Genomic DNA, 72,089 nt, shown 5'->3' with positions numbered 1-72,089 from the left:
GGCGCACGCAACATTTTGGCTCACTGGCTCCCAAACTGGTTGGTTGGGATAGTCTGATAATTCAGACTGTAAGTAGCACCAGAGAGTAATGGAGGAGTTTTTATTAATAAGTCATTGACTAATCAGTGGATACACTGATGTCTTAGAGACTAAAGAAATGTGCGTTTCTCAAATTGCTCACTATACGTTCACCAGGAGTTCATAGAAAACATTTGTCAACTCAAAAAGCAGGTGAACTAGAGGCGCAAACTGAGGCTGTTTTCAATAAGGCAGAAAATTCCCTCCACTCCATAAAACCCTGAATCCAGGATATCTGGATCAACTTATTTTTGTATTGTCTTGAACATCCCAGTTATTATTTAACTGACACATGTATATTTGGGAATGACCAATTTTGCAATACTAAAGATGAAAAAATATGAAAGCTAATCACTTTCTAAGCTGGGCCAAGTCCCACCTTTAGTGGAAATCTGTCCCTAATCAGATTGGCACGAGTAACGTCATGTACTCATTCATAAGCACGTTTTCTTCCCCATCCAGTGTGATCTAAATTATAAGACATTTTAACCATACATTGATACACTGCTTTGTTTTATACACATCAAGCACTTGACAGGTTTAGAGTCACAATTTAACCTAAAACACACTTATGTGGGTGAAACAGAAGAACACACAGGTAGATGCAAACTCCACCCACAAAGGCCCCAGTCAGGGTTCGAACCAGGAACCTCCTGGCAATACTAATCATCACATCAAAGCTTAAACTGATATTTGTGTCCAACTGCAGAATTTTCTGGTTCAAAATGATCGTTGAGGATGTGACTAATAGGTAAAAACACATTATTCTTCTGGACAGGTGCACATCAGGGTGGCTTCTCCACCAGTCAGGTTCCCCTGCTACATGGGCATCAACATCCCAACCAAGGAGGAGCTCATCGCCAACAAGCCGGAGTTTGAGGACATTGCTGGTTATATTGGTATTTAAACATGAACTTCTACCATTCATTTCCTTGACAGGTCAGAAAAAAAAACTTGTGTTAATGCTAAAGCTGTTTACAGGTGCTGACAGTGTCAAATTATTTATAACCACCTATGTAATCTTGATATTTAAAATGGAACAATTTGTATATATTAGTGCTATTTATTAAATTTGTAAACTGTAACATATAGTGTATTTTAATAGTTTACTTTGTTGCTGTCTTGGAGCAGCTGTAATCTCCTCAGGGACTAATAAAGTATTCTGATTGTGAAATAACTGACTCGAGTTTGAAAGTGCAGCTGTAACAGGACCTGTGCAGGTAAACTAAGTGTTTTGTAGGCAGCGTGTAATGATGCACACGGTACTGTTTACTACAGATATCACAGCCACATAAGTGTGCTAACACTCAGAAACCCAGTGGTATTTCATTAAATGACTGGGGCACTGGGAATGGTAAATGTTTGCTGGTTCATGAATTTGAACTGATTTGTGGTATCTTGATGTTGAATTGAACTCATGTAAAGTAGTTTTCACAGCTGTAGACACACTGCTAATACTTCCATGGTGCTGCAGGTATTGCTGCTGTGACTACTGTAGTATACCTGATAACGCAACTTTACAGCGAAAACAAACCACACAATGGCAAATGCAAAATGAAATATTGAATCACGAGATAAAACTGCAAACATAAATGCAAGATTTCAAGGAAGTTCTGTCCTTGGCTTTAAACCTTCCTCTAATTAAAAACATTGTGGCTAATATTATGGTTAAAACTTTGCTGTCTCGGGCTGATTTGCACCTTGTGAAACCAGTTTTATGACCTGTGCAGTTTTCTCATGAGAACAGTGTGGAGCTTTCCATGGTTCACTGTTCTTTATCCTTCTTTCCTCTGGGGTCTCTCTAGTCCTGCAAAGTGGCAGATTGTGATCTGATTTGTTAAACACCATCTCTCTCTCTCTTTCTCTGTCCATACGCAACAAAAGAGGAAGAGTTTCATAACCTTACCATTTTTAAGTGTGCTGCTGAGGAATTCAAAAAAGCAAACTGCAAAGCAGCGAAGCAGACACTGAAGGGAAAGCAATAACAAGTTAACTGTCAACTCAAAAAAGCAGGCGAAGTAGAGGCGCAGTCTGAGGCTGTATTTCCAATAAGGCAGAAAATTCAACAAAGCTTCTGAGACACATTTTCACTGTCTTGCTTCTTCAGGTACTGACACACAAATACACTGCTGTATGTGTGTTTGTTCTGGTTTATGTGTATGGCTTTTGCCTGCTTCTGCATGTAAGCATTTGCACAGAGGTGATGTCAACCATAAAAATGTGGAACGTTAATCTGATCCTAAAGGCAACTGTAAAATGATTAACATAAATGAATGGAGACCACATAGAAATATGTAGCTGTAAGATGTCACGCATAACTCACATCCTATTTCTTATGTCTCTGAGGATTTTTTCCATTTGAACATTTTTAAATTACATGACATGGAGCAGATCTGACTATGAAACTAGGAGAAACTGCAGGCTATTGTTTCTTTTAATTAATGGGCACAATAGTTTATAGGTTATAATTTTTGTTATATTGTTGTTTGCAGTAGTAATTCCTACCATGATGAAAGTGTTTACTCAAGTTAATGATGAAGGAAGCTGTGGTTATTGGTCTATTTTCCCACAGAGCCATGATGGAGAGACACATGAAACATTGGTACAAGGACACATCACAAAACCTGCCTTACCTCAGGCAGAAATTGTGACTCTCAGCAAAGCACTACAACTTTCAGGGGGGAAAGAATAAACAGATAATAGTCCTGTAAAACAAAGAACAATTGGAAGAACTGATACAAGCTGCACAGAGAAGTGGCAGTGATGAAATACAAGGACATCAAACGAGCCAAACATGGTTGGCAAAAGAAAGGTTACGATTAAGGATGAAGATGAATAAGAGAATTATAAGCATGAAATGAAAATATAAGATAAAAGGTTTATTTTGGTTACAAGGAACAAATAGGTCAAAGGTCAATACAAGAGTACGATTAAGTTAAAAGTCAATAGGTCAAAGGTCAGGCTAAATTAAGAAATTAAATGAATTTAAATCAGGCCAGGGGTTAAGTTTTAACCCTTTTTTAACTAGATAAACTAAACTGAATTACTCTGGTTGGACAAAAGCATTTCAAATCGCAAGGAGGCCTTGATCAAACCTCCTTCAAATAGTTTGTACACTAATAATTTGTAACACTAAGGAACTGATAATATTACAGTACATTGTATATTGAGCCAAAACCGTGGTAGTCTCTGTCAGTGACCTCAATAAACACTGAAGCAGGTAATTTCTCCCTTAAAAACAGTAAAGTGTTCTTTAAAATTACAAAAAATTATAGTTTAGTGGAGTTTTTTGTGTTTTTGTGAATCAGACAGAAAAAGATTGCACAATCGTGGGTGAGTGAGAGATTAGGTTCGCCCCTCCTCCTGAAAGACGTATATGGGCTCAAATTGTGGTCATAAAACAGAACAAAAATAAAGAAAGAAAATATAATATATATAGTTATAGTTATAATATATAGTTTAACTTTGATAAATTCAAATTATAATGTACGATTACACTCAGAGGATCAATATGAATTTAAATGTATGCAAGTTTTGCATGAAACACATGGCTGACAACTGTTCTGTCCTGAGCTTTTGTTTCCTAAAGCACCCAACTTGACCACACCACATGTTTTCACACCAAAGCAGGGTAATTGCATGTCTGATGGAGGAGTCTCACCAAAAGTGGGAGAGGTAAGCTCTGATGGGGGTGACAACACCATAAATGTCACTTATGGTCAAATTCCTACAAGTTTTGATACCGAGGGCAGATTTGTTTTGATTGGTGGAGGAGAGAAACTGATAAATTTCCTGTCCAGTACCTGGTCAGGTACTTGCACAAACGTCCAGTTACAGATATAGGTCATAGGCAAAACACTGCAGTCCAGGGAAAGTGAAATTGATGGTCCACATTAGACAATTAAAATCCTACACAAAATTCTCCAACATTTATAGACAGAGAAGAGTTCCAGATGATTATAATTTGGTAAACCCTGTAGCTATTGGGGGTTTGAATCTATAGTATTATGGAAAAAAACAAAACAAAAAAACAATAAAACCATATTGATTATGTTCATTACAAGGCGCAGAGATTGGCTAACCTGACCAGGAATGCAATAACTGTCAGTACAGTAAAGGTTAAAGTCACTTTAGACGGTCCAGGTGTGGTTTGCCTTGTTGTATTTATATTGCAACTAATGCAGCTCTGAAAGGGTCAGTTACCAGGGCATGGAAGGACTACAGACATTATCAAATGAGGTGAAGGAATTTTCTGGGATTGAAGATCCTCTGGGTGAGTGGTTCACTAAACTATTCAGAATATATAAAGTTATTTTTTTTATCATTGACGGTGTAATTTGGCCACATTCACAGCTATATTGACTTGCTGTGGATATTATCTATCCCATGTTTGTGGACTCTAATTAACAGATTGAAAACAACAGCACCAATGGAAGAACATGCAGTGCCACCCCATCAGATGTCACTGTCAGTTGCGGTCAGTGATGAATTAGGTGAGGAGGATTCATGGCTGAGCGGAGACATAAATTGGAGCCCCTAGGTGTTGAGAGGTAGGAAAGACCAAATGTATATTTCTTATTTGTGTGCTTAAGCTTTTAATGATCAGAAGAAACTGAATCATGTTTAGAAGATAATATTAATTTGGTTCAAAGACGTCTGACACAGTTTATGTGACGCTGCTTTGAATAGTGATTCATACGTTCCTGTTGTGTAATGTGAAGATGAATCTCCCCCTGATTCCCCTCAGCGCTGTGATTTCCCCAGTTTTATCTCTTTTATGCATCAATGAAGTCAGGATTAAATAAATACAGATCTGTAATCATGAGACTTCTGAAATCTATGATTTTCACGTTTGTTTTTACTTAAAAACATAAAATAAAATTGTGTAGCTTCGACATCTCTGTTCGAATAACGTGTGTGTCTGACTCTTGATCACTGGCACGTCTTGAACAGGAAACTGGTGAAAATTAATCACACAAATAAAGAACAGCAAATATTTGTGACAGGATTTAATCAGCACGTGATTTTAGACACAGCTGAACACTTTCATGTCTCTGTTCCAGGAAGAAAAGTTTATTACTGTTGCAGTTGTTAAGATCAGGAACAGTCATGAAGCTTGACAGTAATTTAAAAAAAGCCAGCAGCAAAAGTCAAAATGAACACATGACACAAACAAGACCATAAATATAAGAACCAAGACGTTAAACTAAAGTCTGAAGCTGATGGGGAGCCAAAGCAGAAGCTTTGACAGATTCATGAGAATGAGTTAAAAACCACGCAGCAGCATTTTGGACAGAATTAATAGATGTTTTGGTCAAACCATGCAGAGGAAACACTGAAGCAAACACAGACAGGGAGGCACAGAAACATTAAGAAAACCAAAGGATCACCACAGAGAGAAGAAAATAACAGAATCAAAGTGAAAATAGAAACATTCAGAATAACAATGAGTTCAAAGTGTGAGGAGGTCTGATGTTCCAACAGGCTGAGAATTATTACCTGCAATGCTCCAATTTGACCTCATGGTGGCAGTGCTGTCTCACTGTTATAATGGCTACACTCAGACTACAGGAGATAACACATATTCACAGCAGAAGCTTCATTACAGATCAGACACAAATAACGCCACGATATTTGGTTACTCTGAGCAGGCAGCTGTTACAATGTGACCATCACCGGCTGCTGAAAGTCAGATCTGTTCTTCAAAGCAGACTTAAATGTAATCTGATGTAGTCAGTATTTAAAGTCAGGCTCTGTTATTGACTGAAAACAGCGACAGACTCAGACATTTAGAACAAACTAAGAGTCGGATCAGCACAAATACTGACACAGAGATGGCTGCTGGCACTGCGCTGCTCTGCTCCACTTTGCTGTTTGTCCTTGTTTTCGTCCCTGCAGGTGAGATTGAACTAAACTGAGTTTAACAAGAAGTACTAGTGGATTATTTTCATCTGGATTCAGTTTGTCTGTGTGTGTGGAGACACAAGGCTGGTTGGACACTTAACATCTGTAATCCAGCCGTGACAGATACAAAGAAGTGTAATCTGTGTGTCAGTGTGATGTTCGCCGGAGCGTCACCCAACAGATGGATTTTGGGACTTCAAAGCAGCCGGCTGTGGTGAGTGAAAAGGACTTTTTTTTTTCAGACCTTGGACTGTTTATTCAGAGGCTGTGTTTTGTGAAACAGGATAATGATTACTGCAGTTTCCCCGCTTCACCTGTGAATGAAATCACAAAAATTGCCTTTTCAGAGGCCACTTCACAGTTAAAGGACTGTTTTTCACCTGCTCAACTTCTGTCAGTACAACCAGTACAGTCATCAATTCTGTCAGTCGCTCAGGCTTCAACTCAGACGCTTCCTCAGCCTGTAGCTTTGCCTTTAGCCCAGCCTGTAGTTTAATTATCTGTCCAGCTTCCTAACTCGTCACCTGTTCAGTTAATTGTTCAGTCACCATCTTCACCAGCCTCTGTACAGGAAGCTGTGTCAGTGCTGCCCATTTTGGAGAGACAAACATGTTAAGACTGCACTGGTTCCTCAAAGGCTGGCCCGTTCAGATATGGTTACTCACTCCAGGGCCTTCCCAGAGGCCCTCAGCTGACTCTGGACCCCTGGAGGCTTGTGGCATTCCATTTTCTATTGGCAAACTTGCTGAATAACTCCTCCCAATTCTTACTGTTATTTGTTGTGTAACCAGAAAATCCTTAATCCAGCTGAACATTCAACCATTTACAGTGGTCCCTCGTTTATCGCGGGAGTTATGTTCTAAAAATACACTGCCGTAGGTGAAATCCGCGAAGTAGCCAGGTTTATTTTTTACAATTATTATAGATGTTTTAAGGCTGTAAAACCCCTCACTACACACTGTATACAGTTTTCTCAGACAGGCATGAACATTTTCACACTTTTCTCCCTTGTTTAAACACTCTCAAAGTTCAAACCTTCGTAAAAAATAAGTCCAGTGTTATAGAATGAAACCAAAGATCAGCCCCTGTTTCAGAACATGGGAATAGAGCAGCTGTGAGCATATTCAACATTAATGAATCAACGGTACGGAAGTAGAGCCCACCCTGTATGTCAATGAAAAAACAGCTAAATTCAGACACGTGAGGTTGAGCTGAAAAGAATGATAAGGCAAGTGGAAAAAAATAAAATGAAACAATTTGAAGGTGACATACAAATGTAAAATCAAAGGGAGTCAAAATGGTTATATTTTGGACCTCAGTGGGTTAATCCAAAAAAAAAAAAAATAGGTTTAATATTTGTTCATGACAGTGCAGATTTCTGACATTTTGTGTAATTTAAGCCTGTAACAATTTTTATTTATTTATTATTTTTAACAAAAACAGTGTGAAACTTAAGTTAAAGTTGTATTTGTAAATGAACCACACCTAGTTATGTTTGGTTAACCTTAGCTTTTTATGTTATACCTGCACACATTTTTCTGGTAACATGAACATGACTTTTTTATGTTGTTGTTATGTTTTTCATTCCGGTCAAATATTTATAGAAACCACTTGTTTATCAGACATGAACTTTTTGTGTTAATTGTATTGGACTACTATGTGTTATACTGACTAGATTATTTTATGGTAAGCTTATTTTATTTTATAACAAATTTCTAATATATAAGATATAATCTAATATATAATTGAGTGTTCAATAAATAAAACTAAATTAAGGCTGATCTTACTGTATGTACTGTACACTCTCTTCAATCAAAGAAATAAGCAAAACATTTTTGAACAATCACCTGTATTTTTGAAAATACTACACAGTTGTAACAATGGACTTTCAATTCAGGCTTCCAAAATATACATGAGTCATATTTGTACAATGCATCTCTTGAAAGACATTCCACAACATTCCTCAAAGTTATCTGCTGTAACCTGAATTCAACATTGTGGGGCCTTACGACATCACGCTTATGTAAAAAATAGTTTTTTAAATGTAAGAACCTTAAGGTAATATGGCAACAGGAGTGTAATTATTAAAATGACACAAAGAAGAGACTTAAAATAACATTATAACCCACAGGCACAAAACCAAGAGACCTAAACTGATTAGTATTGGCTTGCTTCTATCACTAAACATCACAATCACTAATACTAGACCATGCAATCTGTTTGTAGTGGTGCACCTTGGGAAAAGAATTGCAAACTGGTTAAATTGGTGCAAGGCACCATTTCCATTGAGAAAAATGGACATTCAAAGTTTGAATTTTTTTTCAAAAGAGCCATGGCTTGAAAGGTGAACACTGAACACTGCAGTAATAAAGGCCCCAGTTGAAAAGTGCCAGAAAAATAAGTTTCACTATGTACTGCAACTTTACCAGTGCTGGCTTAAAAGAAAGGATGGTACATATTCGAAGAGGTAAACATGTTGTTTCCACATCATAACTGGAAAACTGTTCAATCGTACAGTCTGGTCCTGAAAACCTGGGCCTTCTTTGAAAGGCTGTTCCTTTTGAGCTCCATAACCAGTTTCTATAATACCTCGAAGATATACTTTTCCAGTGGGTAGGTGAGGTTCAAAGTGTACATTAGTCCAAACAGCATTGCAGCTGCTAGGGTATAGTTATCTAAATCCTGCCAGACTCTCTGGCCTTCAAGGACTATCCCGATGTCCTCAGGGCTGCCATTGGCATCTCTTGACTTTATGATGTAAATTCCCATGGTTGTTTCCTTATTAGATCGTTGGATAATGGCTTCATCTGTGGCCTAGAAAATGCAGAATTCCAAAATTTAATTAAACAGAACACTGGTCAAAGAACATTATACCAAATCTTATTTTAATCTGTGTCACTAGTCCAAAAAATGTTAACATTAACACATTAGGTGAACAAAAATGGATTCATTACAGCATGTGATTTGAGTCCTCAGAATGCTTAAAAAGGTAATGCATTTCTGAAGTGAACTCTCCATGCAAAGAAGCAGAATACTGTCAGAGCATAGAGAGGTGTTCAACTATGAACTCCACATATAGTTCTAATGCAGGTAAAAGAGAAAAAAAGAAACGCACCCATGGTAAATTGTGAAAATCCCAGGTGATTTTCAACATACTCCTCGCATAGAGTGACAAGCAGCATTTTCCCTAAAGTGTATACACAAATTATTTTTTTTCTTATCTGGGCCGTGGGCTCCAGAATGTTCTGAAGTCTTCTTCCTATTTGTCCTCCTTGCCTTTTGAAGACCTTTATTAGTTTGTCAGATAGCACATCTATCTGCGAGAGTAATCTGGACTGCAGTGGCATGGTGGTAATGCGCTTAAACTCTGCATTTATCTAAAAAGAGAAGTTGTCACATAAAAATGCTGTCAAAATCTCAGATCTCACAAGGTTACATCCACACAAAGTTGTTATTTTTGTCATATTACTATTTATTAGCTATGGCTCCCATGTTGCTGAGCAGTTCCATAGTTGCCCTTACTTCCATACCACCCAAAGCCTGTTTGCAACCACAGCAGTTGCCTCCTTCTGGCCATTTTGCAGTTCTGCCAAATGGCCCAGAAACTACATCTATCATTGTCATATACACATTAAGGTCTTTCATTAATACTTAGTTAAATTAGTTAATTTGACCTTTCCAGAAACTTTACCTTACAGAATGTGAGATAACATATGCAAATCTTCACTAGTAAATAAAATAATGTTATTAAAACCTTAACTGTAACACCTCAACGTAACAGCGCTAGAGAATTGCTCTGAAGCAACAGAAATCTGCCCTTCAGCAGGGATAAGCACCATATATTGATACAGAAAAAATAAATTTAACATATTTATATTGTCATTTTTTAAATCTCTTTAAGCCCTCCTCTCAGTCTCTCTATAAATCGGTTAAAATAATTTGTTGGGTTTTTCTGTGTCTTTAACATGTTATCAGTACATTACATTCACTGGCCCAGAACATGAAATGAGTACTAATGAGTACTGCATAGGTGTCATGTCCTAAATAAACCGACTGTAGTGAAGACCCCCCCCCGAACACACACACACACACACACAGAGCCCACCCCATGGCAAACTAGCTTGTTTAACTGTTTAACTAAAACCTTTTCGGTACAACCAGTTAACTAAATGGACACAAGTTTGTTAGTCTGTATTCACTGAGAAAAAACAAGTGAATGTGACTGGGCACACACTGAAAAAAAGCTAATGAACATAACATTGTCCCGCAGCTTAAGCTAGCATTATCGTTAGTTAACTGAAGGAATGACTTGTTTTTTCCATTATGTTGCTCAACGGCAATTCATGAGAAAAACTTCCCCATCAAATGGATGTTCTCTTTGTTTCATCTCAAACATGTAGTTTTCAGTTTACCTCGACAAAGTAAAGCTCAGCACCAAACGTAAACGAAGCGAAGACAAAAAAATGGCGGACCGCCACAGTGAATTTTCCCTCGCAGAACACACCCTGGGGGGTGGAGTTTCAACAGAAAACATAACTATTTTCTGTTATTTTGATATGACTGGTTTTAAAAGACATCCTTCTAAAACAAGTGAAAGGCGTGAGACTTAATTATGTTTAGACCAAAAATATAAATGATTCATGTTGGATATATTTACTGTATTTTTACTAATTTAACAACCTCGTCATTGCATTAGCTTTATGCTATAGCATTATGCTTACATTAGCTTGAAGCTCAAGGTCGTCATTTTATTTAATTTCTTTTTCTGGGCTTACAAACAGGACGCACAACATTTAGATAACCGTTACACTGAATCTTGGGTCTGTGTTGAGTCTTCCAGCTGCTGACTACAGAAGCTAGATTGACCTTATGCAAACAATATTAACTCATATTATATATCTTTATTACTAATTTGCTTATCGCATAATTTCGGTTACCATTAGCTAACTGGAGCCTAACATTGGCCTTTCCTGGTTTTCGATAAACAGCCCACATACCTGTAAAATAACAACACCCCAGTAAAAGTCCACATATATAAAGGGTCTACACTATTTCTCACTGGTGTGTTAGCTTTAAAATCTTATTTACCTTCAAGTGCAAAACTCCAGATGGTAGTAGATTTTCCAAAGCGAGAGACAAAAATGGCGGACAGTGCAGCCGATTTTCCCTATCTAGGGGGCGGAGCTTGAGGATAAAACACGACTAACTTGTTTCTTTTCAACATGATTTGTTCTAAAAGAATGAATATTCTTAAAGAATATGTGAAAATTAAAAGACAAAAATAAGTTTAGATGTGAAATTTAAATTAGTCATGCTGGATATATGAAGTAATTCTATGCAAATTCACCAACCACCCTATTGCATTTTTTTTCAGTGTAGCTTTCTGGATTTTATTCTTTTTGGGCTACATATTTATTTATTATACAGGCTATACAGAACATAAGATCAAAATTTACATGTTTTATGTAACTAAAGTTTTTAATTATGTGAGCTACAGAAAAGAATTAAGTTATAGACTGTATTTCTATCAAAAACGTGTATACTTACTGCATTTAAATCATTTTAAAACATATGTAACTACCTGCATGTGTGTTTGGAAACAAAAAAGCTTTGATTTTACCACCCCATTTGAATTCTTTGCCACCCTAAGAAAATTTCTCTAGATCCACCCCTGGTGTTCACTCCGTCCCCTGGACTTATTTGCTAATTATTATTTTTTTGGCTCATGTGCAATATCTTTGGTAGGTGCAATAGTTTGGTCTCCGTGAAATTACCATCTCCACCCTAAATAACCATAGCACCTCCACCCTTATTTATTTATTATATTTTATAATTGCCCTCGTATACAGACCCACAATGTTTCTGTTTCAGGGTTTCTTACGCATACACTGTGCATATAGTTTCACTGACATATATGTATACATATATATTGCTTTTTATTTTATTTTATCCCCCCTCGTTGTATATTGTTTTTTGTTCTTGCTTTTGCACCTTTGTGGCCAGCTACCCAATTTTGCTGTGCAAGAAATTGCACAATGACAATAAAAAGCTCTAAGTCTCTAGTCGTGTCCAAATTCATGGGTTGCATCCTCCTGAGGCCGCATTTGTAGGCCGATTACGTCACAGCGACGCGACGAAGGCTGTCTAAATTCGTAGACTCCGACAAATGTGTCCTCCTTTTACCCTGAAGCGAGATCGATCAACTGCAGACCAGACAACAAACGACGGAGGCTCCAGAGAAGTGCAATCAAACGATGAGTTTTATTAACACAGGAGAAGAAATATCCACATATGTCTTCTGACAAAAATACACTGAATGCTGGTTTTATAGCATAGAGGATTACGCCCCCACGTAAACGTCAAGTACAGATCAAAAATACATTGTTTACAGACAAGGGTACATCTTGTACATTTTAATAACTATAAACAGACATGTAACTTCTCTTTTCTATAACACTTGGCTTTTAAGGTAGCAAACTTCAAGCCTCAGGGTCCCTAATGGCTAATTATTGACCCTCGTCACCAATCACTAAGAAGACTGATTGTGCAGCAGGTCTCTTAGAGAAGCAGAGGGCACTTGGACCTTCGCTCAGGCCTGTTGCTAGATTTATGTGTATTGTAAGCATGCATGCAATCAACCTGCTATGTTCTCATCTTCCCTCAACATGTATCACCTGGACACTCTCACCAGTGAAGCTTATAACCCTCTTGGATGGAACATCAACTCTAAACAAGCACAGTTATGCATTGTGTATAGAATGAACTCAACCTGTGAATAGAAAGGTCAATGTGATGAAAAACATATTCAATGCAATATGAACCCTGTAAGAAATATTACTGTTAAAATAATACTGTAAAACCTGTTATTAATGCATTCATCATAAGGCAGGTTATATGGCAGCAATAAAAGAATCTCTAAATCCCAACACCCCGAATTTGAAGGATGGGTCGGGTGTGTCCTTCGTGGCCCACCACATCCCAGAATTCATAGCACAGCCCAGCCAATTACCATTTTCAACAATGGCGGCCGCTACCAAGTATTTAATATTACTCTTATTACTCTTTCTGGGTCACAAAATAAACTTTTAACATATTTTCAGACGAGAATGTAGCTGTGTAAACTTCAAATATCTGCTCAGTTTATCAAGATATCACATATTTGCTAAAGTGCTCTGATGTTTTCGGAGACATCTGTTACCCACCAGACCGATAGCTAGCCAGGAACTTGAGGGTCACTAAAGCTGCCGAGAACTGCAAACTCCTGGCACATCATTTTCAGATCACTATGGTCTTTTGCTACTCAGGTTAAACGTAACATATATGTCACTCAGACAACCTAAAAATGTTATTGTTGGGCTTTTTCAGTGTTTTATTTGTTCGTGAGTAAATCGGTTTGGTTGAGATTAAAGTTATTAGATTAGATTAGATAAAATAAAACGTTATTAATCCCCGGGTGGTTTTCACACAGCTGAATAAACGTCAAACAGAAAACAGATTAAACAGAAGTGTGAGACGGTCGAGAATTTACGACAGCGTCCTGTTATATTTTAGATAGCAAGGAGCAGACAGCTGAGTTTATTAAACTCCACCAAGACAGCGGTGACGTTAATCAGAAGGCTAGACCGTCCAATTTCACAGCCGTTTACTTCCGGCCTACCTGACCTTCTGAGGACCCGGCCCACGTAGACCGCGAAGGCCGAGTCCTCAGGAGGATGCAGCCCATGAATTTGGACATGACCTCTAAGTCTAAGTCTCACTTAATGCTCTTGCACTTCTGGTTAGTTGCAAACTGTATTTCCTTACCCTGTATTTATACATGTGTAATGACAATAAAGTTAAATCCTAATCCTACAAGGACACAGGAAGTTCTGTGGTAAACACTGCCACCAGTTGGTGAGAAATGTAGTTCAATTTTCACTTTCTGATCACAAACTGTGAACTCCTTTAAAGTCTTCCTCCTCCATCTCGGCCCGCCCACTCAAGCGATCAGTAACATTAATTATGATCAAACACACACAAACTCTGCACCATTTCTGTCCACGGGCAAGAATGATGACTTTTGCTTTATGAAACAGTCTAAATCTGTGAACTTTATCCAACACAGAGTGCAGCTTCAGTTTTGACGCGATGGATGTGAGCGATGACTCGCTGACACATGAAAACATGTTGAAAAGCATCGTGAATGCGCTGGACTTCTTGAATGTCCTGGCAGGCTGATTGTGGAAACGTGACATAGCTCAGACTGACTGTGCTCTCCTCTGTGACTCTGGGTGGCTGGGCAATGAGGGGCGGGGCTTAATAGAGTCCTGATCGGTGACTCCATCGCGTTTCTGAGACTCAGTCAGCCCCCCCTTCCCCCTGCTATCATCATGAAGGTCAAACAAACACCTTAACCTGCATCCTAAACTATGATTGTCATTTATTACCTCTCAGCATGTATCTGCAGTACCAAAAACGGCCACAGGGGAGCGGCGCTGTACCGGATGGGAGTCGCATCATCCTGCAGGCGTCTGTTAGACTGAGCCAGTGTCAGCGAGTCATTAAAAATAAAGTTCAAACACAGAACCACTCACTGAGTCACAAACACAAACGAAGCTCCGGCACACAAACTTTATTTATGTTTTATTCATGCTCAGCACATAATCAGCTGAGAGGTGCCTCTCAAGTAAAGGGGGCGGGGCCTCACAGATTGTTGTCTGTCCACTCCTTCATAGCCTGGGTGCAAGCGTTGGCCTGGTGACTGTTTGCTCCACTGCTGCGTTTGACCCATTGATTGAAGCTCTGCGGATTTCTGTCATGCACCAGGTACTGACCGAGGAGGCCAGAGGCCTGAAAACACGAAAAACACACCATCCAATCAGACAGCTTTAAAAAGGAAGCTGAGCTGTAATGACCACCTACAATCACTGAGACAAACAGAGGCTGGAGACTGAGGGTCAGGAACAAGAAGATTGGTTTAAAGGACAGGACATGAGAGAGAAATAAGTGCAAACAGGAGCAGGATATGACCGATGTGAGGCACACAGGAGGCATTTCAGAGGAAAGGGAAACCTATGACAACGTTCATGAAGCAGGAAAACAAAACCTAAAGTCTGACACACAGAAAATACCACACATGAATAAACACATCAGCTCTTTCGGTTTCCTGAAAGTGAAACTCCTCTGACAGCTTCAGGAGAGAGTTCGGGAATTCATATGATTATATATTTATAACAGGGATTAAAAACAAAGAATAGCAAAAATCAAGTTAAAAAAAGTAAAAGTCAGACTGACGTTGTGTGAGAGAGAGAGGTTCAAACTGTATTTATAAATAATATGTACGTTATAAATGTAAGAAAAACACAGCATGAAGGTGAAATGCAGAGATCTGTTTGGGATCTTCTACCTGACAGGTGACAGCTCGCTCCCCTGTCACAGGCGTTTATAGTTCGTTAAAGTCGTTCATGTCCAAAAACCAAATTCTGCTTTTTGTGTGTGTTTTGTGCACCTTGCTGATGCCCTCCCTGTTCAGCTCCCTCCCCAGAGTAGGTCCGATTCCTGGCACCGCCGTCACCGGTTTTCCTGCCATGGGCTCACTGACGAAGGTGCGGTGCTTCTGAGTGCTGCTTGACATCCTGAGAAGAAAAGAGTTTCATTAACGCCTGCTGCAGGTTTATAACATGAGACAGCTCAGCTCCATCCATCCACATCATTATTATTATTATTATTGATATCATCATCACTATCATTTTTATTATTAATATTATTACAATTATTATTATGGAACTCTGAGTCCTGTTCCTGCATTTCATGATGCAGATTTCACTGAGCTCTTCACACCTGAGAATCCACGGCTTTGATTATTTCCGAGATGAGGAGTCTAAATATCTCGGGGTCAGGTTCACGAGTGAGGGGAGTGAGACTGACAGACTGATTGGGGCAATCCCCACCCTGAGCTATGGTCCCTGAAGTGTGGCTGGGCTTGGCCTTAGAGATGAGGTCAGGACTTGACAGAGCCTCCCTGAGGGAGACAGCCTCCCGGGTTCAGCTTGTTGTTATAGCTGGAGGAAAAGCCCAGGAATGAGAGTGCGAACCTGGCCATTCATGCTTTGATCCAGTATCCAAAAATGGATTTTGAACCTCATCTTTGGCCCTTTGCCCTCACTCCAAAATGGACACAGCAGATGGCCACCTCTCCAAATCACAGATATTCCATGAAATATACTTCAAAGTACATAAAGTGCTACCTTGACTCAAGAGGTTTCGAAAGAGCCGATTTTCTCCTTTGAGCTGAGAGCTAAAGTTCAGATATCCCACCGCTAACCGGTCCAGCGAACGTGGCTACACACGAACAAAGTGTGCTCGACTTGGTGAAGCACTCGGAGCGAAGCACCTCCGCCTGCACCTACATGTAGCAAAGCAATTACGGTGTTTTGAGTCCGAGACTGTTTTTACTCGGAAACATTAATGTGACACACGAGTAGTTTGATTTAGGAGCTCCGTCAGGGGACGGATGAAAGTCGCTGAAGATACACGAGACGAGAAACGAGCGTCAACAAGATTTAAACTACGAAAGGAAAAAGAAGCCAAGAGTTAAAATGCTTCAAAATAAATGTTCAAGTTCACATGTTCTTTTTGAGGTGCAAACGAACCTGTTTCAAAGTGATTGCAGATATTGTCCTCGTGAAATTCACCTGCTGTCACAGATATCCGCGCGCTCACCCCAAAATAGGAAGCGACAAGAAAATGAGGATGAATCTAGAAATTTAACAACAGCCCCCCCTCCCCTCTGTGGGAGGAGCTAAAAGAGGCGGTGTGTTCAGCTCATCGCAGTTGTCACATCACATGTGCAGGTACACTGGTACAGCACATGTGAGTGAAATTCATGTGATTGAACTCTGTGTCAAATACTGAGCTTCAGTAAAGATTCAAGCTGCAGTCATTTATATGTCTTGTCACCTTAAATCTTCACTCAAAGACAAGTATCTTGTCTTTGACAGGGAATATATAGGTGTATCATATATAAGAGACAAATATTGTTTGTTTAATATGTTGGCATTATTACATTTGGGAAACGAAGAACAGCTTTAATAATTAACCTGTTAATAATTGAGCTGTTTTAAGTTTCTCAAGTGTTGCTGGCAGTGGTGGTCCTAGCCTGTTTGGCGCCCTGGGCGAACACTCCCTCTTTGACTGTGTTTTGGATAAAGCAAGTGTCTTGTAGTGGAACGAGACAAATTATGAGGGACATTTCTAAAGGGAAAAAAATCCCACAAACCTTAAAGTGCACTTGGAGAGCTCACACAAGAAGTCTAACCTAGCTTGAGAAGGTAAGGGAGCACGTCCAACCCTCATCCCCAGAAACAGAAGCTAACTCCAGGCAAGGCAGCGTGATGCATCCCGAGACAACAGGACTGGGATATCTACACAACTGTGTGAGTCAATTGCCTTAACACCCGGTGCTGCAAGAGTTAATAGTCTCATTGCGGCCAAGATATACATTTTATAGTTGCCTGGTATCAATGGTTGTTCATCTGCCCTAATTTATTTATTCATTTATTTATTTAAAGAACTCATAGGTGGGAATGTGAGTTGTCTGTCTCTGCGTGTTAGCCCTGTGACAGACAGGTGACCTGTCCAGGGTGCAGGGTATGGTAGCTGGAATAGCAACATACCCAAGGATAAGCAGAAGAGAATGACTGATATGATGAAACTGGGATTTTGTTACACTTAATTATTGCAAACGCAACTAAAACTATAACTGAAACTAATCAAAACTTAACTGAAACTAAGGAGTTTCAAAAAATAAAAACTAAACTAAACTAGCAAACTAGTCTATCAGTCTTTTAGAGTCTTTTACAAACAGGGAACAGTCTGTCTATTCTCTCCATCTGTCAGCTGCTGCTGGCTCTTCCTCCTCCTCTTCCTCACACACTGTTGAGTTTGTCCTGGTGGATCATCAGGGGTGCAAAGCCTTTATTTTTACAAGCTGGATGACTTGTAAGAATGAATGATGCTGCGAGATATGAAAATGCCATTGGGTCTGCCGTGGTGGTTTACAGTTATCAATTCTTTTCAAATCTATTTTTTAGAAAAATCTAGAAAAATAAAAAGTGCATGCAAACCAGTAAACAAATGCGATATTGATTCATTAAATCCCGATTCGATTTCTACATATAAGTGTATTTTGCCAGAAACGCCAGGAGCTCACAAAACTATTTCAATAACCACCAAAACAAGCTTTCTTTTGGTCGGAGAGCTGCAGCTCAGAATCAATGAGATGTCGTCGATTATAGAAATCAGTGACGATACCCAGCCCTAGTGAGTAGCCTAAGCCCAACAGAAGTGGATGTAGTGGGTCCTGTTGTGGCTCTAATGTGAAAGAGGATATAATGTAATATAATATAATGTGGTATAATATAATATCACATGATATAATGTAATATCATGGATCACTTACGAGTTTAATTTGTCGGCAACTTTCTGCCAGCCCTCTCTCCTTGCTTTTGCAGCCTTTGCAGTGTTCCCCTGCATTTTAATCAGACTCTGGAACTCCTGAAATCCCTCAATCAAGAGTTCTTGCTCTGCTGCTGAAAAATACTGAGCGCGCTCCTTCGACATCTTCGCCGACCAATCACAGGGTTGCCGATCAATGTTTCTACTATCGATGCGTAGCCCTTTTTAAGCCACCCAGTGATCTCAGATTACTTCATCCAGCTATACTAATCGTCAACAACAGGTGTGTTCGGAGAACCGGATTAGGGAGCTCAAAGTTAGCGCGTACAAACGGACAGGACATGGCTGCGACAGACTTCCCAAAACTACCTTCGCTTTTATAGCCGTGGTCTCTCATCTTGATTGCACGAAGTAATTTACTATTACTTACGGTGGCCCTGAGAGGCCAAACGGACTGCAACTTCAGAAAACACTTGCAAAAAGAAAAATGCTGCAAAAACAAAAATGCTGCAAAAAGAAAAACACTTGCAAAAAGAAAAACACTTCCAAAAAGAAAAATGCTGCAAAAACAAAAATGCTGCAAAAAGAAAAACACTTGCAAAAAGAAAAACACTTGCAAAAACAAAAATGCTGCAAAAACAAAAATGCTGCAAAAAGAAAAACACTTCCAAAAAGAAAAATGCTGCAGAAAGAAAAACACTTGCAAAAAGAAAAACGCTGCAAAAGCACACAAAGCACAACGGAAATAGGAAAAAAGACAACGGAAATGTTTCTGGGGAGACAATAACCGGACGGACCAGTTGCACGAACCAAAACATGGCTGTATCCCAACTCAGGGGCTGTATCCCAATTCAGGGTCTGCAGCCTTAAAGGCCGCATTTTAAGGCCGCATTTTAAGGCCGATTACGTCACAGCGGCGCGCCGAAGGCTGTCCCAATTCAAAGGCTGCTCGAAATGCGGCCCTCAAATGCGTCCTTCATTTCCCTGAATTTTAAGGCTGTGGCGGTGTAGACTTCGTGGCCCAACATATCAAACCCATTTATAGCGCGGCAGTCACTGTGGATAATTTTGCCGCAGACGGCAGAAGCGTAGCAGCCGAAGAGTAAACTATTAAACGTAAGTACTGAATATGATGTCACTTATTTATGTGCAAATGTTTAATAATGAGGAACATTAAAACATTACTGTTGGCCACATGTCAGCAAAGTTATTTGCCATTAGCGATGTTTTTACTTTCAGCGTTCACTTTGTTTTAAAGCCTTTAAAATATAATAATACAATAGCTGACCTTAATATTACAGAGAATGTGATGATTTTATGGATAATTAAAGTCAGTCATATATCCACAAACACAACAAGCTGAAAGTCAGTGATGCTGCTCGGTTTGCAGTCCTGAATATGACGGCACAAGCAGGATTCACTGCACTGTTAATGTTAGCTATGTTATATTGCTGCCTCTGTTCGGTGGTGTCGAGCCAAACGGACTTTAACGTGTGTTTGAACAAGCTGACGGTTCACTCGTTAAGCTGAAAGAAAGATGCTTTAATCACAGGAGTCACACATGTGTCCACTGCACCATCTGGGAACTCTTCTTGTTTAGCACTCGTAATAACACAAACACTAAATCCTCCTTCTCTTGTGCTGTTTTGTAGCAGTGTATACACCTGAGACTGTCACCTGTCTGTCTGTCCTGCACTCTCTCTGTTTCTTTCTCTCTGATTGTGGAATAAAAGTATGAACATGTGTTTATAAGTTACACTTGTGTTTGAATCCTGCAGCTTATCACACATTTGATTTCCATGTGTGACGACTGCAAGTGTCCACAGTGAGGACAGACTGAGGGACCCACTGCTGCACATCATCTGTGAGGCTTTGCACCCCTGATGATCCACCAGGACAAACTCAGCAGTGTGTGAGGAAGAGGAGGAGGAAGAGCCAGCAGCAGCTGACAGATGGAAGAATAGACAGACTGTTCCCTGTTTGTGAAGGACTGCTAGGAAAGTTTAAAATAACTAATTGTCTGTCCTGAATCAGTCTTATTAGGTAATGTTCAAAAAATGTTGTCATTCCAGTGTTTTCAGTGTGGGAGAAAGTACTCAGGGCCTTCAAGTTACACACTATGAAAGGCAGCAACAAGTTTAATATTCAGAAACCTAAAGTATGTATCAGCAGCAGAATGGAGCTAAAATAAATGTTTGTTTCAGTTCTATGAAGCTTTGAGTATTTTGGATTAGTAGCACTGCTGTGTTTGTTGCATCATATTGCTGTAATTGTTTATATGCTTTATATATTGTGAGGTAAGTTGATCTATAGTGTTACATCATATTCTATAAGGATGTTATGTGTTTGTTTACTTTCTGCCCAGTTTGACCCATTTAGCAGAAGTCAGCCTGTTTAAGGCTCTGATATCTATTCTGTGTGACTTAAAGCAGTTATGACATGCTCTGATTTTCTCACCCAATAAAGGAATATTTAATATATCAGTCTACTCTTCATTCTATCAGAAACAGTTTTCACAGCTCGTACATTTTCTTTTTACACATATATGTAAGCATTGAGTAAAATTTAGTAATGCCAACATATTAAACGGACAATATTTGTCTCTTATATATAATACATCTATATATACACTGTCAAAGATACTTGTCTTTGAGTGAAGATTTAAGGTGATAGGACATATAAATAACTGGAACTTGAATCTTTACTGGAGCTCAGTGTTTGACACAGAGTTCACTCACATGTGCTGTACCAGTGTACCTGCACATGTGATGTGACAATAGAAGTGATTTGATTTGAGAGTTCAAACTCACTGCTGTAATAACTTATAATGATTAATATAATAACTATAATATTGGCCATATCATATTTACACTGACTTTAGTGAACAACATCAGCTAATTGTTATTTACTAGCTAATCTTAAATTACACTTCAGTACAGATATGAAGGCCAACAATCATGTTTTACAGTCCTGTGGTCTCGGCCTCAGATACTTATTAAATCACACAGAGCTCGTGTAGAAACAAACACACGAACAAAATATGTTCTCCTTCATTTCTGTCAAACAAAGCTGTACGAAACTGGGCAGCGCGACGGAGGCTAGACCGTCCCATTTCACAAGCCTCGCACTTCCGGCCTTAGCGGTCTTTGAGTACGCGGCCCTTGAGGATCGTTGAGGCTGCGTACTTTAAGGCTGCAGACCCTGAATTGGGATACAGCCAGGGACTGTTTTTCAGGGTCTGCAGCCTTAACGGTCCTCAAGGGCCGCACTCAAAGACCGCTGAGGCCGGAAGTGCGAGGCTTGTGAAATGGGACGGTCTAGCCTCCGTCGCGCTGCCCAGGTTGCCTAGCAACCATGATACTAACAGCTGGAAACGTTTCCTACAGCTTTGTTTGACAGAAATGAAGGAGAACATATTTTGTACATTTGTTTCTACATGAGCTCTGTGTGATTTGATAAGTATCTGAGGCTGAGACCACAGAACTGTAAAACGTGATTGTTGGCCTTCATTTCTGTACTGAACAGTCATTTAAGATTAGCTAGTAAATAACAATTAGCTAATGTTGTTCATGAGACTAAAATCATCTCACTTTGGTAATGTAAATATAATATGGCCAATATTATATTAATCATTATTCGTTATTACAGCAGTGGACATGAACTCTGTGCCAAACACTGAGCTTCAGTAAAGATTCAAGTTGAATTTATTTATATTTCCTATCACCTTAAATCTTCACTCAAAGACAAGTATCTTTGACAGTGTATCTATAGATGTATTATTTAAAAGAGACAAATATTGTTTTTTTTAATATGTTGGCATTACTAAATTTGGCTCAATGCTTATATATGTGTGGAAGAAGCAAATGTATGAGCTGTGATAACTGTTTCTGATAGAATGAAGTGTAGACTGATATATTAAATATTCCTTTATTGGGTGAGAAAATCAGACCATGTCATAACTGCTTTAAGTCATACAGAATAGATATCAGAGCCTTAAACAGGCTGACTTCTGCTAAATGGGTCAAACTGGGCAGAAAGTATCCAAACGCATAACATCCTTATAGAATATGATGTAACACTATAGATCAACTTACCTCACAATATATAAAGCATATAAACAATTACAGCAATATGATGCAACAAACACAGCAGTGCTACTAATCCAAAATACTCAAAGCTTCATAGAACTGAAACAAACATTTATTTTTAGCTCCATTCTGCTGCTGATACATACTTTAGGTTTCTGAATATTAAACTTGTTGCTGCCTTTCATAGTGTGTAACTTGAAGGCCCTGAGTACTTTCTCCCACACTGAAAACACTGGAATGACAACATTTTTTGAACATTACCTAATAAGACTGATTCAGGACAGATAATTTGTTATTTTAAACTTTCCTAGCAGTCCTTCACAAACAGGAACAGTCTGTCTATTCTCCCCATCTGTCAGCTGCTGCTGGCTCTTCCTCCTCCTCTTCCTCACACACTGCTGAGTTTGTCCTGGTGGATCATCAGGGGTGCAAAGCCTCACAGATGATGTGCAGCAGTGGGTCCCTCAGTCTGTCCTCACTGTGGACACTTGCAGTCGTCACACATGGAAATCAAATGTGTGATAAGCTGCAGGATTCAAACACAAGTGTAACTTATAAACACATGTTCATACTTTTATTCCACAATCAGAGAGAAAGAAACAGAGAGAGAGTGCAGGACAGACAGACAGGTGACAGTCTCAGGTGTACACACTGCTACAAAACAGCACAAGAGAAGGAGGATTTAGTGTTTGTGTTATTACGAGTGCTAAACAAGAAGAGTTCCCAGATGGTCCAGTGGACACATGTGTGACTCCTGTGATTAAAGCATCTTTCTTTCAGCTTAACGATTGAACCGTCAGCTCGTTCAAACACACGTTAAAGTCCGTTTGGCTCGACACCACCGAACAGAGGCAGCAATATAACTGACTTTAATTATCCATAAAATCATCACATTCTCTGTAAGATTAAGGTCGACTACTGAACGGCGTATATTTGAAAGGCTTTAAAACAAAGTAAACGCTGAAAGTACAAACATCGCTAATGTCACATAACTTCGCCGGCATGTGGCCAACAGTAATGTTTTAATGTTATTCGTTATTAAACATTTGCATATAAATAAGTGACATAATATTCAGTACTTACTTTTGAAAGTTTACTCTTTGGGCGCTCCACTTCTTTGAAGTGTCTCCCAGTTCAATTGTTAGCATGTTTTGGTTCGTGCAACTGGTCCGTCCGGTTATTGTCTCCCCAGAAACATTTCCGTTGTCTTTTTTCCTATTTCCGTTGTGCTTTGTGTGCTTTTGCAGCGTTTTTCTTTTTGCAAGTGTTTTTCTTTCTGCAGCATTTTTCTTTTTGCAGCGTTTTTCTTTTTGGAAGTGTTTTTCTTTTAGCAGCATTTTTGTTTTTGCAGCATTTTTCTTTTTGCAAGTGTTTTTCTTTTTGCAGCATTTTTGTTTTTGCAGCGTTTTTCTTTTTGCAAGTGTTTTTCTTTTTGCAGCATTTTTGTTTTTGCAGCATTTTTCTTTTTGCAAGTGTTTTTCTTTTTGCAGCATTTTTGTTTTTGCAGCATTTTTTTTTTGCAAGTGTTTTCTGAAGTTGCAGTCCGTTTGGCCTCTCAGGGCCACCGTAATTACTACTCTAAAATATGAATTACATCTGAAATAATCAAATACATGTAATAGAATGATTAATAGTACATTTCCCTTTTTTTCAAAAATGACGTGTATGTATCTGTATGAAATCAATAAAAGAATCAAATGCTGCATTATCTTTAGTTACATTGATAATATTTATTTATGGACAAACAGTAGAGAAATGTCGCTGTTGCTTTCATATAACTGCAGCGGACATACCTGAGTGGCCGCGATCTAATCCTGTTTACATAAAGTAAACAGTGGGGGACAGTCAGGGAGTTTGTTTAAAGCAGATAAATATTTCTGTAATTAGCTCTGTGGTGCTGAATTAGTTTAGACACACAGTGTTAAACACATATTTATATTTATCACACATAGAAGATTGATTTGATTTTAAAGACACATCATCACAGCTGATATTGTAACTGTGCCTGAATCAGCTGCTCCTGTGTCTCGCAGTCGTTAGTCATGTGATTCATCATGGAGTCCACTTCATGAGTCGGGTCAGCTTCGTCAGTCCCTTTGAAGGGACCTGTAGAGAAACTTGAGGTTCTTGTACTCAGTGTGACTGTTTCCAGTCAGATCAGGGGAGCATCTAAAGATCCTTTTTAAAAGAACAGTGTATAAACGTGATGTTAAACTCATTTTATTCATGATTTAAGAAATCTGTGTTCCCATCCGTCTTTTCTTCACATTTCTCAGCAACCTTGAGACTAATGTTTACAGGATGTTTTGACTGCATCCATGGGTTCGTGCACTGAGTGAAAGAAATCATGAAAACCCCCAAATTATCATGAGATTCATGAATACGAGTATTTAAATGTTTTATTGCATCGAGTCAGAAAAGAAAGCTCCATGACACGACTTCCTGTCCACGTGTCCGTGCTGTGAGCCGCCATCAACAAACTGTTTACATGTTTTGATTCCACTTTTTGCTTTTTCTTTTATCCAACCAGGAAGATCCCACTGAAACAAAAACCTTTTTTAGGGAGACCTGATGATGGGCAGCAGCAAGTTACAAAAATGACACAATTAAACACAGGCAGCAACAACATGCAGGCAAAAATAAATAAACAAATTAAAAAATTCCATAAAATTCTATTAAAATTGAGAAACTATAACAAATCTATTAGAAACAGTTCCATGTTATAAACTTGGCCTCAATGAAATGAATTGTGTCATTGTCAGCCCTGCAGTTGGCTTCAAGGGTGCTAAATGGACCAAAGCTCTTTTGTTCAGTGTGATGCACGCTGGGCTCTTCAGAGGCTGCAGGCCTGGAACTTCTTGTCAGCAAGCTTGAGAGACACCCAGGTGTTGAGCATGGATGCCCTCAGTTTGCACCACACCAGGTGGTCCCTCAACCCCAAGATCTGCGCTGCAAACTGAGCACAAGCTTCAGGAGACAACACGGTGGAGCAGCCGAGACCTGCAGGACAAAAATAAATAAATGCATAAACAGCACGTATGATTAACGCTGCACGTTACAGTAAAGAGCTCTGCTCACCACTTGGCATGCGGAGGGACGACCAGACATGTTGTGGTCCCCAGTCTGGAGTGAGAGGAGGGCAGCTGATCACAGGGTAAGCCGTGTTACCAGACATCACTGGGCCGAGGCCGTTACTCCTCCCAGCCACAGCCACGAACACAGTGGGTATGCCATCACCTGCAACACAGCATAAAGAAATGATCCGATTAGAAAGAATCCCAGATCAGTATAAAGACGCAGTTACGTCAGTATTAAAGCACACCTTCATATTCAGCTTTAATGCGCAGCGTCTGATCTGGACCCTTGTGTGCCGAGGTGACTCTGAGGACACAGGGGATCCCGTAGGAGGCGCACGCCTTTCTTATCTTTTCACAATGGGCCACGTCTGAGGTGGAGCCCATTAAAAGCACCACCCTGCTGCTCGCCTGGGGCTCCAGCAGCAACTGTAGACACACAGAAACCATTGAATCATCACTTTATGTCAGTTTTACCTGCTCTAAAGAAAAATCGTACAGCTGTGCTGGTTTTTTCCTGAATGACATCAAAAGCAGCTGCAGGCTTTTGTGATGTTAAACAGTGTTTGTTGGTTTGGATGTTCAAAGCAAAGAAAGAGCTAAACACTCCTACAAGATCAAGAATAGATTAGAGGCATCTGTGTGCTGTACCTTGACCCTTTCACAGACCCACTCAAAATTCCTCTTCACCATCTGCATTGCCTCTGGGGTCACTTCCTTCAGCTCTCTGTACACCTACAAAGGGGAAAAGAAAAGTTTGAGGCTTGTGTCTTTTTTTCATATCAGCATGAGAATAAATCAAAGTCAGTCCATCACCTGTTTGTCTTTTTGCTGGCTCCGATCTCCAGCTGGCCAAAGCCTCCATGAATCGCTGTCAATCACGTCAGCGAGCACAATCTCTCCACTTTTCACACTGACGCCAAATTCAATCTATAAGCAAAGAAAAAGTCCTTAGTTGTAGTTCTGCTGCAGCTACAGGAGAAAAGTGATCGCACCAAGATGTGACATTAACCAGCAGGGGGCGCTGCTGCACAGCTACCTTCATGTCCACCAGGGTGCAGTTCTGAGTGGCCCAGGCCTTCTCCACTATCTCAAAAATGGCCACAGTGCTGCGACTCATTATGTCCACCTCACACTGACCAATAGTGAGCCCAGCCACACACAGTTTGGCCTCCAGCAGCTGCTCCTCTGACCACTGAGGATCATTGTTGGCATCATCCTAAAAACACAATCAGTGATGAGTTTGTTGCAACACTCAGACTGAAAACACACGGAGAGAATCACTGCACGCAGCAAGACTCACTTTAAAGAACATCTCCATCTTTAGAGGAGAAAAGCGGTAGCCCTCTTTGACTCCTGGATTCCTCTTGAGGAAAGATCCAGTCGCCACTCTGCGACACACCCACTCAATGGGTATCATCTGGCAGTGCGCTGCGATGAACGCCGTGTCCGAGTGCTGCTTAACAAAGGCCGTCTTAATGCCTGAGGAGAGAAGGGTGGATATCAGAGCAACCTCAAACTCACAGACAAATTACAACATCTGAGATTAAAAACTATATTTTATTGAATTTGTATACATTAAGTATTATTGCATGATTATCATTTCTGTTCATGCATGAGATTTAGTTTTTTCAGTCACTGAATCAACCTTTGATGCAAGCTGTTGTTTCCAAAACCTTGTGCAGAAATAAAAACCTCACCAGACTCCTGCAGCAGCTGGAACACGCAGCTCGTGGTTTTGTTGGCAATGGCAGCTTTGCCCTCCATCTGATCTTTCCTCACGGCGTTCCCAGCTGTGATCTGGTCTTTAGACTGGACTAGAACCAGTCCCGGCTGGTCCACCAGCTCGAAAATCTGTTTAGTCTTGCCCTCATTGAGCTTCTGGCCGATTTTTAACTCTGAAAACAAGGAAAGAATTAAAACATGAACATCTAACTGAAGCTCTAAAGTGCAGATTAAGGCTCTGCAGTACCTGGGGTGGAGGCCATGGTGCTCGTGGATCCTGAGCAGCCCTGAAAGACAAATCACAAAACATGCCAGTGAACTTACAGAAGAATTGCTTCATTTTAGTCTACGCCCATAAAAGCCGGATTTGATTTCCTAGCAGGCAGCACTTGTTTCTTTTTTAAAGAAGAAAAAAGTGGGAACACAAATCGCCTTTTAACGTGTCACTGTTGTTAGCAACATGTTATCATGCAGCTTGTCTGTAAGGATGTCACATGATTGTCACATTCTTGGTTCTGATGAAATATAAGATACAGTTGTTGAGACCAGGCTAGTTTGAAGTTATTAATGTGATGACAGCTAGACTTTGTTTTTGGTTCATGAAGCCGTCCCACACAGAAATCACACCTTAGGTCATGTGACCCACATAATGTCTTCATGAACCAAAAACCCTGGTTTCCTTCAACAAGCTTGCAGTTTAATATATTTTTCTTTATTTCCCAATTACATTGAATTTAGAAAGTCAACCAGACAAGCACAGTTTAGCAGATTGCACAGCACAGAAGAGCTAGCTCATCAGGCTGAGACTCTGTTCACACCTACAGGCCAGTGGCAACTCTTTCAGTGATGATGTGCACAGCCTGGTTTGAGTGGGGAGCCGCTATGTGAAAAGGCGATGACACCTCTGAACGATTGCTCATCATCTGGGGCAATCGTGCCTTTCTTTTTGTAATCGGAAGGTTGCCGGTTCGAGCCCCGGCTCTGACAGTCTCGGTTGTTGTGTCCTTGGGCAAGACACTTCACCCGTTGCCTACTGGTGGTGGTCAGAGGGCCCGGTGGCGCCAGTGTCTGGCAGCCTCGCATCTGTCAGTGCGCCCCAGGGTGGCTGTGGCTACAATGTAGCTGCCATCACCAGTGTGTGAATGTGAGAGTGAATGAATAATGGAATTGTAAAGCGCTTTGGGTGCCTTGAAAAGCGCTATATAAATACAATCCATTATTATTATAATTACAAATACAGGCCATCTCATAGTGATGTGATTGGTACACATGGTACCAGTTTGCATACTGACGATCCTGAAACTGAATTGGTGGCTCATTGTTAGTCAGTGGTGCTGGTTTCAGTTGTTATGCAGCTGTTCTGCACTGTTAAGGTTGTGGTCAGCTGATACTGAAGAAGTCACCTGGATAAGCAGTGAAACATTTCTCCCATTAAAGATCCTGTGACCAGATGAACAAAACCAACTTTCTGGAATTTTCTAACATGGATTAGTGAAAAACACTTAAGACATAACTTTTCCTCAGGTTTGATTAATAAACATCAGCACAACATACATCACAGAGCTGCAGCTTTTGGCTTTATAATATTTGCATTAATCAATCTTTGTTTTTGCAAACTGAAATAATCTCAAATCGAAACATTTTACATTTTACAATTATATTTTTAATGTTGGGCATTTTTATTCAAAAAATATTGAACTTATTATATAATAATCTATCACTCGATTAATCAAGTAGTTGGGGTAGTTTTAAAAGAACCCACACCAGAATACGTCAGTTTTGTAATGGTCACATGAGATGAGTGAATGTTACCTGTGGCGATGGAGCAGGGGAGGCCATTGAACAGACTGAGTTGATCTTTATTATGGGGATGTGGTCCTGCTCTTCTTTACACTGGGTGTGCAGTCTGTCAGCAACAACAGGGCCAAGAGGGTTCAGCTTTTTCACTGATGTGTGCAGTCCAGGGTCTGGAAGTAAGAAGGACAAAGGTTAACTTACTTTTTAAGTACGACTAGTGGAACATGTCAGCTCCTAACAGGGTTTCATGAGTTGTGCATTTTATTAGCTCACAGCCATGTTTTTATCCATATTTAATTATTTCAGAGGGAGACACATTTCAGACCTTCATCCACAGCTTTCCTCTTCAGTCTTCTGTTTGATGCAGTAGTATTCTCTTTATCGAGCTCACTCTCAGAAGCATCTGCAAAATTATATTTAAGGTGATTACAAAAACAGATATAGATATGCTTCTTTGCTGCAAAAGAAAAGAAATGTCTTGGTGCTAAACAAAGTAAGACTGGCTTACGACCACCTCGAGACTCATTTTTAAATAAAATACATCTTAAAACCACTTCCTGTGTGGCTGCAGCTCAAGTTGGACCAAGTTGTTTACTAACTGGAAAGTTGGTGGTTTGAAAATAATATTTATTTCCCTCTGACTTCAAGTCTATTCAGTGTTAAAGGGTCAGTTTACTGAACCACAATTTCTCCATAGATTTGAAGGTTTTAATTAAAATACTAACTAATATGTTTTGTTGATATAAGATTTTGAGAAATATTTTAAGGGACAAACCCCCAAACATTTGTGTTTGGCTGTCCGTGGTGTTCCTGCTTGGTTATCACTCATTGTAACTGACCACTGAAAGCATTGTGTAACTTTTTCATCTAATTCATACTGAAGATAATGATGATTAAAAGATCTGCTCACTCATCAACATGTGTTCTTGATCCAAACGATGCTCCTTGATTTTATGCCGCTCTGACTCATAAGTGTTTGATGTCTCGATGGTTACTGACAACTCAAAATCAGAGGCGCAGGTTTTGTCCTCCACAGCTCTCCTCGTGTTTGCCAAATTGCCGTCCACTTTATTTTTCTCATCACAGTTGTCAGATATTGTAGCTGTGCTGTTTTCATAAACTAATTTTTGAATTAGAAACTTGACAAATTCTCTGGTCTGAGGCGGCATGCTCTCCAGAGCAGGAACAAGACCGAGGAGGAAATGCTCCGTTGGAGACTGGCGTGGCCGCTTCAGGGACTCCAGGATGGCCAGCTCCACCGCTGATGGACCGTCCCTCGTCCGCCTCGGAGCTGTCCTCCTCTGTGGGCCTGAAAACAAAGCACAAAACAACACAAAGAAATGAGAAGGCTGCTGGTAGAGTTTCATTTTCAACAGTGAAAAAATCAAAAACAGGATATAATCAGATTGGTTGTAGATATTTAGTAAAGGTAATCACAAGGGAATCCAAGCGAGTAAAAAGCTATCAGTGTGTGCTGTACATACCTGTGGGTGCAGCAGCAGGAGCGGAGGGACCAGGGACTGGGGAGCCAGGACAAGCAACAGGTGACGGCTCTGCTGCAGGATCAGTTGGCTCTGTCAAGACGATATTAAATGTTAACAGGTTGAAAACAATAATCATAGAGAAAGTATATACAGTGGTCCCTGTACTGCAGCAGGGGTTCTCAGAATAACTAGCCCTTCGCCATGCACTTTATACACTTTTTTTCACACACACATGAACATTAGTCACAGTTCTCACAAGTTGATTCTCAAAGTGCAAACCTTTGTAGATTGCAAAACGTAAAAGTGTTATTATGCCGCGTTTTTTCTTCGTCTGCGCGCCACTTTTGTGCGCCTTTTCCCCTCCCGGTGCAGGTGTTTATTTCCGAATGAGGGTCATAGTTCTGGGTGTTTTTGTGCTGTTTTTTCTATTGGACGTGATGGTTATCAAAACCAAACATGATAAATTATCAAGTGCAGGAGACACGACACGGAGGAGATTTGTCAATCAGGCTGCAGAATGCAATGTTGTACTGTGAATAAAAAACTGCGAAAAAGCGAGGCAGTGACGGATGAACAGCGGCACCACTGCGTGCTGTTTATTAATAGACAATAACATGTATTCCTATATGCCAACATGCATAAATTAACTGCCTACATTAATTCATTGCAAACAAACCTTCTGACTGGGACTCCCCTGCTGCCTCTTCGGGCTGTCCCTGGTCCTCGGGGAGGATGTTTTCCACGGTCCCCACCATATTGCAGCTAGTTTCGCGCGGGGTGAGGAAGGGGTCCAGAAAGCCCATGATCGCGGAGAACTTCCATTTCCTCCCCGGACCTGCTGCAGACCCGCTCCTCTTCTCCTTCTCTGCCCTCTTCTCCTTGCAGTACGTGTCCCTGAGGCTCTTCCACTTTCTCCTGCAGATGTCCTCTGAATAAACACATGATCTTGTTCGTGGAAAGGTATTTGTGCATCAGTGGGAAAATAGTGGGACAGTAGGAGGGCTTGCTAGCTTTTGCGCCGCTTCCCCGGGTCAGTCAAAACTTTCAAAAGAGAAATGAATGCACTTACCAGGTTGCCCAGTCGCTTCACATATTTTCCTCCAAGCTCGGTCCTTTTTATTCCTGTCTCTGTAGAAAAAGCAGGTGGTGTCGTACAGCTCCGGGTGGTTTGCTACAGCAGTAATGAGCCTTTCCTCCATATTGAATGAAGAAGCAGGGCTTAGCTGGACCTGCCACTTTGAACTACGTCAGAGCATCACGTGACCAGGCTCCTGCTTGGTTGTCGCAGACGTGAAGCTGGAGTTCAGATTTTTCTAACGGTGCGTTCACACCGAGCGCGACAGAGGCGAGCGAAAACGCCCCTAATGTGACGCGTGTACACTCGCACCTCAACGCGTGTCCAGGGAAAATCCACCGCGCCTCAAAATTGCAGCTTTCCACGCGCGTGAACCGGAAATGTGGGAGGAAGTTGTGCCAGATGGTATCTTTGCAAGATGGCAGCTGTCGAGCTAGAGCTTGAAGAGAGAGTCTCCCTACTCTATTTACTGTGGAGAGCAGAGCAGCGGCGTAAAAGACGTCCTCGCCGTACCTGGGTCCATCAGCTCCTCCAGAGGCGTGAGCAGTTTGGTGAGTTTCACCATTTGCTCCAGGAGCTGCGCCTAAATGACGGCCGATTCCAGCGATACCACCGTATGTCACCCGGCCAGTTTGAGGACCTGCTTTCCCGCGTCGGTCCCAGGATCGCCCGCCGAGACACCAACTACAGGCGCTCAATCCCACCTGCAGAGCGGCTGTCCATCTGCCTGAGGTCAGTAAAAGTGTTTAATACGGTAGTCCGTTATTGATACATGTGCTAATATATGCTAAACCATCCGTTCATACACTGCTAACATAGATGTGCTATGCTAACAGTGAACGCCGTCAGTGTTTACTGATAGCAAACTGTGGTAAAGAGACGACTGTGTATAATATTTCCAGCGATACTCGAAAGTCGCGATATTATTCGATCTCTGCTGTTATCAGTTTTCACAATGATAGCATGGCTGTGGTGTCCTTCAGTGTATGCTCTCGGTGTTTGCTTTGTAGTGATACACACCGCTTTTCTGTTATGTAGACCAGGTTTAATTCTGGGATAGTTGAATATTTCCATATAATCCCCCGCAGACTGTTATAGATTACATCATAATTTTATGTAATTATGCTTATAATTAATACAATTAATACAAAATGGTTTAAGGAAGATCTATGTTTTGTAATTTAAAGGTGACATCACACAAGTGGTTTGGGATTTGAATAATGTATTTTGTAACTGCAGTACACAGAATACTGATCTCAAACAATTATGTCCAGGTTCCTTGCCACCGGGGACTCCTTCAGGACCATCGCGTTCAGTTTCCGAGTTGGTGTGTCCACGGTGTGCCAGATCATACCCCAGGTAGCGACGGCCATCTGGGACTGTCTAGTGGACGACTTCATGGCTGTGCCTTCAACTGCAGACTGGCGGTCCATTGCAGAGGGATTCCAGGAGCGCTGGAACTTCCCCCTCTGCTGTGGAGCTCTGGATGGGAAGCACGTCCAGATGAAGGCACCCCCCAACTCAGGATCCATGTTCCACAACTACAAGGGAACTTTTTCCATTGTTCTCCTTGCGGTTGTGGATGCAAGGTATCGCTTCCGCATCATTGATGTTGGGGGGTACGGGAGGACCAGCGACGGTGGTATTCTGGCCAACTCCACCTTTGGTCAGGCCCTTCGGGCTGGGACTCTCCATCTGCCACCTGACCAGCCTCTACCTGGCGGCGAACACCGTGGAGCCCAGCCCCATGTCTTTGTGGCTGATGAAGCGTTCCCACTGCGGCGTGAGCTCATGAGGCCATTCCCTGGACGCCTCCTCCCTCTAGAGAAGAGGATCTTTAACTATCGCCTTTCCAGGGCCAGGATGATAGTGGAGGGTGCCTTCGGTGCCCTCTCCTCACAGTGGAGATTGTATCGGCGCCCCATGGAGCTCCGTCCTGAAATTGCAGAGAAGTGTGTGAAGGCAACGTGTGTCCTCCACAATTTCCTGTGCTGTTTGGATGACAGAGGGGCAGCTGCTGTGAGGGGTGTGGCACCTGCTGTGGTGGAGCCGTTGCAAGGCCTGGGTCGTGTAGCAGCAAACCACTCCTCCAGAGAGGCTGTCCTGGTGAGGAAGAAATTCATGGCCCACTTCTCGGCGGAGGGAGCTGTGTCTTGGCAGCCAAAGGAGTAGCCTGTTTGAAGTCCGAGTGACTCCCCCACAACGGCTCTTTTAAGAGCCACCCACAAACCTCCAAAGAGTGTTCCTGTCTTCTTATATTTGTCTTAATAAATGGAGCTCCACTCCAAAATAAACTAACCTCTTTTTCTCTATTAAGTAACTTGTCTTCACTATGTTCCTATATACACTGTGATGCATAAATGTGGGCAACCTTATTGACAGTCATTATTTTCATGTATGAACCGCTGTTACAATGAAAACTGTCACTTACATATATCATATAGGAGACACACACATTGATATACACTAAATATTTATTCCATTACACTATTGTTTGTGTTGCCAATTCATGCACCTGCGTGATGTAGTGTACAGTCATTGCACACTTTCTGTTGTCAGGAATAGAAATATTGTCTTGCTATTATTTGCTGCTATTTTATAATCATCATTACCATTTCATGTGATGTTGCATTCAGATGCATTCAGATGTTCAAATATATTGGTATTATATTAGTCTTTATTACAGGTCCAAAGAAGAACCATTTTAAATGGTTCTGTTGAATCTATAATTTAAATGTTATTAATGCTTTTATGATCTCTGTGTAGAGGGCAGAGACAGGAAAATACTCTCTGTGCTAAAATGAGACAGGAAACGAAACGCGTCTGCAGAGCATGTTTTGCAGAAGTGAAACCGAAAGCAGAGTGACTGCAAGCCAAAGAGCAGGGTGTTATGCATGTATCGTTGATTAACACACACTTAGTTAGAGGAATCACTGATAGGGGAAAGTTCAGTTTAAGGTCAACTAAGGATCAGAAAAGCAGATGCAAACTCTGCACGCACAGACAGACAAATAGTGAGAGGTCATGACACGTACGCAGTACACAACATGCACGCGCCCTCGCACGTGTACGCACTCACACACACACCATAACAGGTCTATTTTGGTAGGGCAGAAATGCAGAAGTGTGCCAAGTACTTAGAGGAAGTGCAACTGATGTTCCGGGAGATAAGCGACAGCGAGAATGGAGACAGGAAGCATCAGCCGTCGACACGAAGATGATGTTCTATGTTAAAAGTCATTGTGGTTTTGGTGTGACGTAAATCTGCCTAGTAACAGAAAAGGGGCTGTACAATTCTTAACCCCATAAAACAGTTGTCTGAATATGAGAAAGACAGTTCAACACTGATTGGGTTGTTGAACTCACACATGTGTTCATTAAAATGCCGTCTAAATTGCACACGCCTGGATCTGTGGTTTTTATGGATTCTTCTCTCAACATTGAACCCTAACATTTGGGGGCTCGTTCCGGTGAGAGAGAGGGAATGTTGGGGTTTTGGTGAGATCCGGGGTCCGTGGTAATTGGACGGGCAGGCGGTAATCAGTGGTGAAAGTGAGCAGGCATTCCCGGGGCATTTAAAGGTAAGACACTGCCTGTTGAAATATATTTCCAAAAGGTGTCACATTGGGCATGTCAAATTAAAGTCTACTCACTGAAAATTACTGGTAAATGTCTGTTTTTTAATTTTGGTGAAGTTTTCATGAAGTTTACCGGTTGAAGTAATGATAATGAAATGGAAGTTTATAAGTGACAGTACTGAGTAATGAGAATAAAGGAATGAAAAGAGAATTAAAGCAGTTGGACTGCGAAGTGAACTTAGAAGGATAGGGAATTTGGTCATTGTGTGGGGTGAAGCCCCGTTGGTCATTTGATCTACGTGTGATGGTCAGTTCGTGGGTTCAAGTCCCTTTATGTCCACAACGGGAGATCTGCCTCAATCTTAATCCTGATCCGGGTGTAGATTGTTGTTTCAAATTATTATAAATTTTTCTAGGACGACAGCGGCGTCTGTTAAGAAGCGCATTTTCTCCTTGGTAACGCTTGCACCTGGGCAGGACGCTGACCCTTGGCCTACCCTGAAGAGTAGGGATAGTACCGTCGACAGCGGGAGAGAACTTGGGAACCTCTGAAATTGCTAGGAGTTAGAGTCTCCTATTTTTGCGCTTATTGGGTATGCTGGCAAATTAAGTTAGGTTTAGAGATCTGGACAGGACAGTCTGGGACCGCCCTGGTGAATTGAGCACAAAGTCTGGGACTGATCGGTTGGAGCCGTTATGTTCTATTATCGAAATTACATAGGAGTTGAAAAGGCCTAAAAAAAATCTGTGCAGTTGTAATTTAAGACGTCTGTAATATAAAATATGAGATCTATGAGTAGGATCAGTCTCTGTGTCAGTGATGCACAGCCGGATGTGCACTGATTGTGTGTGTAAATGCAAATGAGCAGCAGTGACGCGCAGAGAGGGTGGTTTCAGTTTTCGAGAGGACTGAGCTTTTTGCTAAATGCCTGTATATAAGAGGTTGGTTTTGCTTATTATGAGAGTGTAAATACAGTGTGAATATATTAGTGTGGATGCATAGTAAATGACTGAATTTTGATAGATGTATATTTCGTGAGCCATAAATGTTGGTGTGTTTTATTTTTTCAGTTATGTGTGTGGGGAGAAGCCGTGAGGATGATGAGAGGTTTCAGTTTTCTTTTTCTTTTCTTTTGACTTGCTCTTTCTGATCATGGAAGGCATGTCCAAAATACTCGTATGAAAGCGTATTTCGAGTGATTTTAACTGTGTGAGTGCTGTCAGTATTTGATTTGAGTGACTCTGCGTGAGTTCTCTGAGTGAGAGAAAGGCAGTGCGTGTGAGACGATTTATGGCGTCTGAAAGAGGTGAGAACTTTTAAAGGTGTGTATGGAATAAAGGAGTGTGAAATATATTTCTTGGGTGATGAAAAAGTAGGATGTGCTAAAGTTTGAAAGTGTTTTTAATTCAAGAAAACAAAAACAAAGGAGTTAGATTAGTTTGAGGAACAGGAAATATTGCTCTGTGTATCGGGGCTGCAGCAACAGGAAATAGTGAACAGGAACTGTGCATGCCCATATATGGGAACTGAGTGTGTGCAGAAAGAACACAGAGAGACAGACGAGGAAATGGGAGCAAATGAAGCCTTTAAGAAAAAATGAATATAATACTAATTATATGGTCAATACAGGTGGGCGTCTTTCAACTTTGCAACCTTGAGTTCAGCAGCAGAAAAGTAGATTAAAAGAATTGGGAGAATAAGCCAGTTTTTGGCTCGAAATTGTGCGGCTGGATCTCTCACTTTGTCCCTGAAGCGGAGAAGAAGTTCAAAGGACAGTTAATCGCCTGATGAAGACCGATAGAACATCGTGGACTTGAATACAGCAGGCAAACGGCAGTGCCACTGATCCAGTAACACTGATGACGACTGACGACCAGCAGCAGCATGTAAGTGTACTGTAACATGTACTGTGAAAATACAGGCTGGGCAGTTGAACAGTGGGATAAAGAATTGTGGAAGAGCACTACACATTGAGTGATATTTTGCCATGCTGGGACTTAATCTGAAAGAAAGACTGTAAAGAAACAGAGAAGAAGACAGCAGCTGAGTTGAGACTGTGTTTGCTGGAGCTTTGAAGCCCGAACAGGACATTGTGCAGAGAGGACCAGTGAGAGATGAAGCTGGACGAGTTTGACTGCGAGAATATAGGATATAATTGGATTGAAAATTGAAACCTGAACTCATGAATTGTTTAGGGATGTCCACCATAGCATAACAAAGAGGTAAACATTAGAAAAGGTAAGAATAATGAAAGAAATAATTGTTATTACCTTAATGAATAGAAAACACACATACAAATTGTTACATGTGAGATTATTTTTGAAATGAATCAGAAGTGAGATAGTTTGAATCTAAAGCTCAGTGGTGAAATGCATAAATTGAATATGAATATATAGGATGCAATGAAGAAACAGCTTACACGTAGTGTACATTAACATGAATACATCGCAAGGCAACGAAGAACTCAATGAATTAATTTAATGAAGAAGCAGTTTACACCCAATTAACATAAAATGCAGGGAAGAACACGCTTACATGCATGGCATAATTGGTGTTTCTGACCAGAGACAGAGAAATGGGTTATTTAACCACTGGTGATAATAATGAAAATGTCTTAGTTTTGTTATTTTCAGGAGTAAAGCAGACTTGGACCGCTCTCACAGCAGCAGTCGGAAGAAAGTTAGAGGTTAACATCTATGGATAAGTTAAGGCAAGTTTCTGGTTGAATTGTTCACAGCAGGATGTGTCCAGGAACCTGAAAAGCAAGCCCCAGCTCCTGGCTGAAGACCAGGAGGCGGTAATTTAAGGTGGGAAATCAAAATGTGGGTTAGTAACTCGGGAAAAAGAAAACTGACTGCTTAACTGGAGAGTTGGGAAGAAGTCTGGGAGACTGTGAAGTCATAGATGCAAAATAACATATACCCATACACACACAAACAGAAAATGCATTAACCTTATAAAGACAAGCTCCTGAAGCTTAATGAACAGATATTGATTAAAAACCTGGCTAAGAACATAAGCATATGCAATGAAGATCTGCTTGCTGCTTGTATGAGTGAGAGAATGGTGTGAATGGTTCATAAAATAGATGGAAAAACAAAAGAAAAGTGTCTATAAGAGTGACTCAGGAGTGCTCTCGTGCTGAGTGATCAAAATCAGTGATTATTATAGAAAGAAAATGAAAATAATTCAATAATGTGATAAAGTTTAAACATGTATTTCTTTTGCCAAGTTAAAATGTTGAGATATGGCTGAGTATGGAAAAAGTTTGAGAGCTCGTGTGAATGTGGACAGAGGAGGTTGCTGTGTGTGTGTGATTGAGGCCTTAAAGGAGGGGTAGATTGTTTAGAGGTGCAAATTTGATTAGGAGGTTTATAAATTAGTGTTGACACATTGTTGTAAGGTGTTAGGCTGAATCTGAGTATGGTAATGTGCTTAACCGGGGTTATTGTTGTGTACGAAACGGTGTAGCTTTTGGCGAGGTTTTCGGTGTGTCGAACGGGTGAAATTTAAGATTGTTTCAGATTTTGGAGGCTGTTGTTTTATTTCCAGAGAGGGTGTTTGATTATTTCCAGAGAGGGTGTTTGATTATTTCCAGAGAGGGTGTTTGAGTAAGACATGGATATGTCTGAGAGGGGCCCCAAAAGTTTTTTGTAGTAGTAAGTGCACTCAGGAAAAAAACCTGTCAGGTGATTTTGTTTGGTACTTTGATGAGCTAATAATCAGCTCTCTTTTTTCATTTTTGTTCTAAGCAGGCCTGGAAGAGAGTGAACGGACGGCGCTGACAAAATTACCAAGTACGAAAATCAGGTGGGCTTTACAGAATTATAATTGATTACAATCAGAGACTGATTGGCGGCAAGTCTCTGTCTAAAAATGGATTGTATCGATTCAACCCAGTCAAAAGTATAGAGAACTATTTTCCTAAACAGGAAAACGAAATAAAACGAATGATTGAGCTCATTTTGCTGATGTGGAGCATCTGATGACGTGCGCAGAAGGCTGCAGATCAGCAAAAAAAATATCATGTGTGAATGCATGTGAGTGAATGTGAGTGACTGGACTAAGGTGGGAATGAATAAATGTGGACAAATTTACCATGTGAGGAAAAGAAAGAGGATGCTTTGTTTTGCTTTTGCCATAGGCAGGACAAGTGGGAGACTTAAATCTGGGGAGGCTGATTTTGGGATGCTGATGTTTGCTTTGAGAAAATTTCTTTTTACGGGGGTTAGATTATGGGATTACATTATATTGTTGGGAGAATGCTAAATGCTAAAAGGGAAACATTGTTTGATGAGATTCAAGTTACCATTAACTGAGGTAACTCAGGATTAATAACGGTTCTGTTCAAGTTTATTTTTTGTCATGACACAGACTGGATCATAAAGGGAGAGTATGAAATGTAAAGTACAGGTTTTGTTTTCAGGAAATTCCAAGGATCCAGACCTTGCATGGAGCAACGAGTTGGAGAAGATTTGACATGATGATTAAATTGATTTTGTTCCTTAAACACAGGTTTTCAGGGCTGAAGCAAAACACCGGAGAGGAGAATTGCTGAGCGGTTCTGGGAAATGAAATGACTAACCTTTTTTCCTTTTAATTTGTTAAGCTTGGGTGGAGCATGTTGAGTTTTTGCCACATGAGATGTGTCAAAAAGAGAGGATTTAAGATTTAATTTGTTTAATGTGAAAGGGGTTTTACTAGGATTTTATAATGATTGGGGTTGTTTGATAATCTAGATACAGTAAAACTGAGGCGGAGATTGTTAATTCTAAAGAAAGGAGTAAAATGAACTGAATTCTGTTTAGAAGATAAATTGCTGGGGTTAAAAGAAGTTGTACACCAAATTTAAAGGGGAAACTGTGGGAATAAAGGATATGCTTTGGGGAAAATAGTGAAGATTTTATGAGTAGAAAATGTGGGATTTCTTTTGATTTTTAGGATAAGTTGTAACAGTGACATAATGCTAGAATGTTGTTAGAAGGTAGGCTTTAGGGTAGAGGAGAGCTTTTATGAGGATGTTAAAAGTCTCGCTGACTCAAATGAATAATATTGGAGATTATATATGTAGAAATGATTTTTTCATACACATTGCATTTTGGTGCCTTTAACGGAGTTGTGGCTCAGAGAGTCGTCTCTTGAGGGTCATAAACTTTTGGTTAACGTTATGATTAGCCAATCTACTGTGAGAATGACCTGAGTTTTGAAGGATTGCACACGCTTACAGACATACAGAGTTCATCAACACACAGGACAGTATTGATTTGAGGCCTAGGGCCTGAAATTCCTTTAGCTTTTAACTGAATTTGAGTTGGCCCAATAACAAATGACAGAAAGAGGAACTGAATAGGAGTTTTGCTTTGTAACTAAACTGAGTGACATATAAAATATTGAGATAACAGATGCAGCTCTAACTTAGTCCTCTTATATAAAAAGCAGTTACAGAATACAGAAATACAGAAAACAGAAGCAAAGGGAGAAAGCTCATATATTTTGGTTAAGTCTGATAAAGTTTAAGTTAGAAGGAGTCATTACATTAAAAGCAGCAAAATGAAATAAAATGATATATTCAAACAGGTTATCACCCAGAAAATGGGAGTTCAAAATACAGTTAGAGTTCAGCTTTTAGCTATGATGAAGTTTATCTAGGAGCAATTAACTATGTGCTTACACTGAGTGATTAAAGCGGTTGTTTTTATTATCCTTTTAGTAGAATAAGCCGTTATAATGATTTTATGATGATTTTGCTGGTGAGAGGTGACTTTAGATGAGAGGCACTTGCAGCAGCAGGGACAGTTTTGTGCACAGGATGTTGATGATCAGATAAGGAAAAACAGAAACGTATGACAGCAGTGCTGTAAGACTGTTAGAAAGCTGTAGATTGAGATGAGTGATGTTTAAGATTATATAGGAATAAAAGTCAAAACCAAATACGAAATTAGGTTCATGTTTTGAGAACAATCGAGGAACAGAGTAACTTAGAGCATAGTAGGGAGAAAGTGTTTTGTTTCCTTTGCAGGTGGCCAGATTTCCACTAGAGTGGGACCCAGAAGAGGAGCAGAGACCACTTAAGCATGAAGTGTTCTCAAGTGGGAGCGGGCATTTTATAACTAAGACCACCTAGATGACATGAGGTTGTCTGATTTGTTAAGTCACAGGATGCCAAGAGAGGGTCAGAGCTAAGAACAGTGATCCTAAATGTCCATGATGTCTGGGATGGACAGGGGAGCAGCTGAATGGGCCAAGGAGTGACCCAACACACAGTATGGTGACCTCTTGTGGTCAAGAGGTCAAGAGAGGGAGTGTCAGGAATAGAAATATTGTCTTGCTATTATTTGCTGCTATTTTATAATCATCATTACCATTTCATGTGATGTTGCATTCAGATGCATTCAGATGTTCAAATATATTGGTATTATATTAGTCTTTATTACAGGTCCAAAGAAGAACCATTTTAAATGGTTCTGTTGAATCTATAATTTAAATGTTATTAATGCTTTTATGATCTCTGTGTAGAGGGCAGAGACAGGAAAATACTCTCTGTGCTAAAATGAGACAGGAAACGAAACGCGTCTGCAGAGCATGTTTTGCAGAAGTGAAACCGAAAGCAGAGTGACTGCAAGCCAAAGAGCAGGGTGTTATGCATGTATCGTTGATTAACACACACTTAGTTAGAGGAATCACTGATAGGGAAAGTTCAGTTTAAGGTCAACTAAGGATCAGAAAAGCAGATGCAAACTCTGCACGCACAGACAGACAAATAGTGAGAGGTCATGACACGCACGCAGTACACAACATGCACGCCCTCGCTTGCGTGTACGCACTCACACACACACCATAACAGGTCTATTTTGGTAGGGCAGAAATGCAGAAGTGTGCGAAGTACTTAGAGGAAGTGCAACTGATGTTCCGGGAGATAAGCGACAGCGAGAATGGAGACAGGAAGCATCAGCCGTCGACACGAAGATGATGTTCTATGTTAAAAGTCATTGTGGTTTTGGTGTGACGTAAATCTGCCTAGTAACAGAAAAGGGGGCTGTACAATTCTTAACCCCATAAAACAGTTGTCTGAATATGAGAAAGACAGTTCAACACTGATTGGGTTGTTGAACTCACACATGTGTTCATTAAAATGCCGTCTAAATTGCACACGCCTGGATCTGTGGTTTTTATGGATTCTTCTCTCAACATTGAACCCTAACACTGTATAAATCCAGTGAACTGCATTTGACTCTTTAAATGTCACTGTGTGTGTCAGCTATGTGATGTATTTAACTGGCAATCCCCATTGTACCAACCAACGATTTGTACAGGCAGATAGTGCCTCCCAACAAGGTTGCCCGCACTTTTGCATACCACTGTAGTAGTATAGTTATGTCATTGGTGTAACATTGTGTGAATTCTACTTGTGTCAAGTCGTGTGTCAACATTTGCTGTGCAGTGGGACGGAGACATTGGTCATTACAAATGTTTATTAGGAAGAATATATAACTTCACTACTAAAAACATTAAACACAAATATATGTACATTAGACTATTTACAGAGGGACAGGAATAAAAAGCACCCAGCTTGGAGTGGAAGAGCCTCGGGGAGGAGGAGGACAAAGATATCAACATTGTTCCTGCCCTGGAGAGCCTGCTGCCTCATCAGAAAACTACTGATCAGTGGGGTCCAATGTTTCCAGATTTAACACAGCTGTGCTGTTTTCATAAACTAGTTTATGTATTTGGAATTTCATGGATTCTCGTGTCTGCGGCGGCATGCTCTCCAGGGCAGGAGCAATGCTCTGTTGGAGACAGGTGTGGCCTCTTTAGGGACTCCAAGATGGCCAGCTCCACTGCCGATGGACCATCCTGGGACCCGTCCGTCGACCGCCTTCGAGCTGTCCTCCTCTGTGGGCCTGTAAAACACAGCACAAAACAACACAAAGGAATGAGAAGGCTGCTACTCGATTTTCATTTCCAAATTTGAAGAAAGAGAAAACAGGATATAGACAGATTGGTTGTCTATATCAGAGAGGGATTATTTGCAGTGGTTTCTCATTTATTGCAGCACATGGACAGTAGTCGCAGTTCTCACAAGTTGATTCTTAAAATGCAAACCGATTTTACACATGAACGTATTGTTATGGCGCGCTTTTCCTCCGTCTATGCGCCATGTTCTCCACGGTCCGCACCATATTGCAGCTAGTCTCCCGCGGGGTGAGAAGGGGTCCAGAAACCTCATGATCGCGGAGAACTTCCATCTCCTCCCCGATCCTGCTGCAGACCCGCTCCTGTTCTCCTTCTCCGTCCTCTTCTCCTCATTATAGGTGTCCCTGAGGCTCTTCCACTTTTTCCTGCACATGTCCTCTGAATGAACACATTATCTTGTTAGCAGAAAGGTATTTGTACATCAGTGGGGAAATAGCGGGCTTCATCGGGTCAGTATGACAATTACAAAGGAGAATGAATGAACTTACCAGGTTGCCCGATCTCCTCACTTATGTGCCTCCAAGCTAGGTCCTTTTTATTCCTGTCTCGATAAAAGTAGCAGCTGGCATCATATAGCTCTGAATGGTTGGCCACGGCATTGATGAGCTTTTCCCCCATATTGATTGGCGTATGACGGGCTCTGTCTGGATCTGTCCTTTTAACCTAGGTCAGGGCCACGTCACCGGCCTCCCGATTGGTTGTTGGGGCACGATTTGACGCCGGAGTTCAGATTTTCCAACTCGAGCGGTTGGCGCGATACGCGCGTGTGCACAAAATGCAACACAGAATCTGACACGCGTGGTTTTCTTCGCGAGTCAAACGCGCCCCACGTGCTACACTTACGCCCCTTTCAGGCGTTTTGGCGACGCAAATCTGCTTCCGCATTTTCGCCAGATGCGCAATCACGTGTCATCGCGCTCTTTCCATTGACTTTACATGTGAACCTGACGCTCTGGCCGCCTCAATCGCGTTCGGTGTGAACGCACCATAACTCGAGCGGTATTCGCAACACGCACAAATGCACTAGTGATGGGATTTCCGACTCCTTTTACAGAATCGGAGTTTTCGGCTCGACTCACTAAGAAGATCCGACTCCTTCGGCTCCCAACCGACTCTTCAGGTTGTTTTGTTGCTTTAATTTATTATTAACAACAATATAAAATTATGCACAAAAGGAATTACTAATGGAAAAAACCGTGGTTTTATTTATATATGTTTATATATTAATATATATGGTGAGACAAACCACGTACAAACTCCAAAGCACGTACAAACTCCAAAACACATTTCTAGCGTTAACTGAACTTCCAAAACAGAGTTACCTAGATCACCTAGATCACTTAAATTGCACAATTGAAATCATGTGTGTTTTGTTTGTGTATTTATACACAAGCACGCATATATATTCAAATAATAAAAAAAAAAAAGTTAATTTACCTGTTACTACCACACACCAAATCCGGTCACTGGTACTTCCTGGCTTGTGTAACCACTAGGTAACAAAAGCTCAATACTCCCCCTAGCATCCTGGAGTTTGGAATATGTACATGCTTCGGAGTTCATACGTGTTTTCGAGTTTGTACGTGCTGCTTTGTCTCTAGGAGCCACCGTAAATATACTTTTATTTATTCACTCCACATAAAATGTAATAAATAAATCATATAATACAAAAACCCAACTATTCACATTTCAACGTTTAACTATTTAAATTTTCAGCTTTTTCCCTTTAAACAAATTTAAAGTGAAACACCACAAAACACAACACAATCAAATATAAATTGAAAATATGAAATATGAAAACAAAAAGGAGATGCATGTTCTGTCATATGGACCTGCATGAATAAACATTCTGAATCCTTTTTCATCCGCAACCGAAAATAGTTGTGGATGATTACTATACCTTTCTAATGTGACATTGTTGTCCCTGGCTCCCTTTCTCTCTCTTTTCCTCCCGCTCTGGGGTCCGTTCTTCGTACCTCGCTTACTGAAAGTTGCTGACAAATTAAACCCGTAAGTGATCCATGATATTACATTATATCATGTGATATTATATTATACCACATTATATTATATTACATCATATCCTCTTCCACATTAGAGCCACAACAGGACCCACTAGAACATGGGAAAAAGTAAAAGTGAAATATAAGAATATTCTACAGAATGGTAATATTTATCACTTATGTTGCTTTTAGTCTCTTGAAAAGAGACCCTGAAATAATGTGTTTGTTTGTCTATAACAGCAACCAAGAAAAGGGCAGAGTAAATAAAGACAGGTGGTGGTCCTGCAGCCCCTCGTCACACCCCGGCTTTTTGTACTGTGACATTTATTGACATTGTGGGTTTTTTTGTGTGTAGTTTCACATAACACTCCATCACTTTTACCTGTTCCCATTCAAGGGGTGGCTGAAGCATGCACAGTAAGTTGGGAGATATCTATCCATCTATAGAGAGAGAGAGAAAAAGAGAGAGAGAGAGAGAGAAAATAATACCCTCACGGGAGAATCGATATCTCTCTATGAGCACACCGTCGCGCTGAGCTAAAGGATCCCATCTATCCCGCAATATACGCTGAATTCTGAACACTCTCCTTATCAATCTTGCACCTTCCAACGGGTTGCTCGCGTACAAACGGACAGGACATGGCTGTGACAGACTTCCCAAATCCACCTTCGCTTTTATAGCCGTGGTCTCTCATGTTGATTGCACGTAGTAATTTACTATTACTACTCTAAAATATGGATTACATCTGAAATAATCAAATACATGAAATAGAATGATTAATAGTACATTTCCCTTTTTTTCAGAAATGACCTGTATGTATCTGTATTAAATCAATAAAAGAATCACATGCTGCATTATCTTTAGTTACATTGATAATATTTATTTATGGTAAAACAGTGGCGAAATATCGCTGTTGCTTTCGTATAAATGAAGCGGACATACCTGAGTGGCCGCGAACTAATCCTGTTTACATAAAGTAAGCCTGCTCCCAAGCAAGTTTACGCTTACGGATCTGTTGCTATGACAGCAAGTCCCGGATGAGCTTCGGAGAACCGAACGATCCAAGATCACGCAAAATCGTCAACAATCAAATCCGGCTAACTTACTTAGCGAGGTACGAAGAACGGACCCCTGTTCCTGTGCTGCTGCGAGTGCAACCACCACCCCTCCCCGGTCTGCTTAGCGTAAGCACAAAGCTTGCGTGCGGACTGAAGCGGAAAAACGTGGAGCCAGCTCGCATCGTTCACATGAAAGATCCGGCTCTAAGAGCTGTTTTGTTCGCGACCGACACATCATAGGTTCCCAGATGGTACAGTGGACACATGTGTGACTCCTGTTGTAAGAGCCAAAGTCAATGTTTATGTTTTGCTTATTTGTTATGGTGGCACAGGTGTATATGTAGCTGTTGCTGTTGTGTAGTCTATCGTGCAAGTGGTGTGAAATGTCCATGTAGGAAGGACGGCACTGCAACGCTGGACTTGCCCTTACTCTGGGCTCCCTCTTTATTCTGGCAACTGGTACAAAGAAAACAGCACAATCATCATTAACAGTGTGCAAAGCAACTGCAACATTCAGTCCACCAGCTCGGGAGTATTTTCCTTTTGCATTTCGTTTTTTCTTTCCAAACATAACACTTAACAAATGACTAAGATATATTTATACAACACAACATCAACAAAGTCTTTCTTTAAAAGTTCTAGCTGAAACCAAACCTGTGATCGTATAGTAGCAGTATTATTTATTTATCTCCTTTTTCCTAACGAACAACAACAATAACATATAAAACAACTTGTCTATTATAAAACAATCATCATTGTTCATCTTTTTTTTTCTTCTATACAACAGCATCAATTAAAACTTATACTTAACAGCGCCTACCTGGTACAAAGAAAACAGCACAATCATCATTAACAGTGTGCAAAGCAACTGCAACATTCAGTCCTGTTGACAAAAATTAGAACAATTATAATCACACAGAGAAACATTAGAGCTGAGTGCAAGTGAAAAAAAACACCCAACTAGCTAACGAGTATTAGCTTAGCATGCTAACTAAAAATGCTACTCGTGAATAAAGTTACTACCCATGCATCAAAATGCCTGTAACTTTCAGGATACATGCTAGTACTGCTTACAATCAAAATACATGTTGACAATTACCACTATAAGAATGTTTTCATTAATACACATACACAATTGACAACAGTGTCGCTCACAAGCACCTGCCACCAGCTCGGGAGTATTTTCCTTTGCTGAGGCATGCGCTGTGCAGCAACTTGGAACCTTAACAGTTGCAGTTGCCCTATTTGTCCACCAGGTGGCTCTAACTATTCAAAAAGCACATCAATTTTGAGGAAATTCATTAAGCTATTTTCTAACTCTGTTACATATAGCTTTACCTGCATCTCAGCTGATGGCATGTGGGTGTGGTCACAGTCTATTTTCCTGATGTCGGTGTCCGCAGCAGGTGTGTTGGGTGAGTGGTTTGTGGGTAAACTTTTCTGTTCACCGTCAGTTTTTGGCACACCAGTTAATCTATGTGCTATTTGTGAATTGATTGAAAGTGCAAACATTTGTTTTTGTTTTGTTCTTAAAATAAATACGCAAAGTACAAGTATGACTCATTATGAATTATTGGAAGCGCGTCACAGGGACACAACCAACTCAGCCGGTGTTCCAGATCTACTGGCGTTTAGATCAACTGGCGTTGGTCAAACAGATGTGTGGCAGTCTTGCGTTTCAGGAGCTGCTACCGACAAAACAGCAAAAAACGCCAAATATGTCATTCGTGACACTTGTGAGATTATCTCAAACACACTCCGTCAGTCTTGATCCCATTGAACAACAAAATGTTTAAAAATGTCGCGAGTTTACCTGGTGATAGCCTCATGCTCGACACGATCGCGAAAACAGCAAACAATTAACACCACGCCGGTGTTCTTCACAGGACAGCGAGAATAAACGATCGGGAGACTCTTGTCGTCGTTATCGTTCCCCTCGCACGTTTTATTTCTGCGGTTTCAGCGTTTTATGCTCAAAACTAAAGCGAGCAGTTTACTTTGTGTGCACTAACATGGACTCGAATCAACCAGCGCCACCTCTGGCCAAGTGCCACAGCCTACAGCCAGATCAACTTGTGACACACATCTGCAGCACGTTTGAATTCGTTTCATGTACAATACATGTGTACTTTTCAATTGTGTCTGTTTGTGCGTCATGCAAATAAACCTTTGAAATGAATGAAATTATATCATATATTTATTATTGGCCTACAGTTGTACAAAATCCCAAATTATATACACAAAGTCATAGAAATCACCACTCCAATTTTAATATTCTCTTTTTCCATAACAATGAAATACGCCTTGGACAAATATGACACATCAATAGTCATTAGTGTTGTCACATCACATCCTGTAAGCATCTTCTGTCTCTGTCCTTTCTCTGGAAATGAATATCTCCAGCCAATATAGGCAATCCATCAACATGGCTGGAGAGTTGATTGTTATATACAGTCTGTATAAGCGTGGTTAATCTAATGAACATTTGTAAGGAGATGGCAGTTACTGTGAATGTACAGCAGGTGATGATTAGTAATAAACAGTCAGACAATGACTCTGACAATCTCATTCAATCTTGCAGATTGAATGCACCTTCTGCGGAAAGTGGTACCACACAGTGTGTGTGGACTTCCCCTGTGCAGAAGGCGACTACAAATGTTGTGGGTGCTAAATAAACAGAGAAAATTGATCCCTGTTGTATTTGCTTACTGATAGTTTTTAGTGTTGACAATCCACATTGCTGGGATTGCATCTTTAAACATGTTTGTGGGTAGATTTGGATGTACCAGGGGTAGGTGCAGCCTCTCAGCCTCTGCTCAATGTGATCATAGCAGCAGGTGCAGATGTGTCACAAGTTAGTCTAGTAGTAGGCTATGGTACTTGGCCACAGGTGGCAGCAGTGGACATACCTCCATTTGAGACTGCTCCAGCTGCTATGTGATATTGCATCTGCTAAAAATTGAAGATCACATGCACGTTTTGGAACTTAAGCCTTATAGTATGTTGAAAAACAAAAAAATGACATTGATTTTGTTGCAGGTAAATGTAAATCCACTCAGAACTGTCAAGAAACTGCAATAAAACAATAGCAACTTTATTTTCCATTAGATAAACATGTAGAACAGACATACAACAGTTAGACCTTCCATAAGTATTTTTAGGAACAATTTGGTAAAGGTTTTTCATTTTTAAAACACATTTCCTTTGAACTTGCCCAATGTTCTCAGTTTTTCAATGTTCAACATTTTCAATTTTGTCCACATGATGGACAGAATGTAACTGTGTACTTTCTGCAGATGTACTTCTTGCATTTCTCACAAAATGTTCTTGTTTTAAAACAGGAATCTTCCTAACTTAGATTTAAAACAAAAGATTTCTACGTCTCCTCCAGTCTCACAAACAGATGACAAACCAATCGACACACCAGAGTCACTGACTTTCTTCAATCCACTTACTCTCACTGGCTCTGTTTGTTACTAATCACTGTGTAACTGCTGTAAATTCACCGTAACTGGCATCACCTTACAAATGTTCATTAGATTAACCACACTTATACTGACTGTATATAACAACCAACTCTCCAGCCATGTTGATGGATTGCCTATATTGGCTGGAAATATTCATTTCCAGAGAAATGACACAGACAGAAGATGCTTACAGGATGTGATGTGACAACACTACTGAACTATTGATGTGTCATATTTGTCCAAGGCGTATTTCATTGTTATGGAAAAAGAGAATATTAAAATCATGATGACCAATTGGAGTGGTAATTTCTATGACTTTGTGTATATAATTTGGGATTTTGTACAACTGTAGGCCAATAATAAATATATGATATAATTTCATTCATTTCAAAGGTTTATTTGCATGACGCACAAACAGACACAACTGAAAAGTACACATGTATTGTGCATGAAACGAATTCAAACGTGCTGCAGATGTGTGTCACAAGTTGATCTGGCTGTAGGCTGTGGCACTTGGCCAGAGGTGGCGCTGGTTGATTCGAGTCCATGTTAGTGCACACAAAGTAAACTGCTCGCTTTAGTTTTGAGCATAAAACGCTGAAACCGCAGAAATAAAACGTGCGAGGGGAACGATAACGACGACAAGAGTCTCCCGATCGTTTATTCTCGCTGTCCTGTGAAGAACACCGGCGTGGTGTTAATTGTTTGCTGTTTTCGCGATCGTGTCGAGCATGAGGCTATCACCAAGTAAACTCACGACATTTTTAAACATTTTGTTGTTCAATGGCATCAAGACTGATGGAGTGTGTTTGAGATAACCTCACAAGTGTCACGGATGACATATTTGGTGTTTTTTTGCTGTTTTGTCGGTAGCAGCTCCTGAAACGCAAGACTGTCACACATCTGTTTGACCAACGCCAGTTGATCTAAATGCCAGTAGATCTGGAACACCGGCCGCGGCTTTATTTATGGATGAAAGTCGCAACATTTAGTCAACAGAAAACCTGTCTTTTATCGCATGCATCAGAAAACAATGAAGAGGATTTTTGGATATACATTTGGAGTCACGGAGCTTTCAGTTGAGTGGACGGAAACTCTCAAATGAGTAATTGGAAACGACAACACACTGGCATGGTGGAACGCAGCGCAACAGACACTTCAGAAGCGGTAGGACACGCGGATTCACTCTGTGTATTATTGGATGTTTTGAACACAGTTTGTAAGTGTCACCACTTGTCCATTGGGGACATTGGTTTAATCTGCATTGTGTGCGTACATGTGCTTGATTTGGCAAGCAACAGGTGATGGAGAAACAGGTTTACCTTATAGGTGACATGAATGAGTTGAAGGGAAGTTATGAACTGTTTCTGAGAGGCAAATAACACCAGGATCCTTTTCTATGTAGCTGACAGCTGGTAACTGTGCAGGGTAGGGCTGCCACGATTAGTCGACTAGTCACGATTACGTCGACTATCAAAATCGTCGACGACTGATTTGATAGTCGACGCTTCGTTTGAAGCTTTGTAAGATCACAAAAGACGCAGGAATAAGTAGTAGGATTTAAGAGTGTAATAACGGACTGAAACAGAAGATGGCAGCACTGCATGTACAAGGATGCCAGCTGCCGTTAAACCCCGAAGAAGAAGAAGTAGGTCTGTCCCAGAATTCATAGCGCAGCCCAGCTCAGTTTCCAACAATGGCGGCAGCTAGTTAGTTTTAATATTACTCTCATTATTCTTTCTGGGTCACAAAATAAACGTTTAACATATTTTCAGGCGAGAATGTAACTGTGTAAACCTCAAGTATCTGCTCAGTTTATCAAGACACTACATATTTTCAAAAGCGCTCCGACGTTTTGGAGACGTCTGTTACCCACTAGCTCGATAGCTAGCCGGGGCAAGGCTCACTAGAGCCCGTGAGAACACCGGACTTCCGCAAATCGTTTTCAAACCCACCGCTCTTCGCTACTCAGGTTAAACATATATGAGTCACTTAGATAACTTAAAAATGTTATTGTTTGGCTTTTTTTTTTAGTTTTTTATTTGTTCCTGAGTAAATCGGTTTGGCTGAGATTAAAGTTAAAGTTTTCACACAGCTGAATAAACGTCAAGCAGACAGCTGATTATCAGAAGTGTGAGATGCTCAAGAATATACTCCGGTGTCCCGTTATATTTTAGATAGCGAGGAGTTTATTAAACTTCACCGAAACAATCTGCAAATTTCATTAAAATTTAATAAACTACCATCTTGTCTTTATTTTTAGTTAGCACATACCTTAAACACTTAAAGCTGTAAGCTAATGATAGTTATATAAGAGCAGATGCATGCTGGTGCAATAAGCTGTACATTTTACGTCCAATGGATGCATGATCTGATTAGTCGACTAATCGCAAAAATAATCGGTGACTGGTGTCACTACCCGATCCGTACCGGAAACCCGATCGGTACTCCGCATGCGCGAAAGGTATCTACTTCCGGTCGAAGCGTTTTACGATAGTTACGGGTCAGAGTATCTGTTAAGATGTTAAGAATAATAAGTGTCTCTTAAAATGTTTCCGATAATGAAACGTTTAATATAATGTAGACAAAAACAAAAAAAATAAAAAGATAGTTACGAATCAGGACTCCCCGATCCTTACTGCGCATGTGCAAAGTCGGACCGTACAAATCGGGTCTACCCGATCCGTACTGCGCATGTGCAGGGGTTTTCTTCTTCTTCTGTTTGTTTAATCGCAGTTTACTCCCCAGTGAACGAATATATCGCCACCTTCTGACCAAACGAATGAACCGTATTGTAAACTGAAGCAGCGTTATTACAAATGCATGTTTAATTTGATTTAGTGATAGTCGAGTGTTTTTATGCTTGTCTGTGTGGAGAGGATTGATTGGAATAGTGATGATGATGTCCGCTATCACTGTCAGTTGTCAGAAAACACTTAATCTGACTGATGAATCTTTACGTGACACATTACTAAGTCAGTATTATTTAGTCTGTAATTCAGCACCGTTCTTCTTATTTTATGGCGCTGCTGTTCAATTGGGGACGCTCTCTGTTAAGGAGAAACGCGTGAATTTTGTTTGTATACGGATTATCCACTGTTTAAATGTCCCGGGCAGTCGAAAATGAGGCAGAGCTGTTGAGAAATGCTAGGAGCTAACTGGGCGCTAACCGTATCCTTCAAATATATTGAATGTCGCAATGCTGGCAAAGAGAGGAAGTGACGTAAGATTTGCGCATGCGGGGTACCGATCGGGTTTCCGGTACGGATCGGGTGGCAACAGCCTCGCTAGCTTGCGCTGCGCTTAGTGGATCTGCACTCGACAGTGCAGCCTAGGCGGAGTAGTCGAACGCAGATCCACTGAGCTCTCAACACAGACAGCATCGTCAGAAGAAATGTTAAAAAAATGAATTAAAGTTTGTATTGTTTGATACATATGCATACCAAACCGAAAGCACTGTATCGAACGGTTCAATACCGATACCTGTATTGTTGCACCCCTAGTAAATATATGTATATATTAATTTCAAACAGTATAGACAACAGTAGTGAGCTGTCAAGAAACATTTTTTTAAGTAGTCCTTTATTCGTCCAGGTAAAAAAAAGATCTCATTGAGATAAATAATTTTGTTTCCAAGTTAGACCTGAGATCTTGGCAGCAAAAGTCAAAAATACATGTAAGACATAATTACATAACATTTAAAACAAATGCGATATCCCATGCAAACATGTGAAAAATATACAATAACAGATCAAGAGTGACATAAAAACAGTCAAACTCAGTAAAAGAGTTATTTATTTATTTGCTTTGTTCTCACCAAAAGAGAACAAAACACATGTACACATTGTTTACATCCCAAAATTCACAGTTCAGCTGACATACATTAATGAATTAAATGTACTATGGACTGCCTTTTTGAACTCGTACATTACTAAGAGACTTTGGTTTCACTCCACAGCCTTCGTGCTAGGACACAGAAATCATAAAGCAAGAGATCTTCCCTCTGAACAAAACTAAAAGATGCAAAGAATCACAATGTAAACTTAACAACCTTGAAATCTATGAAGACAGTCTGTCATTACTCACGCAAACCCGCTCTTCAGTCCTGCTCACAGAACGTGACCATTACACATGCATATACCCATCACAGGTCCAGAACTTTACAAAAATCATCACAAAAACAAAGTCATTGCATAACAAAGTTAGCTTTCCAGCCTAATTACAGTATCCGGCATTACCGGTGACAATATTTGCACTATGTTACACTTTTATAGCACATTTAACTCACATGTAAATAGCTACACAAACTTTTACAGCTTCCAACTCTGCAGTGCTCCCGCTAGCAGAGCACAGTGGGTGACGCAAACCTGGGTACATGCGTGCTCTTGCTTCAAGTGGCTCTTAAAGGGACAGTATACCCCCAAAACGCAAGGTCTACTCATCACCATGACAACTCTACAAACAGACCTCTCGTAGACAGGCAAATAGTTAAAAACACAATAACCTCTTCTTAAACGCTTAAATGCTTATGCTATTTTGTCCACACATGTTGCTGTTTTGTGGAAGCTAACATCTTGTAGTTTCTGACACTTTGCACGATAAACATGAGGCTAAAATTCCCCCTCAGTGGGTCACTGGTAACCTGGTGGATGTTCAGAGGTTCATTTAAAATTCACATGTCAAAAGAAATGAACAAAATGTTTAAAGTAAGTCATTCTGATCATAATTGTACTTTGACCTTTAAACTCTCTGCTCTGTGTTGTTTCCTCTTTCAGACCCCAAAATTCTCAAAGCTGAGTCTGGACAGAACATCACTCTCCCATGTCGAGCTCCAAACAGCAAAATTACAGCTGTAAATTGGACCAGAGCTGATCTGAAGTCAGGAAATGTTCTTTCATACCGGAATGGTCAGTTTGTTCCAATTTTCCAGCATCCATCTTTTAAGAACCGGGTGGATCTGCAGGACCGACAGATGAAGGATGGAGACGTGTCTTTGATTCTAGAAAATGTAATGATTAATGACACTGGAGCATACATGTGTGGTGTCAGTGTGACAGAAAACGACTCATGGGAGCCCATCAACATTGTTTACTTGAGTGTTACAGGTGAGTGAGTAGAGCTGAGTGTGTGAGTCTGTGAAAGTGAATCCTGCCGGTGCCATAGCTGGTGAAAACGTACTTAGTGCAGACACAAAACATCCATCAGTGTGTCAGAAAAATGTCCACATGGTGACTGATGGATGAGAGAGGTCCCATTTTTGTTGTTGTGCACAAATCATTGAACAACACAAACACTTAGAGCTCCTTTCAGTGCTGCCTGTTTTGTTACTGCACACATTTCTGATGGTCCTAAAGTCCAACGTAGCAAACATCTCCCTGAAGCCTCTTCCTTAGAGACCAAAGGTTGGATCAGAGCAGCTGAAAGGACACATCTATGAATGCAGGCAGAGACTTTCTCACAGCCTCACACTTCATCTGATCACATTTAGACTCAACTTTAAACTTTGATTAAAACTCAGGTTCTGTGTTAGTCAATGAGATTACAGACTCACACATTAATATCTAACTTAATGTTGGACCAGACGAACACACAGAGGATAACACAGTCACCAGCTGTAATTGGTGCTGATCTCCTTTAGAAGCCAAACAGTACCTGGGTTACATGTTGATATTCATAAAAGAATTGTTGTCTTATTTAGGGCAGGGCGATATGGCCAAAAATATTTATCACGATATATATTTGAAAATTTGCGATAACTATATAACTGATGCCAGACAAAATACAACTCCACAACTTTACTAGCGCAAAAAAACCCATCCATTTATTTTCACTTAAACAAGCAGCTGTTTTTTTATGTGCATTAAAGCTATATAAAAATTTAATGGTGCAAATGCAAATTCCTTGCTGAAAGTTTAACCAAAAGGCATTTCCAGTAGAAATGGGCTAAAACATCCTGGGAGGGTTAGGGAGCACCAGTCCAGTGGACATAACTGTTTTCTGGTTTTGCAGTTTGTGTAATTTGCGGAATGCAATTGAATCACCAGGTGTCATTAGGACAGAGTGGTGCTGGTTCAGTGAAAAGATCTCTCACTTGTTATTCTCTAACATTTGGGTAATTCAGTCTAACCAGCTATTGCTATTTTTGTAAGCTCTGGCTTTCTCTTTCACTTCTAATGGCTGCAATGCGAGTAATCTACAGTCAGTACACTGTTTTTTAGAATAGAATAGAATAGAATAGAATAGAATAGAATAGCCTTTATTGTCATTGTACAGGGTACAACGAAATTGGAGTGCCACTCCCTTGGTGCAAAATGCAATAATAAATATAATAAAAAATAGTAAGATATAAAAGGTACAATAAAACAAACATAAGTACTCAAACAAATGTAAGTATGATATTTACAGGATAGCAGCATTAATATAATGACAGTATGACAGTATGAATAGCAGCATAATATAATGGCAGTGACAGTATGGTATGGCTAAGCAGGTTCAATTGTTTTTGTGCTTATTTGCAATGGTGATAGCTCTGGGAAAGAAGCTATCCCTGAATCTGTTTGTTCTGGTTTTATGTGACCTGTACCGTCGGCCTGATGGTAATAGTTCAAACAGTTGATTGCTGGGGTGAGAATGGTCCTTGATGATATTGCCAGCTCTGCTGAGGTACCGAGAGTTTGCAATGACCTCCAGGCTGGGCAGAGAGCAGCCAGTGATCTTCTGGGCTGTGTTGATGACCCTCTGCAGTGCTTTCCTGTCTGCAGCTGAGCACCCTGCATACCATGTTGTTATGCCGTACGTTAGGATGCTCTCTATGGTGGCTCTGTAGAATGTCACCAGCATCCTCTCCTCCAGGTTGTTCCTCCTGAGCACTCTCAGAAAGTGGAGACGCTGCTGGGCCTTTTTTACCACCGCCGTGGTATTTGCAGTCCAGGAGAGATCATCAGAGATCTGCACGCCCAGAAACCTCATGGAGTGTACCCTCTCCACAAGGTTCCCGTGAATGTACAGTGGGGCCGGGTCTGCTCTGCCCTTCCTGAAGTCCAAGATGAGTTCTTTAGTTTTTGTGGTGTTCAGTTGGAGGTTATTAACTGAACACCACTCAGTCACTCTGTTAACCTCATCTCTGTAGTCTGACTCATCCCCCCTTGAGATGAGTCCAACCACAGTGGTGCCATCCGCAAACTTTATGATGGTGTTTGAGAGATGGGTAGGGGAGCAGTCGGATGTGTAGAGCGTAAACAGGAGGGGACTCAGAACACATCCTTGTGGAGACCCGGTGCTGAGTGTGATGGTGCTGGACAGGTGTGGGCCGAGTCTGACAGACTGAGGTCTGTTTGTCAGGAAGTCCTTGATCCAGAGGCAGATGGGGGTGGAGAGTCCCAGGTGAGACAGTTTCTGGACCAGGATCTCCGGGATGATATGATTGAATGCTGAGCTGAAGTCCAGAAAGAGCATTCTTACATAGCTTCCTCTGTGCTCCAGGTGGCTCAGCGCAGTGTGGAGCACTATGATTTTTCTGGGCGTAAGTGGCAATGTTGGTACCAAAGTGTTGGCGCACTAGGAAGTTCACCTGCATTCCATTATAATATGCTCTACAAATGTCAGTCCCACTATAAACACACAAATCCAGCCTACACAAGCTAAGCTTTTCTTCCTCTCCCACAAAACTATCTTCAGTGGTGTCTCTTTCTTCTCTCTGTTCTAAAACTAGGACCTCTGTTTTAGTTTTTAACCTTCTCTACACTCTGTGTCTTCTGTGTTGGGTGATTCTCTGCGTTCTTCCTCCTCCTCTTCTTGCTTCAGTCTCAGGGGCAGACTGCCCTGAGATCTATTGTAGAGGTTTTACTTGTACACAGTTTTGGGAAGGTTACTTTTAAAATGTATTCCACTACAGATTACAGAATACATGCCCCAAAATGTATTTTGTAACGTATTCCGTTACATTACTCAATGAGAGTAGCGTATTCTGAATACTTTGAATTACTTAATATATTAACATGCTTTTTACAACTACATGAATGTACTATTGCTGTGTGATTTATTACTGTTTGTTACAGGCCTTCTATAGGGTCTGTTTTTAAACAGAAAAGCAGAGATTGGAGATATGAGTTGCGTTCAGTGTGTAGGCTCTTCTTTCATCTGATTTATTAATTTATTTATTAATTTATAAAGCACTGTGTTCTTTTCTGTTCATTTAGAAACACACATTTCTCTTTTAACACCAAAAACACATTCAATCAGGTCCATATGTTCAACCCTTTTGGTCACCTTGTTTTTCTCACAAGTATACACTTACAAAATAATTGTCTTTTATACTTATTTACGATAAATCTTTAATTACATTCTGCTGCTGTTCAGAATCAATAACATTTCTGTGCAGTATTGTTAACACTGCGATTAACTCGCTTATATTACCATTGTATCCTATTCATATTTTAACAGATTCAAATATCTAATGCATTTACAAACAATAAATAAACATTTTGTATACAAACAGTATACACCAGACCAGGGCTCTAGAGTGCGACCAATATGGTCGCAAATGCGACCAAATTTTTCCGTGGTGCGACTAAAAAAAAACATTTGGTCGCACCAGTGCGACCAACTGTTACCAACATTTGGTCGCACCTGTTTGGGTAACAAAAAAAAAAATCTCTGCACCTCTCCATGTTGTCAACAGCAGACACACATTATGCCCCTATCGTGGACTAAACCAATCAGAGATAGTCAGGGGCGGGACCTCTCTGATTGGCCGTGGTCCAGTGGAAAGTGCAGGTAGAAGAGGGAGGTGAGTAGCTTTAATAAGGCGATATCAATTCATTAACGGATTCCACACAAAGACGTAAACACAGAGCGACCCGACGCATCAGAATCAGCTTTGTCTTTCGGCTTTCTCACCGGACGGCCCGCAGACGGACACGCTGTCGGAGCTTAGCGATTCTGATGCGTCGGGTCCGCGCTGTGTTTACGTTTTTTGCGCTGATTCTGAGCTGCAGGTTTTGTCTCTCCAACCAAAATTCGCCGAGCCAAAAAGAAGCAGCAAACTGCGCTTCACATTTGATCAATGTCGTCATGAATTCCCTCTGACTTTTGCTGTTTTGCTTCCCACGATAAAATTACACTTCCTACACAGCTCCCTGTGTGTACTTTAAGAACAGTTTCCCGTCTCAAATCTCTGTTTTCTGGATTATTCATTCGCTTATTACCCACCAGTCTACCGTTGTTTACAGCGCTGTCTTTTTTTTTTTCATGTAAATGACGTCCGACAAGAAAGCCTAATTTCTGCTGTTCAATACTGAAGAAATTTAAACTTCTTAAAATTATGCAAAATTGCAGAATATTGCAGAATATTTTTAAGGTTATCTGCTATAAAAAGCCAGACCAGGAAAATCTCCTTCATGTTTTTCTGTGTTTTATTCTCAGTTACTTTGACACAAAGGCATCTGCTGTGATGTTCACAATTCTGATGAAGTCTCACAGTGTCAGTACTGATAAATGATCAGAATTATAATATTTCTGACTGTCTGAGGCTAAATTGAATCGAATCAGGACTTTGAGAACCGGAATCGAATGGATTATAGAAATCAGTGATGATACCCAGCCCTAGTGAGCAGCCTAGGCCTGACAGAAGTGGATGTAGCTGTGGGTAATAAGAAAAGATGAAAAGAACTATTGATAACTTTTTTGTTAAGTTAAGGCCTGATCCGTCTGAAATTAATAGCCAGTGCTCTGACACAGTGCCATCAATCTTTGAATGCTGAAAAGCAGCAGTGTATCCAGAAAACACACTTCATGCTGCAATAAATGCACTGCCCAAGTGTCCTCTCTCCCCACTGCCTTTCAGCAGCATGCAACAGCAAACAGGTCGTCAGAGGAGCCAAGATGATGATTAAGTTTAACATTTTCTACAATATTGACAAAGCACTTTAAGCACAACATTGTTAGTTAATAATTTAGAAATGAATATTGTCTGTATGGACCTCCCCAAAGAAGGTGCACATGTAAAACTGCGGTGTTGTTAAGCGGTTGAAAAATTTGAGTGCGCCTAACTTTTTGTGCCGGTACGCCTAACTTTTGTGCCGGTACGCCTAAATTTTTTAAGTTAGGCGTACCGGTGCGCCCATGTCAAAAAGTTAGTCTAGAGCCCTGCACCAGACTATTTACATTTGACACATTTGGGATAAACTCAAAAGGCAGGTCATTATTAATAGGAACATAAGAAGTCATACAAAACTATACTGGGAGAAACTAAAGCCGAGGCACTGGGGAGACACGAAGGACGACGCAACACGGAACAAAGGGATACTCTGACATAAATACACAGAAGCTAATGAGGGAAATGGGAACACACGGGGAACACAGCTGAGGACAATTACTCATGAGAGAGCGGGGAGGACACGAAAATAAAAATACTGACACCAAGATGTGGACATTAAACACAACACAGTACACAGATGAGCACAGAGAGAGAGGCAGAGAACAAGGATGAATACACGAGGGGATGAGGAGAACACAGAACACAAAGGACGGGAACACGGTACCAGAAGAAACACCACAATAAAAGCATGGACACAGGGGGAATCCAAATACCAAACCAAACAATCCAATGAACATAAGGAACAAAATACAAAACCATAGGAAAACTAAGAACACTGGGTCAAAATGACCCAGGACCATGACAAATCTTAATCAGCTGTAACGTCAGGATAAAAGAGATGTGCCTAGGAGCTACATTTGTCACAAAATAAAACGGGTAATAAGACCAGTTACCTCTACAATTGGAATCGTGGCAACTCCACTCCCCTTTATTTCCCTCCCTCGCTCACAGACACATAACATGTATGGCAGTCCATTCTCCCTGCAGCACGGACTACACTGCCCATGAGGCTACATTCTTTAGGGCGATGCCTGTAACACTCTGCCTATTGCCTGCTTTCATAGTAAATAATTTGTTTGAATAATACTTTTTAAAATTATTTCTTCATGTCATTATGCGGTCCGCAAATAGAGATTACATGGGCCGTGGAATTATCAAAAATAGAGAGGGCATAGCCTAACATATGAAACAGGAAAAGACCGCCGAGTACTCCATTTATTTCAACAAAGTAACTGTATTCTGAATACCACCTTTAAAAATGGTAACTGTAACAGAATACAGTTTCTTATATTTTGTATTTTAAATACGTAACACTGGTACATGTATTCTGTTACTCCCCAACACTTCTTGTGCATGAATTGCTAATCACACAAATCACAGTAGAGTCATAAAGAAATCATCCTGGAAACCATTGTTTTATATTAAAGCTGACCTCCCCTTTTTGACACATAATTTCCCCCATGTGTCAATTCACCAGAACTAGAAGAGTAAAACCAAAAAAGGTTAGTGACATTATTTCTCAACAAACACCAGAAATTTTCCTCTGGAGTAGCTTCGCTCCACGCCTGTAAACCTGTGTTAGAAAATAAAATCAGTATAAATTTCATGTTAAGTATGTTTGACTCCTGGCTCCGCCTGGATCCTGCATCCACACCACGACTGTGTCAAAACAAATTCTGTGAGTTCATATGAGCTTCACATATGCAAACACCTTGATAAACATCAATATAACCATTATAGCCCAAATTTTAATAATATCTATGCATTAAGTGCATAGTAATTACATAAATTGTAAAAAAAAAAAAAGTGCAATAAACTACAAAAAAACCTGAAAATCGCTTTATTGGTTTTTTTAGGCTTATCCCTCAAAACTGTAATTTCCCCAGCCGTTTACTTCCGGCCTACCCAACCTCCTGAGGACCCGGCCTTCGCGGTCTACGTGGGCCAGGTCCTCAGGAGGATGCAGCCCATGAATTTGGACACGATCACTGTCATACCATAACTAACCAAGCAGCCAGTAAGAACACCCTCTCCTTCACAAAAAATCAGTAGCACAGATAAGTGGCAACCAATGTTCCCTCTAATTTTTCATGTGTCTGAGCGAACACACAAACTCCCTGAGCGATCCCTTGGACCACTGTGAGCGACATCAGACGTGTGCACTGTGCTCACGCCATTCATGGTTTATTAAAATAATCAAATTACAGCATTTTCATTTATGTTGGACTACTTTTAAATAACTGCTTTAGCCCACTTACACTGAAAATTACAAAAGAATCTAGTCATTGACGTGTGTAGTATGTTAACACTATTGGAAGTAAAAATAACTTGAACTCCAATTTCGAAAACACAACTTTCTTTTTTCTTTTTTATAAAGCTGTGAATTGTATTATGAGTCTGTGTTCTGGGAGAGAGTCCTGTAACTCTCTGTCTGCAAAATACAGTATATAATGACCAATGTTGGGCAATTAATTATATAGTTACTTCTTCAAAAAAGTAACTCAGTTTGGCAAACAACAAGGTTTTTTGCAGCTATTTTTTTTTAAATGCAGCACAGCCATTTTTAAATAAACATTTCAAACTATTTACAGAACAATCAGCTGTTCTGCATCAAATCTGATGCCACACAAATTATTTGTGCCACTTCAAAAAAATATTTCTGTCCACTATGAGATAAAGGAGAACAACAGCCTGATACCTGCAGGCCTGACAACAGGAGATGTATCACTGCTGTAACACCTGTAACATTCAGCAGTCTCCTCATTGTTCTGACACACACAACAAAACTATTGACTACACTACACACTAACTACACAAGATTTGCGCTAAAAGTCTCTAAAGTTCTTAACAACTAGATGCCACGTTGCCATATCATTTTTTGATTGGTCGACATGGGGACGGGGGGTGGGGTTTGTTTTTGCTCACAGGCTTTCGAGCCTTTTTCCTTCTAAAACGCCGTTTTTACTGTTTCTTCCTGCAGTAAATATAAACAACGACAGTATTCAGGAAGAAAACCAAACATTGCAGATATTTTTATCGTAACTCTGGTTTTGCGTGGCATATCAACACAATTTAAAAACTGGTATAAAGTCCACACTTTTTCCGTCAATTGTTCCGTCTGTCCTGCTCACATCTCCAATGGTTGTACACGTTGTCATTAACGTTGCCAGCTCAAACACCGGCGTCGGCACATAAGGGCGCTGTCATAGCCTGTCAACGACGTTGATTGGCTGCGTATACGAATGTGAATCGCATTATTGGCTGAACTATGGGATAAGGTGGCATCGTTCTAATCCCATATGGGAGCAGCCAGTCACTTACTGACTAACACTGCAATACAGAATTGTTAAAGTATTAATTTTAATTTCAATTCAGGTTAGATTTTTTTTGTGCGCAGAGACCGTGCCAGCAGTGCGCAATTGCGCACGTGCGCAGCTTAGAGGGAACATTGGTGGCAACTAAAGTCTGCAGGGCCCAGCTGACGTGAACCTAGGATGTTGCCTTAATTTTCCTCCTCCTGTAAAAAAACAAACAAACAAAATAAAACATACATACATGCACCCTTCTCCCACTGTCTGGGTGGAGCAGGTGAAAGGGGGAAAAAAAACAATGCTTTGACACTGCTAGCATGGGGCGCCCACGCAAACGCAAAGCAGAAGATGAAGCATCGCTGAACATGTTTCCAAACTAACTTCATTCTAAGCCAAAGGCTACAAAATATGGTAAAATATATCTGCCCTTTGGCTTCACCTGCACAAGTGCCAAGGTAGGTCTCCCTGCAGAATTATTTTTCCCTTCATCAGGAGCACGCGATGGGCTCTTCAAATCACGGGCAAACAGAATCCTAGATTCTTGATTTTTAGTTGACAAACACTTGTTGTAATGACTAACTACTCCTGACAATTTGGAGATGTTAGCTCTTTATGCAGTAAAGTTACAGTGGGATACAAATAATATCAGGCTGATCCTGCCACAATTTGTTCCCCATGACTAAATTACAGACAAACAGTATCCAACAATTATTCTTAAGTTTTTAAACCCATTTTGCACAGAGAGGCAGTTTTTGAAAAAATGTATTGATAGCAATGTTCAATATTATTACACAGGAAAAAAAAACAACTACATGTAAAATAATTACACCGTGATGCCTCTGCTTTTCTAAATAGAGGGACAGTAACTGCGTGTGTGTATGTAAATGTGTAAAAACTCAAGATAGAGAAAATACTGTTAATCTGACTATCTGCCATTCTGCAATTCATCTCATGTAAACAATAACGTGGCGCACAACGTGACGTGAAATAAGGCACATACTTTTGACGTTGCGTGACAAACTCTGTATTCCTTGTCCACACGTAAACACAATAAAGGAATTTTAAAAAATCTTAGTTTTTGGGAACGCTGTTTACGTGAAAACAGCTGCGTTTTCAAAAATACCCGTGTAGGTGTGGACCTAGCGTAACAGAGTTAGTAGTTTATTTTACTACTGCCTGTAATTTACTGAAGATTTTGTTTAGTTAATGTTTGAGGTGTGAAATAAACCACAATGGAGCAAAATATGGGTGTGTGTGGTTGGAGGATGTGTTTGTGCGTGTGTGCGCGTGCGCGGGGGGGTGGGTGAACATTTTTCGTGTAAAACAAAGGGGGGCCTAGTAAAAAAAGTTTGGGAACCACTGCTATAGCCTATCGTTCAACATCACCTCACTCAAAAGGTGGGTGAGCGATGGGTGCTTTCACTTACAAAAATTTTCGATTTACGAAAGACCCTCGGGAATGGATTAATTTTGTACGTTGGGGTTCCCTGTACTAAAACAAAACCAAAAATCTGACAACAAATTGCAGCCCAATCATTCATCCTACACACATCAGCCGATTTCTATCCAGCTGTGAACACGCACACTCTCACTCCCTGTTGCGCACACACACACACACACACACACACACACACACACACACACACACACACACAAACTCACACACACACAAACTCACACACACTTCTCACTAAATTCCTCAGTTTTTCTCAAAGTTCACACCACTCTATTCAACAAACACTTTTGCTCAAACCACAACTTCATATAGTACACTGGACGTTTTCTTTTTCTTTTTCTTTTTTTTTTACACACACCCTGTGGAGTGCTCTCACACATGATATATGGCGATGACAGTCTCCCCAAAACTGTGGCTTCCTGTTGATCTGGTTGAGGCAGCTCCTACTGCGCATTTTATGACGGGCATACCCCCACTGTCAATAAATTCCTCACTCTATGCAGTTACCCAGCAAAGTTTACAGCTAAACTAAGTCATTTAGCATGTCAGATGTCAGGGTTCAGCAACTTAATCTCATTCCTGGAGTTTTAAGATGCTGTGTGATCAAACTGCATATTTCAGAGTTGCCTTTTATTCTGGGCAGCACACCTGTGCAATATTCATGCTTTCTAATCAGCACCTTGACATGCCACACCTGTGAGGTGGGATGGATTTTGACGGCAAACGAAAGGTTCTCACTAACACAATATTTGATAGTAATGGGTCCTTTGTGTATGTAGAAAATGTTTCAGATCTTTAAGTTTAGCTCAGTCCTATCGTGCTTGGTTAGCCTGTGGGACACCAGAGGCAGCTGACAGGTATCAACAGGCCAAGCAGAATGCAACTTGGGCAGTGGCTGAAGCAAAAACCATGGAAAAAGATTCTGGCAAACCGTCAGGTGTTACGACCCGGCTCAAAGCCGCAACATTAAAAAAAAAGAGACAAATACCAGAGTGTTAGTGAGAAAAGGTTTTATCTTAAAATGGAATAGCAGGTTGGCTTAAATGGCTGGTGCCACCAAGGCAAAGACAAGTGAGCTCTCTGGGAAGCTTGCCTCAGGTATGCCTTTATCCACACCTGACTGGGTCTGGCCAATTAGCACCAGCTGAAAACATTAGGGGCTGCAGAGGGACGTAACACCTCCTCCCTCAAAAAGGGTTCCTCTAGGACCCCTAAATTTATTAAAAGCCCCTCTGAAGCCTTCAGGTCCTTGACCTACAAATCTGAAATAAAAGTAAAAGCTAACAGAAGCACAGTGTTCACATTATAGTTGGCATCTTTAAGCATGGATGCATGAGGGTTTGAAGTTGCCACACTGAACACACACAAGAAGTAACATGTGACCAACACAAAGGAGCACAACAGTCAAACCCAAAATGATTACTTGACCTGCTACAACACAAGTAGCAACAAATAATCACAACCAAGTGATCTGTTGTCTCCACCACACAAATGGTCACAACAAGTTACTTTAATCCACAAGGTTCAGTAAAGCAAGCATACTATTGACCAACCAAAAAATGGAGAGCTATGGCCACACAATGATCATATCAAGGGTTGCTCAGCACCCCTCAGTGTTATTGCCTATTGCCATCACCAGGGGCCTGTTCTTCGTACCTCGCTAAGTAAGTTAGCCGGATTTGAATGTTGACGATTTCGCGTGATCTTGGATCGTTCGGTTCTCCGAAGCTCATCTGGGACTTGCTGTCATAGCAACAGAGTCGTAAGCGTAAACCTGCTCGGAAGCAGGTTTACTTTATGTAAACAGGATTAGATCGCTGCCACTCAGGTATGTCCGCTGCATTTATACGAAGGGAACAGCGATATTTCGCCACTGTTTTACCATAAATAAATATTATCAATGTAACTAAAGATAATGCAGTATTTGATGCTTTATTGATTTCATACAGATACATACAGGTCATTTCAGAAAAAAGGGAAATGTACTATTAATCATTCTATTACATGTATTTGATCATTCCAGATGTAATTCATATTTTAGAGTAGTAATAGTAAATTACTACGTGCAATCAAGATCAGAGACCACGCTACAAAAGCGAAGGTGGAGTTGGGAAGTCTGTTGCAGCCATGTCCTGTCCGTTTGTACGCGAGCAACCCATTGCGGAAGGTGCAAGATTGATAAGGAGGGTTTACAGAATTCAGCGTAGATTGCGGGATAGACGGGATCCTTTAGCTCAGCGCGACAGTGTGCTCATAGAGAGATATCGATTCTCCCGTGAGGGTATTATTTACTTTTCTCTCTCTCTCTCTCTCTCTCTCTCTCTCTCGATATATATATATATCTCCCAACTTACTGTGCATGCTTCAGTCATCCCTTGCATGGGAACAGGTAAAAGTGATGGAGTGTTATGTCAAACTACACACAAAAAAAACCCACAATGTCAATAAATGGCACAGTACGTAAAGGGGTGTGACGAGGGGGTGCAGGACCACCACCTGTCTTTATGTGCTCTGCCCTTTTCTTGGTTGCTGTTATGAACAAACAAACAGATTATTCCAGGGTCTCTTGTCATAGACTAAAAGCAATATAAGTGATAAATATTACCATTCTGTAGAATATTCCTATATTTCACTTTTACGTGTTCCCATGTTCTAGTGGGTCCTGTTGTGGCTCTAATGTGAAAGAGGATATAATGTAATATAATATAATGTGGTATAATATAATATCACATGATATAATGTAATATCATGGATCACTTACGAGTGTAATTTGTCAGCAACTTTCTGCCAGCCCTCTCTCCTTGCTTTTGCAGCCTTTGCAGTGTTCTCCTGCGTTTTAATTAAACTCTGAAACTCCTGATATCCCAGAATCAAGAGTTCTTGCTCTGCTGCCGTGAAATACTGAGCGCGCTCCTTCGACATCTTCGCCGACCAATCACAGGGTTGCCGATCAATGTTTCTACTATCGATGTGTAGCCCCTTTTAAGCCACCCAGTGATCTCAGATTACTTCATCCAGCTGTACTAATCGTCAACAACAGGTGCGTTCGGAGAACCGGATTAGCGAGCTCACGGTTAGCACGATGATTTGATCTTGGATGTGTCATTTGATCTTGGATGTAGTAAGCGAGGTACGAAGAACGGGCCCCTGGCCAACAACACTCACAAGTGATCCAACAAAAGTAGCCATATTCCCCACAACACTAAAGGTCACAGCACAAAATACTCACCACACCATATTCAGCCTCCACTAAAATGTCCAAACAATCCCGGACGAGGAGATCAGGGGCTGCAGAGGGACATAACATCAGGCGTAACATCAGGGGAAAGCGGTGCTCTACCTGCACTGTGTATAGTGCTGGCGGAGTGCTGCTGACTTCGACTGAGAAAATTGTCAGGCAGGGGAAGGAATACTTCGAGGACCTCCTTAACCCCACTGACTTGTCTTCCGAGGAGGAAGCAGAGTCTGAGGATGAGGGGAACGACCCGCCAATTTCTGGAGGCGAGGTCTCTGAGGCAGTTAAACGACTTCTTGGTGGCAGAGCCCCTGGTGTTGATGAGGTCCGCCCCGAGTTCCTGAAGGCTCTGGACGTTTTAGGGCTGTCCTGGTTAACATGCCTCTAAAATGTTGCGTGGAGATCAGGGGCAATACCCCTGGACTGGTAGACTGGGTTGGTGGTCCCCATCTTTAAGAAGGGGGACCGGAGGGTGTGTTCCAGCTACAGGGGGATCACACTCCTCAGCCTCCCTGGGAAAGTCTATGCCACGGTGCTGGAACCTGCTGTTTTGTGGACTTGGAGAAGGTATTCAACCGTGTCCCTCGAGGTGTCCTGTGGGAGGTGCTGCAGGAGTATGGGGTGTCTGGCCCATTGTTACGGGCCATTCAATTCCTATACAACCATTGCAAGAGCTTGGTTTGCGTTGCCGGCAATAAGTCGGACTCGTTCCTGGTGGGTGATGGGCTCCACCAGGGCTGCCCTTTGTCACCGATTCTGTTCATAGTTTTTATGGACAGGATTTCTAGGCGCAGCCAAGTGGCGGAGGGCTTTCTCTTCAGTGGCCTCAGAATCTCATCTCTGCTTTTCGCAGATATTGTGGTTCTGTTGGCTTCATCGGGTGAAGGCCTCCAGCTCGCACTGGAGCGGTTTGCAGCCGAATGTGAAGCAGTGGGAATGAGGATCAGCACCTCCAAATCTGAGGCCATGTTTCTCAGCCGGAAAAGGGTGGAGTTCCCACTCCGGGTCAGGGATGCGTCCCTGCCCCAAGTGGAGGAGTTCAAGTGTCTCGGGGTCTTGTTCGCCAGTGATGGGAGAAGGGAGCCGGAGATCGACAGACAGATTGGTGCAGTGATGCGGACGCTGCACCGGTCCGTCGTGGTGAAAAGGGAGCTAAGTGTGAAAGCAAAGCTCTCAATTTACCGGTCGATCTACGTCCCTACCCTCACCTATGGCCACGGGCTGTGGGTAGTGACCGAAAGAACGAGACATGCGGCGGAAATGACCTTCCTCCGAAGGGTGGCTGGCCTCTCCCTTAGAAATAGGGTGAGATGTTCGGCCATCCAGGAGGGGCTTAGAGTAGAGCCGCTGCTCCTCCACAACGAAAGGAGCCAGCTGAGGTGGTTCGGGGACTCTGACAAGTATGCCTCCTGGGTGAGGTGTTTCGGGCATGTCACACCGGGAGGAGGCCCCGGGGCAGACCCAGGACACGCTGGAGAGATTATATCTCTCGGCTGGCCTGGGAACGCCTTGGTGTCCCCCCCGGATAAGCTGGAGGAGGTGGCTGGGGAGAGGGAGGACTGGGCTTCTCTGCTTAGGCTGCTGCCCCTGCAACCCGGCCCCAGATAGAGGATGAAGATGGATGGATGGATGGATGGATGGAAGTTCAGCTCATGAAAAATGGGAGCAAAAACAAAACGGTTGCATTTATATTCAGGGGTGCACATAAGTGGTCTGCAGGTGCATGTCAAAATAAAAGGCACACACCAGATAAGAAGTTGCAATGCATGTTTGCGTACATAAGATTTTCTGGAGGAGGACAGACATTTGTTTAGAAGTCTTAAAGATTTATTTTGAAAGCGCATGCGCACTCTGCGAACCACTCATGTGCCACTTATGTTACCCTGTTTAATATGTATATATATATGTATATATAAATATGTACATATATATATATATATATATATATATATATATATATATATATATATATATATATATATATACACACACACACACAATTGAATAAGTACTATACAAATAGAATACAATATTCTGTTACATAGAGAAAATGCCACTGCACATTAAGGAGAAAGGGTGAGATTTACATTTGAATGGGATGTGTGTGTCTGTCAGCACGTGTGTGGTCATCTTCAGAGACCATGTTGTGGAGTCTGACAGCAGTGGGAAGGAAAGACCTGCGAAATCTCTCCGTCCCACATCGTGGGTGCCACAGCCTGCCACTGAAGAAGCCGCTCAGTGCTGTCAGAGTCTCCTTCATTTGGTGGGAGATGTTGTCCAACAGGGATGACAGCTTTGCCACCATTCTCCTGTCACTCACCACCTCAGCCTGTTGAGTCTCTTCCTGTCCCTGGCAGAGGAGCTGCCGCCCCAGCAGACCACACCGTAAAAGATGGCTGAGGCCACCACAGAGTCACGGCTATGGGTAATTTAGAGTTTCCAATTAACCTATCCCCGCTAAGTGCATGTCTTTGGACTGTGGGAGGAAGCCGGAGTATCTGGAGAGAACCCACAGAAACATGGGGAAAACATGCTAACTCCACACAGTAAGACCCTGGTCTGATGGTGGAATTGAACTCTCTTTGTGGTTAGCATTGGTGTTGTGAGGCAACAATGCTAGCCACCGTGTCACTGTGCAAAATTTAATCAATTAATTTTATTCATTCACAGCTGAGAACATACAAGCTGATCTTTGTACTAACTTATTATTCACAGTAAATTCCATAAAAGCCTCAATTCAGTTTGTTTCTGTAACAACTGAATTAAATAGTGCAAATTTTACAGAATTCTGAAATGAATTCAATAATTATCTGAGTTAATGATCACACTGAGCTCTCTGGGAGTTTGGAAAGTAATTTCTTAGCTATATTTTTGAAAGCAATCTGTCAGTTCTCACTATTTTATTTATTATTATTATTATCTAATTATTTGAAGTGTTTCATATATAAAGGTTGGAAATTGTAGTTTGGTTGGTGTGACAGAACTGTTATTATCGAATCTGAACAGGTTCAGACGTTTCAGCCTCATAATAAATAAACACATTTTCAGAGACTTGAGGATTTGACCTTCCAAAAGTCTCAGAAATGGTTTAATGAACTCTCACAGAACTGCAGCCAAACAGGTCAAATTATATAGAACAGCTGGATGAGCCGAACATGACCTCTGACCTCAAAAGAGCTGTCAGACCTGTTAAGTTGTAATTTAATTTTAATTTTTTTCTTTTATGGCAAAAACAAGTTAGGGGCTTCAGTTTTGGTCAGATCATGTGTTTCCTGTTCTTAAATTAATTATTCACTCATCACCTACCTGACAGCTGACACCTGTTTCTCACCTACAGATCAGTCGGGAAGATATCCTGTATGGATGATAGTTTTTCTGGGTATTCTTCTTCTTCTTCTTCCTCTTCTTCTTCTTCTTCTTCTTATTTTTTGAATCTACCCAAAAATACAAAAACAGAGAATCAAAAGTCGCAAACAGGTATGAGGTTCTGCAAAGTTTTCAAAGCTGAATTCTGAGTCTCCGCTTGCTGTTCCAAGACGTCATTGCTACTGAAGAAAGAAAGGACAGAAAAAACTGACGATGCTGATCTTGATCTTCAGTCTCCACAGCTGAACTGGGAATCAGGCAATCTGAGGACTGACATAAATGAACTCTTCTGAACATCCATTAGACGAATGAATATATTAAACATCTCTGATGATCATCATGTTCAGACTCAGACCAACAGTGTGTGTCTGTGCTGTCTGTCAGTGACTCTGAACTACAGTTTCTTCATCTTCAGGCTGTTCATGAGATTTACTGACACAAAGTCAAACTGTGTTACAAACATACATGAATTTCTGAGCTCTGGGGCCTGTTCTTCGTACCTCGCTAAGTAAGTTAGCCGGATTTGAATGTTGACGATTTCGCGTGATCTTGGATCGTTCTTACTTACTCCCGACTTACTGTGCATGCTTCAGTCACCCTTTGCATGGGAACAGGTAAAAGTGATGGTGTGTTATGTCAAACGTCAAACTACACACAAAAAACCCCACAATGTCAATAAATGTCACAGTACAAAAAGGGGTGTGACGAGGGGGTGCAGGACCACCACCTGTCTTTATTTGCTCTGCCCTTTTCTTGGTTGCTGTTATAAACAAACAAACAGATTATTCCAGGGTCTCTTGTTATAGACTAAAAGCAATATAAGTGATAAATATTACCATTCTGTGGAATATTCTTATATTTCACTTTTACTTTTTCCCATGTTCTAGTGGGTCCTGTTGTGGCTCTAATGTGAAAGAGGATATAATGTAATATAATATAATGTGGTATAATATAATATCACATGATATAATGTAATATCATGGATCAACTTTCTGCCAGCCCTCTCTCCTTGCTTTTGCAGCCTTTGCAGTGTTCCCCTGCGTTTTAATTAAACTCTGAAACTCCTGAAATCCCTCAATCAAGAGTTCTTGGTCTGCTGCCG

General features: G+C 40.9%; 4 protein-coding genes across 5 annotated transcripts in view; 2 read left to right on the top strand and 2 right to left on the bottom strand.

Moving 5' to 3' along the window:
• LOC116321116 (amidophosphoribosyltransferase-like) overlaps positions 1-1,220 on the top strand; it is a 5,954-nt gene extending 4,734 nt beyond the window's left edge. The window contains 1 exon segment of the mRNA XM_039608719.1: positions 857-1,220. Coding sequence (XP_039464653.1) covers positions 857-985 — 129 coding nt within the window. The 3' untranslated portion in view covers positions 986-1,220.
• Positions 1,221-14,578: 13,358 nt separating this feature from the next.
• On the bottom strand, positions 14,579-16,744 carry LOC116317358 (barrier-to-autointegration factor-like protein). The gene is made up of 3 exons (XM_031736074.2): positions 16,614-16,744; positions 15,470-15,596; positions 14,579-14,811 (listed from the first exon to the last, which is right to left on the bottom strand). The coding sequence occupies exons 2-3, from the start codon at positions 15,593-15,595 to the stop codon at positions 14,665-14,667; spliced, it is 273 nt and encodes a 90-aa protein (XP_031591934.2). The 5' UTR covers position 15,596; positions 16,614-16,744; the 3' UTR covers positions 14,579-14,664.
• Positions 16,745-24,889: 8,145 nt separating this feature from the next.
• Positions 24,890-44,155, bottom strand: LOC116316740 (multifunctional protein ADE2-like). Of its 2 annotated transcripts, XM_039608713.1 has the most exons (16): positions 43,702-44,155; positions 43,452-43,591; positions 31,262-31,373; positions 30,586-30,675; positions 30,012-30,410; positions 29,427-29,504; positions 29,117-29,271; positions 27,552-27,591; positions 27,280-27,477; positions 26,883-27,061; positions 26,619-26,798; positions 26,396-26,509; positions 26,231-26,314; positions 25,828-26,008; positions 25,584-25,742; positions 24,890-25,505 (listed from the first exon to the last, which is right to left on the bottom strand). In XM_039608713.1, exons 1-16 carry the CDS (start codon positions 43,829-43,831, stop codon positions 25,339-25,341), a joined length of 2,406 nt encoding a protein of 801 aa, XP_039464647.1. In that variant the 5' UTR covers positions 43,832-44,155; the 3' UTR covers positions 24,890-25,338. The 2 variants fall into 2 exon arrangements, with proteins under 2 accessions (XP_039464647.1, XP_039464646.1); XM_039608712.1 differs by lacking the exons at positions 43,452-43,591; positions 43,702-44,155 and adding an exon at positions 31,655-31,821 and having other exon boundaries at positions 31,262-31,513.
• On the top strand, positions 32,079-33,954 carry LOC120438308. The gene is made up of 2 exons (XM_039608722.1): positions 32,079-32,392; positions 32,935-33,954. The coding sequence occupies exons 1-2, from the start codon at positions 32,079-32,081 to the stop codon at positions 33,830-33,832; spliced, it is 1,212 nt and encodes a 403-aa protein (XP_039464656.1). The 3' UTR covers positions 33,833-33,954.
• Positions 44,156-72,089: the final 27,934 nt, after the last annotated feature.

The sequence above is a fragment of the Oreochromis aureus genome, linkage group 3 (genome assembly GCF_013358895.1).
Source record: "Oreochromis aureus strain Israel breed Guangdong linkage group 3, ZZ_aureus, whole genome shotgun sequence".
NCBI classification, from domain to species: domain Eukaryota; kingdom Metazoa; phylum Chordata; class Actinopteri; order Cichliformes; family Cichlidae; genus Oreochromis; species Oreochromis aureus.
This window is presented reverse-complemented; position numbering and strand designations above follow the sequence as displayed.

Coding starts and splice junctions, on each gene's coding strand:
- LOC116316740 (XM_039608713.1), bottom strand. CDS start 43,831: ATGGGGGAAAAGCTCATCAATGCCGTGGCCAACCATTCAGAGCTATAT. Junction 27,062..27,279: donor CCAGCTGCTGCAGGAGTCTG/GTGAGGTTTTTA, acceptor TTCTCTCCTCAG/GCATTAAGACGGCCTTTGTT. Junction 26,799..26,882: donor AGATGGAGATGTTCTTTAAA/GTGAGTCTTGCT, acceptor TTGTGTTTTTAG/GATGATGCCAACAATGATCC.
- LOC116317358 (XM_031736074.2), bottom strand. CDS start 15,595: ATGTCAAGCAGCACTCAGAAGCACCGCACCTTCGTCAGTGAGCCCATG. Junction 14,812..15,469: donor ACAGGGAGGGCATCAGCAAG/GTGCACAAAACA, acceptor TCGTGTTTTCAG/GCCTCTGGCCTCCTCGGTCA.
- LOC120438308 (XM_039608722.1), top strand. CDS start 32,079: ATGGCAGCTGTCGAGCTAGAGCTTGAAGAGAGAGTCTCCCTACTCTAT. Junction 32,393..32,934: donor CGGCTGTCCATCTGCCTGAG/GTCAGTAAAAGT, acceptor AATTATGTCCAG/GTTCCTTGCCACCGGGGACT.